Source organism: Polypterus senegalus, chromosome 16 (assembly GCF_016835505.1).
Source record: "Polypterus senegalus isolate Bchr_013 chromosome 16, ASM1683550v1, whole genome shotgun sequence".
Taxonomy (NCBI): Eukaryota; Metazoa; Chordata; class Cladistia; order Polypteriformes; family Polypteridae; genus Polypterus; species Polypterus senegalus.
The window spans coordinates 11,898,289-11,970,377 of NC_053169.1; positions in this window are offsets into that span (position 1 = coordinate 11,898,289).

Sequence of the window (72,089 nt, forward strand, 5' to 3'; positions counted from 1 at the left end):
GAGTGGAGGATGCCATCATCTACATGCTACACCGATCCCTCTCCCACTTGGACAGAGGCAGTGGTGCTGTAAGAATTATGTTTCTGGACTTCTCTAGCGCCTTCAACACCATCCAACCTCTGCTCCTTAGGGACAAGCTGACAGAGATGGGAGCAGACTCATACCTGGTGGCATGGATCATGGACTATCTTACAGACAAACCTTAATATGTGCGTCTCGGGAACTGCAGGTCTGACATTGTGGTCAGCAACACAGGAGCGCCACATGGGACTGGACTTTCTCCGGTCCTGTTCAGCCAACATACATCAGACTTCCAATATGACTCGGAGTCCTGCCACGTGCAAAAGTTTGCTGACGACACTGCTATTGTGTGCTGCATCAGGAGTGGGCAGGAGGAGGAGTACAGGAAACTAATCAAGGACTTTGTTAAATGGTGCGACTCAAACCACCTACAACTGAACACCAGCAAAACCAAGGAGCTGGTGGTGGATTTTAGGAGGCCCAGGCCCCTCATGGACCCTGTGATCATCAGAGGTGACTGTGCAGAGGGTGCAGACCTGTAAATACCTGGGAGTGTAGCTGGATGATAAATTGGACTGGACTGCCAATACTCTGTGTAAGAGAGGACAGAGCTGACTATACTTCCTTAGAAGGTTGGCGTCCTCCAATATCTACAATAAGATGCTGCAGATGTTCTATCAGACGGTTGTGGCGAGCGCCCTCTTCTACGCGGTGGTGTGCTGGGGAGGCAGCATAAATAGGAGGGACGCCTCACGCTTGGACAAACTGGTGAGGAAGGCACTCTATTGTAGGCGCAGAGCTGGACAGTTTGACATCCGTGGCAGAGCGACGGGCACTGAGCAGACTCCTGTCCATCATGGAGAATCCACTGCATCCACTGAACAGGATCATCTCCAGACAGAGGAGCAGCTTCAGCAACAGACTGCTGTCACCGTCCTGCTCCACTGACAGACTGAGGAGACCCCACACTATGCGACTCTTCAATTCTACCCGAGGGGGGTAAACGTTAACATTATACAAAGTTATTGTCTTCACTGTTATTACTCTTTAATTTAATATTGTTCTTTGTCAGTATGCTGCTGCTGGAGTATGTGAATTTCCCCTTGGGATTAATAAAGTATCTATCTATCTATCTATCTATCTATCTATCTATCTATCTATCTATCTATCTATCTATCTATCTATCTATCTATTATATAGTGCCTTTCATATCTATCTATCTATCTATCTATCATATAGTGCCTTTCATATCTATCTATCTATCTATCTATCATATAGTGCCTTTCATATCTATCTATCTGTCTCCAAGAGCTAAATGGTGTGGCCACTAGGGGGCAACCCTAAGCCCCAATCACCAGACATAACTCTGCCGAACACAGATTTATGTTAAATCAAGTTATTTACTTTACACAATCACCTTCAGAGGTTTAAAGTCCGTCCAACACCACATAATATTCAAAATAGTACCTCCATCTCCTTATACTCCTCCACTATAACCGTTGTCCGCTGCCTCCTGACTATGACTCTCTGATGCAGTAGAGGTGGCTTCTTTAATGCCGGACCCTGGAGTACTTTTGGTGCCACATCACTGTATGTCGGAAGCACTTCTCAGTCAGGTGGAAGTCCCACCACCACCACAAAATAGTGGTAGCGTTTCCCTGCAGCACCCCCTGGTGGCACCCAAGTACCTCCAGGGTTCGTACCTTGGCTGGGGTTCAGATTCATTAGAACATTAAAAACAGGCCATTCTTCCCAACAAGCTTGCCAGTCCAATCCACTTAATTTAATAAAATCACGGTCCCTAAAGTCATACCATCTTAAAGTCCTTCATGTTTTATGTCTGTTTAGTTCATTTTGGATTCTTGGATTTATATTGTTTATATTTTTTGTTATTGATTTTGTTTATGTGTTTTCACACACGTGCATCTGAGAGTTACCTTGCCGGCTCTGATCAGGCATGCAGTAACCCAGATGGAGAGGGGGTGCTGTTGCCTACTGTCTTGTCTCTTACCTCCGCAGCACAGAGGAGGTGACCCACGAAGCTGACTGACCATGCCCACATTGCTCTCTCGAGTCTCATCCCTTCCTGTCTGAAACATAATAAAAGAGCCAGTCCTGGAAGGTGGCATCTCACTTTGACCCAAACTTGCAGTAGGATGAAGTTGATGAATATGTGCTCCACTACCCCCATGCACCTGTGTTTTAACAACACCTATTGATCATGATAGGAGTATTAAAAAGGGGGCCTACTTGGCACCCCAATATTTTAGGGATTCTGCAATTTCACTTGTTCACCACATTACGTAAGCTATGTGTTATACTAAATGTGTTTTATGAGTGGTCCCCCCCCATCAATCACCACCAGGAACTGCCCTCTGTGCTATACATCCAGATGGGTCTCCCACAATTCCTGGTGGTTCATTTTGAGTGTTTGGTTTACCTGTGTTCATTCTGAATACTGTTAATTATTTGCATCTCTGACATTTTGACTTTCTGCTTTGTGTTTGACCTTGCTGCTGGAATCTGCTTTGGGACGTTTTTGATTTGGCCTGTCTTTGTGTTTCAGGCAATTCCATTTTGCCTTTGTACTCCACAGAACTTCATAGTAATCAGTATTCTCTTTGTGAAGAATAAATCTTTTATTTTATGAAGATTTGCTGCTTACACTTATTTCTAGCCAGGGTTTGATGGTGATATCCCCCTCTAGTGGGCATTATTGGTAGTGCTTAGGAACTCTTTAGTTCTTGGGACTCCTAGTTCTAGATATACAGCAAGCGTTTCTTGTTCTTCACCGGACTTTACTTAAGAAATACTTTCTTATTACTTTGCTACAGATAAAACAGTAATCTGTTTGTGTGTAAAGCATGTCCCGAGGGTTATTTACTTAAAGTCATTCTAGTTATTTGCTCTGCTAATAGTATTTGCTTAATTGATCCCAGGTTGTTAATGATCAATTATCGTTTTTTCCTTGATTTGTTTCTCTTTCTAGATTTGTTAAGTGTTCCCTTTTTATGTAAATACTAGTAGTAATTAAGATTTTCATTATGTCAGTTATCTCATTTTGGAATGGATAACACAGTTAGCATTAAAACATATATTCAGTATATTCAGTTTGCATTCAAAGCCCTTCACTTTCTGCACACTTTCTTTTGTTGTAGATTCATTTTAAATGGATAAATTTGCCCTTTTTGACCATCAGTCTACATACAATACCCTATAATTCATTCATTTTACACTGCTTATCTGAATGCAGGTTGCAAGGGCAACAGTACTTAGAAGTGAGGCCCATAAGACCCTTTCCCCAAACATGCTTGCCAGTTCTTACTGTGGGATCCCAAGGCGTTCCCAGGCCATCTGGGAGATCTAATCATCCAGGTGAGTTCTGGATCTTCTCCGAGATCTCCGCCCAGCTGGTCGTGCCTGTAAAACCTCCACAGAGAGTCGTCCAGGAGGCGAACCACCTCAGCTGGCTCCTCTCGATGTGGAGGGTCAGCGGCTCTGCTCCAAACCTCTCACAGATGTCTCTCTCTAAGGAAGAGTCCAGACACCACTGTGGAGAAAGCTAATTTTGACCGGTTGTACCCTCCGTCTCATTCTTTTGGTCATTACCATAGGAGAGGCCAGGGACGCACATCGACTGGTAAATCAAGAACTTTGTCTTCTGATTCAGATCCTTGTTCATCACTACAGATCGGTATAGCGACCTCATAACTGCCTTCACTGCCCCAAATGGTCTGTCTATCTCACCATATCTATTTCCCCTCACTCATGAACAAGGTCCTTACACTATTCCACTTGAGGCAGTAACTTACCTCCCACTCGTGCACAACAGTCCACCATTTTTCTACTGAGGACTATGGCCTCGGAGTTGGAGGGGCAAATCCTCATGCCAGTTGCTTCACACTCGGTCACAAACCGTCCCAATGTGTGCTGGAGTTCACAGCCTGATGAAGCCAACAGGACCACATCATCTACAGAAAAGCAGTGATTTGATTCTAAGGCCACTGAAATTGAGACCCCCCTCCCCTCCCTGGCTGTGCCTTAATATCCTGTCCATGAAAACTACAAACAGGATAAGAGACAAAGTCCAACACCCAATGGAAACGGTACGAGTACGTGGACACAGCTCTCACTGTGAATATACAGGGACTGAATATTAGGGGCCCCCAGACCCCCACAATCTACCAGCCACCGCCCACCACAGTACCCCTCAAGGAACACAGCCATATGCCTAATCTAAGTCCACAAAACACATGTACTGTACTGCAGAATCCTCATGAGGGTAAAGAGCCGGTCCACTGTAGCACGGCTTGGACAGAATCCACATTGTTGCAAATTAATTAAAAATCAAAAACTGAAATCTCTCCTTGTTATAAGTATTCAGACCCTTAATTCAGTACTTTGTAGAAGACCCCCTTTGTCAAACAGTGCCGTTCGAAGCCCATTTGGAGCCCTAGGTGGGGTTGATGGACATTGCCCCTTGTTATCCATAGTTGGATAATTGGTATTATTAGACCGTGATGACCTGTGGGATGGAAGGGGGGTCCCTCTTAGTGTCTGGAGAGAGCGCGTGCCCCCTTCAATAGCACAAAATGGCACCCCTTTGTGTACATACCATGGACATTATTATCATACTTCTTTGACCACTTAACTACTATATTTGGCACCCCTCAGATGGTGGCCGCCTATGTTGCCTAAATAATTGATCACCTCTGTTGGCAGCAATTACAGCTTCAAGTCTTCTTCTTGGTAAGTCTCTACAGCTTTGCACACCAAAAAACGGATCACCACACCGGGCTGCTGGCCTCTCTTTGTTGGCTCCAGGGTGAATTTTAAGATTTTAGTGTTTGTTTTTAAAGCCCTACATGGGTCAGCATCACCGTACTTAGCCGATCTTAGTCCATATTCGTCAGCCAGGCAGCTGAGGTCTTCAGATCAGCTACTGCTTACTGTCCCATGCACACGGTTGAAGCTGAGGGGTGATTGTGCTTTTGCGGTGGCTGGTCCTAAATTGTGGAACAGTTTGCCCCTTGTAATAAGGTCGGCTCCCACAGTTCATAGTTTTTGCTAAAAAGCATTTTTATTCACTTCCTTATTAGCTTATGAGTTTGAGCGGTTAAATCTTTCTATTTATGTTTTTACTTTCTCATATACGAAGTATAGGGAAAGTATTGTTATCATCCAAGGATTCAAGGTCGAGATTTTGATGAATCTTGACGTTTTAGACCTCCCCGAGTCGGAAAATACCAATTTTTTGAATTATGTGTCTGTCTGTGTGTGTGTGTGTGTGTGTGTAAACATGATAACCTGAGTACGCTTTCACTTAGGTCACCCAAATTTTGCATACAAGTGTTAGTTACAGAACGTAGATTTCTATCAGCTTTTTGGCTATTTCTGCTAACCGGAAGTGGTACTTTACCTTTTATTCATGCAGCTGCAGAGTGCGATTTATTCAACTTTACTTTTATAATATTGTTCAATTAAATTATTAAACTGATTTGATTTGTTGTTGATGGTTCATAATGTACATAATATAAAAATATAATCATTGTCTTGTGATTTACTCCTCAAATATTCATCCCCATATCTGAATATATGAGAAAGTCGAGGGGAGACCACTCCCGATTTTTTATACTGTGTTTCGTAAGAAGATGCTGACGATACCATATCTTAGCCATCCTAATAATGTTTGTCTCGAGAAAATCCCTCTAGATAGACAATGATTTTCGTGAAAACTTCAAACCTTGTCCTCTGTTGCTGAGGTGTTTCACTTGTGCGTTGTTGAGCCACGGCATTTGCACAATGTCGTTGTTGCGCAGCAGTGTTTGCTTCGTTTCAACATTGTGTCTCTTCATCTGTGTCATTAGCACAACGTTGTTGGTGTGTGGCAGCGTTTGCTTCGTTTCGACGTTGTGTTTCTTCATCTGTGTCATTAGCACAACGTCATGCGGCAGCAATTTCTTCGTTTCAACGTTGTGTCTCTTCATCTGTGTCATTAGCACAACGTCGTTGCGCAGCAGCGTTTGCTTTGTTTTGACGTTTTGTCTCTTCATCTGTGTCATTAGCACGACGTTGTTGGTGTGTGGCAGAGTTTGCTTCGTTTCGAAGTTGTGTTTCTTCATCTGTGTCATTAGCACAACGTCATGTGGCAGCAATTTCTTTGTTTCAACGTTGTGTCTCTTCATCTGTGTCATTAGCACAACGTCGTTATGTGGCAGCGTTTGCTTCGTTTCGACATTGTGTCTCTTCAGCTGTGTCATTAGCACGACGTCGTTGTTGCGCAGCAGCGTTTGCTTTGTTTTGACGTTTTGTCTCTTCATCTGTGTCATTAGCACAACGTCATGTGGCAGCAATTTCTTCGTTTCAACGTTGTGTCTCTTCATCTGTGTCATTAGCACAACGTCGTTATGTGGCAGTGTTTGCTTCGTTTTGACGTTTTGTCTCTTCATCTGTGTCATTAGCACGACGTCATGTGGCAGCAATTTCTTCGTTTCAACGTTGTGTCTCTTCATCTGTGTCATTAGCACAACGTCGTTGTTACCCGACAGCGTTTGCTTCGTTTTGGCGTTTTGTCTCTTCATCTGTGTCATTAGCACGACGTTGTTGGTGTGTGGCAGAGTTTGCTTCGTTTCGAAGTTGTGTTTCTTCATCTGTGTCATTAGCACAACGTCATGGATTCAGCGTTTGCTTCGTTTCAACGTTGTGTCTCTTCATCTGTGTCATTAGCACAATGTCATGTGGCAGCGTTTGCTTCGTTTCAGCGTTGTGTCTCTTCATCTGTGTCATTAGCACAACGTCGTTATGTGGCAGCGTTTGCTTCGTTTCGACATTGTGTCTCTTCATCTGTGTCATTAGCACGACGTCATGCATTCAGCGTTTGCTTCGTTTCAGCGTTGTGTCTCTTCATCTGTGTCATTAGCACAACGTCGTTATTGCGCAGCAGTGTTTGCTTTGTTTCAACATTGTGTCTCTTCATCTGTGTCATTAGCACAATGTCATGGATTCAGCGTTTGCTTCGTTTCAACGTTGTGTCTCTTCATCTGTGTCATTAGCACAATGTCATGCGGCAGCGTTTTCTTCGTTTCAACGTTGTGTCTCTTCATTTGTGTCATTAATACAATGTTGTTGTTACTCGGCAGTGTTTGATATACACGAAAAATGTAAAAGTGCAAGCATGCACCATCTAGTGGCTGCGGTTCAGAATGAGTAGAGCCGACTGCTCCGTACACACACACAGGTCTTTCGTTTATATATGTCTAATAGTTCCATTACTTTAAAAAATAAATGATGTTAAAATTAACTTACATGAAATCAGCTAAGAGACTCTATACCTTCCCCTCTCAACCTATAAAGGTTGGATTTGTCTTTTGTATTTTTTTCTCGGAAGCATTCAGTTCATTTTAAAATGTGATTTCATAGCATTGAATATAATGAGTGAGGATGGACTGTGCTACAAGCTGCATGTCGTTGTGACATTCAGAAATCGTATCAAGGTTGGGGGGTCTGGCAAACTGCCCACATCTTTTGGATTCTTAATAGCTTGGATTATCAATTCAATTACAGTGTTTCTAACATTACTTTACTTGCAAGTCAGATGGCTTGCATCAGTTTGTTAAACCCCCTGAAACCAAATAAGTTTCATTCTTGATGTAAACCACTTAACCTTGATATGTTATACACAATCTATTTGTTTTCTAGTGATGAAGAGGGAGGTCGTGTTTTACCCGCATGCTGGAATTCAACGAGGAAGCAACAAAAGAATCTGATGAAAGTAGAGCACATGAGATTATTTATCTTGACTTTCAGAAAACATTTGATAAGGTGACACACAAGAGGGTGGGCATCAAACTAAAAGAAGTGGGAGTTCAAGGGTTTGGATGGGGGCAGAATTAGCTCAGCAACAGGAAGGAGATGAAGAAAGAAAAAAGAAAAATATAAAAAATAAAATTAGGCAATACTAAGTAAAAAGGAATAAAGTAAGGTCCGATGGCCAGGAGGACAGAAAAACCAAAATCTGCAGGGGTTCAGAAGCCACAAGACAACCCAGCCAGCCCCCAATGGGCATTCAACCTAACATCAATGATCTCAATCAGTCCTCATGGTTTGAAGGCTTCACGTGAAAGAATTAGACAATGATGGTCATATGGACCTCTGGCCTTCAATCCATCAATGTAAGTAAAGTTAAGAGTGGGGTCCAGCAGGGGTCAGTGCTGGAGCTGTTGCTATTTTTCCAGTAATCATAATATAGTTATCTGAATTCTAAGTTTAGTTCTTTATTGTGCTAATAATTACCCAGCAGTAATCCATAGCATAGCATGTTTTTTTGTTTCCCATCCTGTGGGGTGACACTATGCGCAACCCACACCTGCTCAAAGCACTCATTTCTGCAGTCACCTGGGGTATTGGGTAAAACAAAGAGGGCTTGTAAACCTTTACTGACGACTGTTTCAGCTGTGCCCAGTAGAGGGTGGGCGACCAGCAGGCCGAGGTCATTCTGACTTTCATGATGCAGAAACTTTGATTACCATCAGACCTAACTACTTGATTTACTCGTTTCTATCCTCTGACTGTCACCCTCCTAAGGATTATTTTTCTGCTATGGCCCATCGTAGGAGTTTTTTTACTTTCCTCTCCTCTGTGTCAGCTGGCCAAACAATCACATTCAGTAATCAATAACTTCATCGACATCCAAAATCAACCGCTATGGACTGTTTGATTTGCTTTGTATCTTTTCATTAACATGAAACTGTTTCTGCTAAATGGGTTGTCTAGGTAAAATGTAGATATACATATTTAATTATATATATTAATTAGATCTGGTTGTTCTATTTCAACCTTACTGTATAAATGTATAAAAATTTTAATTAGCAAACCCTTTTTCTGATGAGTGAAGATTTACTTTGCACTTTAGTGGTTACTTTTTAATTAACAATACCTGGTTGATTTTGTATTTAGTATATTTACATTTATTAGAAATGATCATAGTATTAATTAATGATAAGAATCCAAATAAATGTGGTATATCTTTGTTTTTGTTGATTAATCTGTGGAAAGCAGGTAGAGTTGCATGTAAATGTATAATAAGGCACTATATCAATTTATTTTTACTATTATTATTATTAATACATATTACATATATTAAATTATATATATATATATATTGTGGTAGATAGGGGGTGCTCTCGCTCCCTTGAACCCCTGTCCACGACTCCAGACACCAGGTAAAAGTCCAATTGTTGACTTTATTTTGTTGCCACAGTGTACAAAGCTCACTCTTCACCACAATACTCATATAAATCACTAAAACTAATCACAAATAACCAATCCTCCAGCTCCCAGACGCATTGCCACCCTTCCACCCAGCTCAGCTCGCCGTCTGGGAGCTCTCACAGTCCTTTTATACTCCCTGACCCGGAAGTGTTCATTATCCCCAGTCCATGTGATCCTCAATCACTTCCGGGTCAGGTAAAAGTTCTTTTCTTCACCCCGGAAGCCCGTCGCTCTTCCTATGATGAGCTTCTGGGACATAGGGCTCAAATGAGTCCTCGGTCCTCCCTGCAGCACCCTCTTGCGGCCCTTGAGGTATCCAGCAGGGCTGAGGATAAAAACTACATCGTCCATGATTCCCTGCTGGTCTTCGGGGCACCTCCATACTGCAGGGAGGGCTCCATCTGGCGGCCTGGGGGTATTGGCCGGGATGATATATATATATATATAGTAACAAAGGCGCTATATAGGCGCCTGACCCGACACAGAAAGACACGAAGGCACGTATAAAAAGTACAAAAGACTTTTATTTTTCTTCAGCTGTGGGACACGTCTTCCCCGTGCCACACAGCCCAAAGACAGTCCCAAAGCACAAAACTCAAAAACACCACAATTCTCCACCTCGCTCCACCACTCCTCCCAGACAAGCTTCGTCTCCTTCCTCCCAACTCTGGTTCGTCGAGTGGTGGTGGCTGGGCCCTTTTATAGCCCACCCGGAAGCATTCCAGGTGATTAACCACCTGGTCCTAATTGCACTTCCGGGTGGGGCTGAAGACTCGTCCAGCTGGGCTGTGGGAAGCAGACAGCCCCCCCTAGCGGCCACCCCGGGCCCCAACCCAGCTGTGGAGGACTCCATCTCCCATGGAGCCCTGCGGGCGGTTTGGGAATCACCGTCGGCCAGAGAGGCTGCCACCAAGCGTACTGGGGGAGGTATTGGGCTGCCCATGGCGGCACCCCAGGAACATAAGTAGCAGGGGCGTCCCTGTCGGGCATGGGACCCGGCTCTCCTTCACAATATATATATATATGTGTATCAGGAAGGGGGGCAAATAGTTTTTCACACCACTGTATATATATATATATATCCACTGTATATATATATATATATATATATATATATACAGTGGATATATATATATATATTCAGTGGTGTGAAAACTATTTGCCCCTTCCTGATTTCTTATTCTTTGCATGTTTGTCACACAAAATGTTTCTGATCATCAAACACATTTAACCATTAGTCAAATATAACACAAGTAAACACAAAATGCAGTTTTTAAATGATGGTTTTATTATTTAGGGAGAAAAAATCCAAACCTACATGGCCCTGTGTGAAAAGTAATTGCCCCTTGTTAAAAATCACCTAACTGTGGTGTATCACACCTGAGTTCAATTTCCGTAGCCACCCCAGGCCTGATTACTGCCACACCTGTTTCAATCAAGAAATCACTTAAATAGGAGCTGCCTGACACAGAGAAGTAGACCAAAAGCACCTCAAAAGCTAGACATCATGCCAAGATCCAAAGAAATTCAGGAACAAATGAGAACAGAAGTAATTGAGATCTATCAGTCTGGTAAAGGTTATAAAGCCATTTCTAAAGCTTTGGGACTTCAGTGAACCACAGTGAGAGCCATTATCCACAAATGGCAAAAACATGGAACAGTGGTGAACCTTCCCAGGAGTGGCCGGCCGACCAAAATTACCCCAAGAGAGCAGAGACGACTCATCCGAGAGGTCACAAAAGACCCCAGGACAACGTCTAAAGAACTGCAGGCCTCACTTGCCTCAATTAAGGTCAGTGTTCACGACTCCACCATAAGAAAGAGACTGGGCAAAAACGGCCTGCATGGCAGATTTCCAAGACGCAAACCACTGTTAAGCAATAAGAACATTAGGGCTCGTCTCAATTTTGCTAAGAAACATCTCAATGATTGCCAAGACTTTTGGGAAAATACCTTGTGGACTGATGAGACAAAAGTTGAACTTTTGGAAGGCAAATGTCCCGTTACATCTGGCGTAAAAGGAACACAGCATTTCAGAAAAAGAACATCATACCAACAGTAAAATATGGTGGTGGTAGTGTGATAGTCTGGGGTTGTTTTGCTGCTTCAGGACCTGGAAGGCTTGCTGTGATTGATGGAACCATGAATTCTACTGTCTACCAAAAAATCCTGAAGGAGAATGTCCGGCCATCTGTTCGTCAACTCAAGCTGAAGCCATCTTGGGTGCTGCAACAGGACAATGACCCAAAACACACCAGCAAATCCACCTCTGAATGGCTGAATAAAAACAAAATGAAGACTTTGCAATGGCCTAGTCAAAGTCCTGACCTGAATCCAATTGAGATGCTATGGCATGACCTTAAAAAGGCGGTTCATGCTAGAAAACCCTCAAATAAAGCTGAATTACAACAATTCTGCAAAGATGAGTGGGCCAAAATTCCTCCAGAGCCGTAAAAGACTCATTGCAAGTTATCGCAAACGCTTGATTGCAGTTATTGCTGCTAAGGGTGGCCCAACCAGTTATTAGGTTCAGGGGGCAATTACTTTTTCACACAGGGCCATGTAAGTTTGGATTTTTTCTCCCTAAATAATAAAAACCATCATTTAAAAACTGCATTTTGTGTTTACTTGTGTTATATTTGACAAATGGTTAAATGTGTTTGATGATCAGAAACATTTTGTGTGACAAACATGCAAAAGAATAAGAAATCAGGAAGGGGGCAAATAGTTTTTCACACCACTGTATATATATATATATATATATACATATATATATATATATATATATATATATGATTTGGACAGGAATATAAGTGTCAAGCTGCTTAAGGCTGCAGATGATACCAAGCTGGGTGGACTGGCACAGGATGTGAAATCATCACAGAGGGACTTGGACAGCAAACAGGCTTGGGCAGATTTATGGCAGATGAAATTTAATGTCAGTAAATTACACATAGAATTACACATAGAAAGTAAAAATGTTAGGTTTGAATATGCAATGGGAGGTTTGAAAATCAAGAGTCCACCTTATGAGAAGGACTTAGGAGTCATAGTGGACTCTAAGCTATCGACTGCCAGACAGTGTTCAGAAGCCATTAAGAAGACTAACAGAATGTCAGGTTATATAGCGCCTTGACGTGTGCAGTATGAGTCACAGGAGGTGACGCTCAGCTTTATAACACACTGGTGAGGCCTCATCTGGAGTCCTGTGTCCAGTTTTGGTCTCCAGGCTACAAAAAGGACATAACAGCACAAGAAAAAGTCCAGAGAAGAGCGACTGGGCTGATGAGAGGACTACAGGGGATGAGTTTTAAGGGAAGATTAAAAGAACTGAGCATTTACAGGATAAGCAAAAGAAGATTAAGAGGAGACCTGATTGAATTGTTTAAAATGATGAAGGGAATTAGTGCAGTTGATTGAGATGGTGATTTTAAAATGAGTTCATGAAGAACACGGGGACACGGTTGGAAACTTGTTAAGGGGAAATTTCACACAAACAGTAGGAAATTTTTCTTTACACAGAAAACCACAGACACTTGGAATAAGACACCAAGTAGTGTGGTAGGCAGTAGGACTTTAGGGACCCTCAAAACTCAACTTGATGTTATGTTGGTGGAATTAAGTAGATAGGACTGGCAAGCTTTGTTGGGCTGAATGGCCTCTTTACATCAAGATGTTCTAATGATGGGCTTTGTTATTCGCATCTTGCTGATATTACAGGTCAGGTCGGGTTGAGGAGCATGCACTGGTACAGCACGTTGCCACACACACAACATGACAAAACACCTCAGGATCCCGGTTGTCAATCCCCTAGGCAGACACGTGGTTCAGTTCCACTCTCTGGAAATGAACCTCCATCTGCCACAGCCAAGTGTTATGTGGGCATCCCCTTGATCTGTTCTAGCTGCTCAGATCCTCAACAATGAACTGGACCACCCTCAGGAAATCATGCCACATGGCCGTAGTGCCATAACTGACCTCACAATGCAGGTCATTTGCCTCATTCGAGACTCCATGGGCAACACAAAGTCAAACCAACAGTACCCAAGGATTTTCCAGAGAGACACGGTACTGAAGGAGTCCAGTCTTCATCTCAGGTCACCAGATAGCGTCTATGTCTTACCAACAGGAAGCACCAGGACTCTAAAGACTTGGACCTTCGTCCTTTTGCAGAGATATCAGAAGCGGCATACACGCCTTTCCAGTGACCTCATGACCCCCCCCATGCTCTCCCAATCCATCTACTGACTGAGTCACCAGAGACATGAATGTCAAATTACTTTTAATTTAATTTAGTAAATGAAAGGTGTGTGTGTTTGGTTGAATGGTGACTCTAAACGGAATTGCTGTTTGTGTGTGTGTGTGTGTGTATGTGTGTGCACGAGTGTTGGACTGGTGACCCATCCTGGGTTGATTCCTTGTTTCATGCCCAGATGTTCCTGCAGTAAACTCCACCCCACCTCGGATTACAGGTTACATTTTGCCATATTATGTTAATATTACTTTCATTATTTAATAAATGGGTTGGCAAAGTGGTGCAGTGGTAGTGCCTCGCAGTAAGGAGAGCAGGGGTTGCGTCCGTCGGGTTTTCCCCACATGGAGTTTGCGTGGGTTTCCTCCCATAGTCCAAATAGATATGTAAATTAAGGATAATGATAACGCTGAATTGGACCTTGTGTGTGTGTGTGTGTGTGTGTGGTGTGTACACAAGAGGGATTGTTCCTGCATTATGGCCTATGCTTGATGGGATAGGCTCCAGCCACCCCTGAACCAGCTCAGGATTTAGTGGGCTTAGAAAATGGCAAAGTACAACAACCCTCATCTTCGTCATCTTAATTTTCTTTTTCCAAATTTTCTATCATATGCTCATATTTTAAAATCTTGCTTCTTATGAAATTGTCTTCGTGAAAGGTGCTGTCAGCCTGTTTCTGGCTGAGGGGTTTGATCAATTGGCCCTGCAGTGGTCTCAGTTGGCCCTGCAGTGGTCTCTATCTCTTAGGATGTGTGTGAGCTTGACTAGCCTGAGCTCTCCAGTTTAGCAGTGGAGCTTGAAGGTGAAGACCTCCTTGTTTTTCTCTTCTTTAATCCTGCATTTGCACATTCAATTCGAGTGTCTCCCTAGTGGAGGCCATCCAACTTATCTCCCAGCAAGGAGGAATACACTTGTAAATATCAATAATGGCTTGCAACTCAAACACAGCAGTTAATAAAACAATTTAAAACACAGTCAGTAAATTAATATCAGGAATGCATCGTTCACAAGACATGACGCTCCGTCTTCATTGAGGAGGACCATGCTAAATTTGCAAAAGCCATCCAAGAAGCTTACATGTGCTCCTTCTGCTTCATGGGAAAGAAGCCAGTACTCCGATCCTCCCGTGTCACCAGAATCCTGGTTCCAAAATAACAGATTTATAATTTTGAAAATGTTATTTTTTTTTTCCAGTTGTCTACTGGCCTCATCGCTGGCACATCCCGCTGTCAGAAGTGCAGCGTTGAGTCCGAGGAGAGCAGTGTGTGTGCGCGTGTGTGTGTGTCGTCTGCATGTTCTTGCCATTGTGGTTTGTCCTCTTTCACCTCACAGCCAATCAATTATAAACTTGAGGTGCTGCCATTTAAATTTAGGCAGTTCATAGCCAAGAGATTTCCCTGAGCAGCAGTTTCTATTTAGCCTCAGACAAACCTGGAAACCTGCGGCACAAATCCATAAAACAGGCTCCATCTGTTGACAGGACTTTGACAAACTGCTTCATTAAACCAAACTTAATGTGAATGGTGGCAGCACTTTATCTGGACCCACCAAGCCGGGTCTCATGACGTTTTTGGCACCAAGCTGTAGCTTTTTTGCTAGCTGGCCATTTCTTCTGAACCCAATGTCACTTCTTGGCTCTGCTGTCCCACTCACATGGGCATGTTGTCTGCCATGGCTGCTGACCCAGATACACAGGACTTTCAGGTCCTCTTGTGTGACCCGACGGTGCTCATTTTAGTTAATTTTCTCAATGTTCTGCTTGAATTGTATACTTTAAAATAAGAAAATATTTCATTCAAACAATTAAAATACTGAAATTTAATTTCAGTGCAAAGGTTATCTGGTAAAAAAATGTGTTTTGTGAAAACAACTTAGGAGATGGGGAAAAATGGCTTTTATTTTTGGATTTAGTGACCAAAAATATAAAACTTTGAAAATACTTAATCTAGTTATGTCAGAACGTAATTTTTGAGAAACACCCAAAACTATATTACTAACAAAAAAAGAAAATGTTGAAATTACTTAATCTAGTTATCTGAAAGCAACATGTTGGAATTACTTAATCCACTTATGTCAGCGTTCCATAATTAGTGCCATTTAAATTGTAGTTAATCTAGGAATACTCTGTAAGTGCAAAATATCACTCTAAAAAATTAAATGCTGGAAATACTTAATCTAGTTATCTCAACAGGGTTCCCCATAATTAGAATTTGAAAGCTATGAGAAGTACAAAAAAATAAAATGTTGGAATTACTTAATCCACTTATGTCAGCACGTTCCACGTAATTAGTGAAAGTGAATTTGTGAAAAATACTCAAAAATATCACTCTAAAAAATAAAATGTTGGAATTACTAAATCTAGTTAATCTAGTTAATCTGCTTAATTACTTAACCTAGTTATGTCAACAAATTCCCTGTAAGTGCATTTTAAATTTGAGAGAAGTACCCAAAATTATATTACTGACAAAAAATAAAATGTTGGAATTACTTAATCAAGTTATGTCGGCAGGTTCCATGTAATTAAACGTAATTGAATTTGTGAAAAATACTTAAAAATATCACTGTAAAAAAAAAAATGTTGGAATTATTTAATCTAGTTAAATCAGCAAGTTTCACATAATTAGCAAAATTTTATTTGTGAAAAGTACCCAAAAATATCATTCTAAAAAATAAAATGTTGGAATTACTAAATCTAGTTAATCTAATTACTTAATCTAGTTATGTCAACAGGTTCCCTGTAATTAGCATTTTAAATTCGTGAAAAGTACCCAAAACTGTATTACTGACAAAAAATAAAATGCTGGAATTATTTAATCAAGTTATTTCAACAGGTTGCATGTAATTAACGTAATTGAAATTGTGAAAAATACTTAAAAATATCACTGTAAAAAATAAAATGCTGGAATTACTAAATCTAGTTAATCTAATTAATCTGTTTAATTACTTAACCCAGTTATGTCAACAGGTTCCCTGTAATTGCATTTTAAATTTGAGAGAAGTACTCAAAATTATATTACTGACAAAAAATAAAATGTTGGAATTACTTAATCAAGTTATGTCGGCAGGTTCCATGTAATTAAACGTAATTGAATTTGTGAAAAATACTTAAAAATATCACTGTAAAAAAAAAAATGCTGGAGTTACGTAATCTAGTTATGTCAACACGTTTCCCACAATAAGCATTTTAAATCTGTGGAAGTACTCAAAACTGTATTACTGACAAAAAATAAAATGTTGGAATTACTTAATCTAGTTAAGTCAGCAGGTTCCACATAATTATTGCAATTTATCTGGTGAAAAATACTCAAAAATATCACTGTAAAAAATAAAATGCTGGAGTTACTTGATCTAGTTACATGAACAGGTTCCATGTAATTAGTGTAAGTGAATTTGTCAAAAGTACCCAAAACTGTATTACTGACAAAAAATAAAATGTTGGAATTATTTAATCAAGTTATTTCAACAGGTTCCATGTAATTAACGTACAGTGGAACCTCGGTTTGCGAGCATAATTCGTTCCGGAAACGTGCTCGCAGTCCAAAGCACTCGTATATCAAAGCGAATTTCCCCATAAGAAATAATGGAAACTCAGATGATTGAGTTTGATCCACAACCCAAAACTATTCATATAAAAATGATTAATACAAAATATAAAGTAAAAATACATAAAACAAATTAACCTGCACTTTACCTTTAAAAAGAATCATGGCTGGTGTGAGTGAGTTTCTAAACTCGTGTGGGATTCCACCCAACGGGATGACACGCGGAAGAGCATCCCAAAGCAATCGCAGTCTCCCAGCGCTGTAGCAGTTCGGCGTATAAGCGTATCTAAAAATAATTGTGGACATGCAGACGGAGAATACGAGACGATTGTTCTCGAGATAAGGAGAGAGAGAGAGAGAGACATGCGAGCGAGAGAACCATCAGCTCACTTGTGGTCACATGACGCTCAGCAGACAAAGTGTATCCATACTACTCATATTGCAAGACATTGCTCGTTTATCAAGTCAAAATTTATTAAAAAATGTAGCTCATCTTGCAAAACACTCGTAAACCTAGTTACTCGAAAACCGAGGTTCCACTGTAATTGAATTTATGAAAAATATCACTGTAAAAAATAAAATGCTGGAATTACTTGATCTAGTTACATCAACAGGTTCCATGTAATTAGTGTAAGTGAATTTGTCAAAAGTACCCAAAACTGTATTACTGGCAAAAAATTAAATGTTAGAATTATTTAATCAAGTTATTTCAACAGGTTCCATGTAATTAACGTACAGTGGAACCTCGGTTTGCGAGCATAATTCGTTCCGGAAACGTGCTCGCAGTCCAAAGCACTCGTATATCAAAGCGAATTTCCCCATAAGAAATAATAGAAACTCAGATGATTCGTTCCACAACCCAAAACTATTCATATAAAAATGATTAATACAAAATATAAAGTAAAAATACATAAAACAAATTAACCTGCACTTTACCTTTAAAAAGAATCATGGCTGGTGTGAGTGAGTTTCTAAACTCTTGTGGGATTCCACCCAACGGGATGACACGCGGAAGAGCGTCCCAAAGCAATCGCAGTCTCCCAGCGCTGTAGCAGTTCGCTGTATAAGTGTATCTAAAAATAATTGTGGACATGCAGACAGAGAATACGAGACGATTGTTCTCGAGAGGAGAGAGATAGAGACGCGCGTGCGAGTGTGAGAGATAAGGAGAGAGAGAGAGAGAAAGAGAGAGAGATGCACGTGCGAGTGTGAGAGATAAGGAGAGAGAGAGAGAGAGAGAGAGATGCGCGTGCGAGTGAGAGAGATAAGGAGAGAGAGAGAGACATGCGAGCGAGAGAACCATCAGCTCAGTTATGATCACATGACGCTCAGCAGACAAAGTGTATCCATACTGCTCATATTGCAAGACATCGCTCGTTTATCAAGTCAAAATTTATTTAAAAAATTAGCTCGTCTTGCAAAACACTCGTAAACCTAATTACTCGAAAACCGAGGTTCCACTGTAATTGAATTTATGAAAAATATCACTGTAAAAAACAAAATGCTGGAATTACTTAATCTAGTTACGTCAACACATTCCCTGTAATAAGTGTTTTAAAGTTTTGAGAAGTACCCAAAACTGTATTACTGACAAAAAATAAAATATTAGAATTACTTAATCAAGTTATGTCAACAGGTCCCACGTAATTAATGCAATTTATTTGTGAGAACCCTTTTGTTGCAATTTTGCACATACACTAGGGGTACTCCAAATTTCTGTTGTTGTTTGCTATAACGTGCTTTGATTTACTCAAACATACAGAACACAGCAATTGTTTAATAACCAAATATGTTCACATTCAGCTACATAACATGATCCATTAAATCAGGACATCCACAAGCTATCAACACAAACTACATAACACATATAAGTTTTATTAAAACTGCGCAGTGGTCCACACCTTATTGTGTAAGATAAAGATGACTAACGTTCACTGATTACAGTTTCTGTGTAATCCTAACATTACTAGTGATGGGCGATTTGGGAATGATTCGTTCTCTCCGAAGACTCTTTTCATAGGAACTGATTTATGAGCACAAACAAATCAATTCAGCTGAGCTCAATGGAGGTGTTAAACTGCTTGTGTGTCCTGCATGATGTCGTCTGTGTTTTTCATTTCGTAGGTAGATGTTTAAAGCACATGCATAACAACTGCGTGAATTATGTGTCTCGACTCATTTGATTTGTACACGAGTGACTACTACTCAAGAACCAGTTTAATAATTCTCGTCCATTTGATTCGTGAACGAGTAGCTGCAAATCATTACAAGTTGCGCAGTTCTCATTCAGTTGTGATTCTGTAATGAAACATTTTATTTTAATTATGCATCAGAAATGTTTTATCATGCTTTGGATATGGGAACAGGGTAATGGCATGTAAATTATCATGTTAAACATATTCATGTATTATTAATAACCAGTAACGGCGCACTGCATGATAACGTGCAGTGAATACACTTGACGTGAGCGTTCCTAGTTTTCCTCCTCTTTCTCTGTACGTTTATCATTCGTTTGCTCAGAGGTTGATGAGCTCGCTGCTTCCTGAGCAGCTCTTCTCTTCTCCACCCTAGCGGCCCGCATCTTGTCTTCTTTTGTCTGCATCTTTTCACGTTAAAACTGATTAAGTCAGTCTTTGTGTTGAAATTGCTTTGTACATTTTCCTTCATTTTTCACTTAAGCTGGCACTTAAGTCTTCAATCTACCTCAAGAATGATTTAAGATATGAAGAAGTGGGGGAAGTTACGGCGAAGGTGGTAGGGAATCAGAACAGCGCCTGTACACATGCGCCACATGGCCACCCTTTTGGCTGCTGCCGAGAGTTGATTCTACAATAAAATAAAAATAAAAAGAGGAATAACCTTGGAGGTCAATCATCACCCCGAAAGCAGATAGTAGACATCACGTAGTATATGTGTGCCAAATTTCAGGTCAATAGGTCAAACGGTTTGCGAGCTACATGTGATTTAAACTTCTGGACACGTAAATGGACAGCCATGGTAGCATATTATAGATAGATAGATGCATATTATAGATAGATAGATAGATAGATAGATAGATAGATAGATAGATAGATAGATACTATAAGAAGAAATATAAATTAATAAGCAATTATATTATTTATATACACACATACAAATACAGTACATATCTAAAGGGTGGTCCAGATCTAATTATGCAGATCCAGATCATCTGGATGACTTTGATTTATTCGGGGACGATTCTAGTTCGGAGCAAAGACGATTCTTCATGTCGTCAGTTCACACATTTCTCGATGGTCCGGGATTTTTCAGGTGATTTTCTATGTAATAAACTTAATAAGTTATAGCATAATGAAAATTGCATAATTAGATCTGGACCACCCTATATTAAAATAATGCACAAATTATTCAATTATATATTTGTGATGTAATCGCAAATCTCCTCTCCCCGACTTCCCGTTTCCATCCATCCATACATTTTCCAACCCTCTGAATCTGAACACAGGGTCACGGGGGTCTGCTGGAGCCAATTCCAGCCAACACAGGGCACAAGGCAGGAACCAATCCCGGGCAGGGTGCCAACCCACCGCAGTCCCGTTTCCACAAAACTCAAAATAAGTCAAACAAATTGATACGATTCACTTAATTAAAAAGAATCCAACTAGTAAAGAGAATGAGTCAGATATACCTCTGAAATCCAGAGCCTCCATCCTGGAGCTCCAAGTAGGTGGAGTTAACTTACTTAACAGTGCATGGCATTAATTAAGTCAGATGATCCTCCTACAACCTTAATCTTAATAATTAGTGTAACTGAGTGGAGCTCTGGAGGTCTGCAGCTAGACCCTGTGGGGCACCCATTGGAGTCAACTACACCAGCGGTTCCCAAACTGTGGTTCCTTTTCAGGTGGTACGCATCGCGGCCCCTGACATTTAATTAACTATGCAAAACCCTTTATGACAAGCCTGTTGTGAGCAAAAAACAAATGAAACTGTTTAGATACAATAATACGTGGATTCCCAAATTTAGTGTGGTGTGAAATTTCGTCATCTGAATAAATAAAACCTATTATTCGAATCAGTATTTAGTTCATTTAACGCTACCATAATTCCGTTTCGCGGAAGTCAACTTCTACGTCTTCACTGTTTGAGCTTTTGGTCACTAGATGAAAGCACAACGTCGACACTATTTAGTCTTCGGTAACTCTGCCTCACAGAAACCGCTCGCGTTTGTTGTTATACGTGCACTGCCGCTGTATCGCATCGTAGTCACTAGATCTAAGCACAAAGCCGATACCATTTCGTCTTCGGTAACTGCGTCACAAATAGGCCAAAGGCAGGATTTAGTTTCGGGGCGGAATTTATCAATTTATGTACAGTACATGCACAAATTATTTCATTAATTTTATGCATAACTAGCAGACCTGGCACGCTTCGCTGCACGTTTAACCGGCTAGTTTCGGCAGCGGATCGTGATTTTTCCAATCTTGACGTCCTGCCTTTTTCAGATTCTTTTAACCGCCTGGTTTCGGCAGCCAATCGTCCTTTTCCCAATCTAGAAATCCTGTCTTCTTTAGATTCGTTTAATCGCCTGGGTTTAGCAGCCAAGCGCTTTTTTTCCAACCTAGAAGACCTCTCTTGAGATCCGTTTAACGGCCTCGTTGATTGCATGTCTTCCAAGGTGGTTTCAATACCCATTTCTTGCACAGAGTCTTCTCCCCTTTTACGAGTGACTGTCTAAGTACCGTGTGTACTAAACGGTAAATCAGTAAAGGAGAAAGGACTAAACACTAAGGAAAAAGAACGCAAGACCGCGTCAGCTGGGGAGCTCAGCTCGGAGCGAAATGAAGTGAATGAAATGACGTGAATGGGAAGGGAGTTGATCACGTGAGCCTTAACTCTCAATCCCTCCACAAACACAGTCTCTCGAATCCCAACTCTCCTTTATATATATAGATTTCTTCCAATTCTTTAACTTTTCTTCAGATTTCGGGGCGGTTTAGACCCGAACTCCCCCCCTTTACAGCTCTCCCTTCCTTTCAACAAGGTGCGGGTGGTACGCAACGCAACTCACTTAACCTCAGGTGGTACTTGACATCCAAAGGTTTGGGAACCCCTGAACTACACCTACCTGGAGCTTCAGAGTGGAGGTTCCAGGTTGAAATGGTATATATTTGAAAAGTAAAAGTAGTGATGGGCAATTGGTGAATTATTTTGAATGACTTTTATCAGTGAATCGTAGGAACTGGTTCATGAGCATGAACAAATCGATTCAGTGGAGCTCAACTGGAGTGCTAAAGTGCATGCTTGTCCCGTGTGATGTCGTCAGTGTCTTTCATTTCGCAGGTAAATGTTTCATTTGAGTCATCTGATTTGTGAACGAGTCACTACTCAAGAATCAGTCTAACAATTCTCTTTCATTTCATTCGTGAATAAAATAGCACCTGAGAAGCAGTCTGACAATTCTTACATGTTTGATGTGTAAATGAATCCTCGTGAGCTGCAAAATTCCCATTCACTTAAAGTTACGTTTATGGTGTATTGGAAACAAAGAAAAAAAGGCTTTTGGGATGTACGGTGCTCTACACGTTTGCCAGTGTTTCAAAAAAAAAACAAATCCTAAATCAGCATCCACAACTGTGGAGGTAAGAACTGCTGTTCCCATGATGCTGTGTGCTGCACAGAAGTGACCGAAAAATGAATGTTCTTTTCTCCAGGCCATCAGCTTCCATCTCAATGACTATACTGTACATTAGTGGTCTCAAACTCCAGTCCTGGAGGGTCGCAGTGGCTGCAGGTTTTCATTCTAAACCTTTTCTTAATTAGTGACCTGTTTTTTTATGTAAGTGATAACGTCTGGTTACACTGTGGTTCAGGGTTGTGTGTTATCAAGTCAAGGAAACCAAGTGACAAAAACCTGCAATCAAACTGGCTGTTCAGCGGAGCTACTGAATCGCAGAGTTGAGGAGGTCTGCAGCTGGACCCATTTCACAAACTGCACCCCTTTGTGCAAATCCCGTGGAACTGAATGGAGCGTCGCCCCTTGGTGTATGCAGCTTGTGCACTTTTACTTTCATAAATGCAGCACGTGCAGTATCATCAAACATCAACAACCAAGTGATCCCCGTTTGGTTTACTTTCATTAATTGCGCCCACTCATTAACATCGGGTGGGAGGGGGTCTGAGTCCCTCCTGAAAGACAAACGACGCCCTTTCACTACATGCCACGGACATTATTATTAGACTTCTACGACACTGGGGTCAACCTCTCAGCGTCCGGAGCGCGTGCCCCTTGACTTTTAATAATGGCGCCTCTCTGATGACGGATTGAGCGGCTCTGAACCCGGCAACAATTATTACTTAATTCCAGCCTTGTGTCCAGCGCTGGCGAAGTAGTTGTAGCTCTTACAATCATTTATAAGAATAACGCATTAACTAACCAGCTTAATAGCGGAGAGCCGGAGTACACATGGCAGGCACCGATACGGGGCAACAGCTGAATGCGTTCTTATTATAACTTTCAATTCGTCTGTCAGAAAGAGCAACTTGTGGAAGGTACTAGGAAAGAAAGAAAGAAAGAAAGAAAGAAAGAAAGAAAGAAAGAAAGAAACCTTTAACACGGGGAATAAGGTTTAAGGCTGACAACATTCGTTTTACCTGTTAAAGTTCAAGCTGCTGCCCATCTGTTCATCTACAATTTCCAGTCAGCTTTCATTAAAATAAAATCACATTTATTACTTACTTTGTCGCGCGTGTATGTTGCATGCCGACGCCGATGTCACTAAAAAAAAAACACCTCTGCGACTACTCTGACCTTTTTTTTTAAACTCGTACCAGACAAATTTGCCAATATTTAATCACTAACCCTTAAGTAACTCAAGAAGTAACACTGATAAATAAAGCACTTGCTAGAAAACGCGGCTGCCGGCGGAAGGTTTAAGAAGCGCTAAGTCGTTTCCAAGGCAACGCGACGCTGATCTTCTTGACAGCGGGACTGCGCTCGGACTAAACTGATGTGCAGCTCAGGCTTATTATTGAATTAATTTTATATTGTATATGTATTCCATGTTCTTTTCTTATCTATAGTTGCTTTCAAGAACGCTTGTCTTTTTTTTTTTCCTGGGAGATACCGTATTTTGACAGATTTATATTGCTATTTAGTATTTTATTACACGGTTGTATAGTCTTCTTAATTTGAAGCTGAATCCTTGTTTGAAAACCAAAAACTCTATATTTTAAAGAAATATGCTTTAAAAATCGGATTTTAACACTGTGATTAATGCTTCAAAATTAATAACAATGTCTTTTTGAAAATGATTAGACAAAAAAATCCAGCCCTTTTCCAAACAGGCTTCTCCAGAACAGGGAGATGGGGCAGCTTGTGCCCATCCCAGCAAGCATCAGGTGCACGGCAGGAACAATCACCATCCACTCTTAAAAGAATTCTAGTTTCATTGCTTGACAAAGCACCATTTCACTCTGGAGAGGGTCGTTTGTATATGAAGTGTGTCCTTTGTGTTTTGAAAAACTTCCTTAAATGCAGATGTTTGGTGACTCTGAAGCTAAGGAGCTGTGCTGGTGTCTAGAAGGTTGCTGGGTCAAATACCCCCCAGAAGGGCTCCTCCTCCGGTGGGCCCTTGAGCAAGACTCTTAACCTGTAAATATGTCCAGCGGAGCTGTACAATGGCTCTGACCACCAAAAGTCATGCAACTGGGATTAACAAAGTGTATATATATATATATATATATATATATATATATATATATATATATATATATATATATACTGTATATATATTATAACAAAGGTGCTATATAGGTGCTGACCCGATACAAAGAGACACTGGAGTCACGTATAAAACCCAAAATAACTTGTTTTTCTTCACCTGTGGGCATGTCTTTCCCATGTCACACAGGCAGTAGACAGTCCCAAAAACACCTCAAGCACTACACAAATAACACTGGTCTTCTTCACCACCACCACCACCACCACTCCTCCTCCTCCTCCTCCTCCTCCTCCTCCTCCTCCTTGTCCTCCTCTCCTTCTCCTCCTCCTCCTCCTCCTCCCGACTCAGATTCTCAGAGTGGTGGTTGCTGGCCCCTTTTATAGTCCACCCGGAAGTGCTCCAGGTGCTTGATTGCCGAGTTCTGGCTGCACTTCCAGGTGTGGTGAAAACACTGCCCATAAGGGCTCAAGGGTACCAGCTGCAGCTCCCTCTGGCGGTGCCTGTTAGACCCAACAGGGTGGCACCAAACACCAATTCCCATGAAGCCCTGTGGGAGACTGGGGCACTGCTCCAACCCAGGTTGCCATCTAGCGTCCAGGGGGAGATATTGGATAGTCCATGGCTGCTCCCCCTGAACAATCACTGATGGTAGGCTACCATGGGCTGTCCGTCACATATATATATATATATATATATATATATATATATAAAGCCCTGAAAAATATAATGTATGGTAGGCTACCAAGCAAGACACTAACAGATTAAGAAAACCTGCATTTAGCGTATAAAGCTAGAGACCCTTTAAAATCCTGTCCCATTGTTATTTCATAAATCTGTTGCAATCTCTTAGTGGTTATTTACTGTAAGGAGCCTGCTATGGATCAAAATAAATAAAAAAAAAAAAGTTCTTGCTCGTATCTTCACATGGATGACACTTTTGGGAAGCAAAAATGGTTCCCCTATTGGCTTCACTCTGTAGAACCACACAGGGAGCAGGGTGAATACACAGACGCACAAATCACACTGGGGTAGTTAGTTTAAATAAATGACTAATTACATTCAGCAATATAGACAAGAAAAAATATAAATGATAATAAAAAAAGATGGGGAAAAAAGCACACACAGCCAGATTGTGTGAATGCAAAATAACTCAGGGTCAAGCAGGTGGCATTGAAGATGTCCCTATAAATAGCAGGAGAGGTCCTTAACCTCGCTAAGCCAAGTGGGTGTCACCGTAAATGACACAAAAGGAGCTCATCGGGAAATGTAATTAGACAAGAAAGACATGGGATTAACTGGGCATCAGGACAAACATGCAGCCCACTGGGACTGGACTTAGTGAGCCCCTGTAATGTGCGCAGCTATTCAATAAATAAATCCTATGGCTAGAAAGAATAAACAAGAACTGTTCATGAATATAATAAGTGATAGTTAACATTCATCTCATGTGTTTATTTCTTTCCATTCCTTGAAGATAATTCCATTTTACTGGAAATACAGTGAATCTCAGAGAGGATTCATACCTGTAGCTGCTGGCTAGTAAACCAGGATCAAGCATGAGCCAAACGCATACCAAAAGAAATCTCTCAGTCCAAAAAAGTTTATTTTAAAAAGGTTTAGTGAAATTTCAAAGCAAACAGTCCACACAAGAATAAAGAAAAAAGGTTGTTACACACATAGAATCAAAGACAAAAAAAGGAAGAATGTTTCTTCTTGTTAAACTTCAACAAAAGTTAGGTATGTTTCATGTCCTATTGCAACACCCAAGGGGGGGGACGGGTGTACCCCCTAAACTGTATATATAGATAGGGGAAACCCCTCCTCACTATTTCTGCAATTTTCAATATATGTAGGAAGCCCACATTTCCCATGCTCATCCTTTACACTGTACTTACAAACGTTAAGTATGTTTCATTTTGGGCCGTGGCCCGTAAGGAACTTTTGAAAATAACGTCTTCTTTTTGGTAGTTCTCACCGCTATGCTGTAACGAACTTTTGGAACTGACCTCTCCATTTGGAGGTTTCATTCCTTATTTCCGTTATTTCTTTAACACACTACTTCTCCGCTGCGAAGCGTGGGTATGTTGCTAGTCTATTATATAGTGCCTTTCACATCTATCTATCTATCTATCTATCATATAGTGTCTGTCATATCTATCTATCTATCCATTATATAGTGCCTTTCATATCTATCTATCTATCTATCTATCTATCTATCTATCTATCTATCTATCTATCTATCATATAGTGCCTTTCATATCTATCTATCTATCTATCTATCTATCTATCTATCTATCTATCTATCATATAGTGCATTTACATCTATATCTATCATATAGTGTATGTCATATCTATCTATCTATCTATCTATCTATCTATCTATCTATCTATCTATCTATCTATCATATAGTGCCTTTCATATCTATCTATCTATCTATCTATCTATCTATCTATCTATCTATCATATAGTGCCTTTCTCCTATCTATCTATCTATCTATCATATCTATCTATCTATCTATCTATCTATCTATCTATCTATCTATCTATCTATCATATAGTGCCTTTCATATCTATCTATCTATCTATCTATCATATAGTGCATTTCTCCTATCTATCTATCATATAGTGCCTTTCATATCTATCTATGGGAGGGATTTTAATTGTACTGATAACGCTCAGCTTGATCGAAATGGTACTGAGCCACATCCAGCTTCTGTCAGAGTATTAAATACTTTGTTACAGCAGTCAGATCTGGTGGATGTATGGCGGATTAAATTCCTACAGATAGACAATACACCTGGGTCAAAGGGGTGGCCATTTCTATGGCACGGTTAGACCGGTTTTACTGTTCAAGGCATCTTTTAAATTCAGTCACTACTACTTATATCTGTCCTTTCGGTCTTTCTGATCACTCTCTGGTGGCTTTAAAGCTCACCTTTTCAAAAAAACCTTTCTTTAAGTCTTTCTGGCAATTCAATGTTTCCCTGTTGGATGATTCAAACTTCCTTCTATCTCAAAAGTTCAGATTAAAGCTTTCTGCCAACAATACACCCAGCAATATCTGGAGAGTGTAAAGGTTGGTGAACTACCACTATCTATCTATCTATCTATCTATCTATTTGGCTTACGCTGATGATGTCGTCATTTTTGTCGTCAAACGATGACATTAAAATGTTAATCTCATGTCAACAGATATTTGAGAGAATATCTATCTACTGCAAGTTCACCACCAGATCTGCCCTTAGAAATTAAGTGGGACAGAAAGTGTTTTAGTATCTCGGGTGGTGATGGGTGCTGAGGGGGTGGACAAAAGTAATTGGGAAGGATTTTTAGATAAAGTAACAATGCGACTGAACAAATGGAGGTGGATTGTGACCAAGCTGTCTTACAGGGGACGAGTGATTGTTTGTAACAATTTGATAGCTTCTATGCTTTGGCACAAACTTGTGAGTGGGGACCCTCCTCCTGGACTTTTACACAGAATCCAGAAACTTCTGGTTGATTTTTTTTGGATTGGCCTGCACTGGATAAAACAAAGTGTAATCTTTTACCTTTGGAAGAGGGGGTCAGGGGCTCATTGACGTTGTCTCTAAAGTTGCACAATTTAGACTTCAGGCTCTGCAGAAAGTTTTTTGTTTCTCACCCTCTGAGTTGGAGAGAGCTGGCATTGGGTTTCTTCATCTATCTATCTATCTATCTATCTATCTATCTATCTATCTATCTATCTATCATATAGTGCCTGTCATATCTATCTATCTATCTATCTATCTATCTATCTATCTATCTTATAGTTTCTTTCATATCTATCTATCTATCTATCTATCTATCTATCTATCTATCTATCTATCTATCTTATAGTTTCTTTCATATCTATCTATCTATCTATCTATCTATCTATCTATCTATCTATCATATAGTACGTTTCTCCTATCTATCTATCTATCTATCTATCTATCTATCTATCTATCTATCTATCTATCTATCTATCTATCTATCTATCTATCTATCTATCTATCTATCTATCTATCTATCACTAAGGCCACACTATGTCACTGTTCTGTGTGCTCCTTAATCCCTTGAATGTCATCAGAGGTAAGAGAAAGTCTGCAGAGAAGCCTACGCAGGTGTTGGTAGAAACTACACAGTGAATGCTGAAAGGATTCAGACCTCTGTACATTTTATTGTGTTGTAGATTTATTTTTAATATGATAAATATACAGTATCATTCTTGTGTGTTCAGGCCTTTGTGTTTGAGTATATACTGTATATTTATTTATTGAAAGAGTTTCTGTAAAAATCCAAATTTCCCCATGGGGACAAATTAAGTTCTCTCTAATCTAATTTAATCCTGCCTTGTTCCTGATGCATGCTGGGATAGGCTCCTGGTGCCCTACAAACTTCCTTTAGATAAAGGGGTTTGGATGATGGATGGACGGACGAGCGAATGACAGTTAATGGCTTTAAGATTGTGCTCTTATGGGCAGAGCTATTTGAATGAATACCGTTTGATGGATCACTGCCTAATAAAAGGATTCATAATGCTGCTTAACATGACCAGAACTGGATATGCCTAATGTCTAAGTGAATGGTTATTAATTGGCGTGCAAATTACCTGCAGTAATACTGGCTGCGATAGGTCCAATATAAAACAACGATGAATTGGTTATTAATGGCCTTTTAAAGTGTTTGCCGCCATTGCCACTTATGTAAAGCACAGATTGATTAATTTATTGGTGACATGGGTGAGTTCGCTGCACCATATTACTGTTTGATTGCAACTATCAGGGTGTATTGATTTACAAAGAGTATATGTGTCTCTGGTGATCAATAAGAAGAGGTGTAATGGCACATCCAGGAAGACCCTCTACACTTTATGAATGACAGCAGAAGGCAAAGGTTATTTAGGCAGTGCTGGTGAGTTGTGTCACTTTGCAGATTGTCCTGTAGTCAAATTCTACCAAATAAGACTGAAGGATGTGCTCATGTGGAAGAGGAACTGAGAGACCTTACTGGTAGAACTTAGACCCTCTGATTTCATCGTCAAGTCCTATCATGCTAAAGTACATTTAGTTTTAAATGTAAAAATGTATTGCAGACTTTACAGCTCCTTCAGAAAGTCTTTAGACCCCTTCACTTTTTTCATATTTTATGCTACTTTCTAAAAAATCATTTCAAGGTATAGTGAGAATATAAGTAATAAACTTGATCCATTAAGCTTAAAAGTCAAGACGGAGGTAAAGAATTTAGGGGTAATTATTGACTCTGACCTGAATTTGAAATCACAAAGTAATCAGATTACCAAAACAGCATTTTTTCCTCATAATGAATATAGTAAAAGTTAGATCTCTTATAATTCTGCAAGATGCTGAAAGGTTAGTTCACGCTTTTGTTTTCAGTCGACATGATTACTGTAACACGCTCCTCTCAGGACTTCCCATAAATGACAACGAGTGCAGAATGCAGCTGCCAGAGTCTTAACTAGGAAAAGAAAATCCGAGTACATCACGCCAGTCTTAGTGTCGTTACATTGGTTACCTGACTTTAAAATACTGTAAAATCTCGATTATCCATCACTCGATTAACTGTCAGGGCCAAAAAAAATAAACCTAGGTACCGGTAGACAATATGATGAAGAGCAAAGCTCAGAAAAACAAACTGTTGGACTGTTGCTGATTCTGATATATCTCCGGTATCTCATGGTATGGTGGTGCCAAATAAAGTGTACTCAATTGAAAATTGGCAACCATATTTATAGGTGACCTGATGTACTGGAACTTGGGGTCAGTACTGGCTGTGGGTCTTCAGATAGACTTTATTATGAAGTTTAATTTGATAGGGTTAATTAAGGCACTTAAAAATGTACCACCACAACGTCATGTTAAGGAGGTAGGCTTGTAGTATAGGTCTCTGGGAAATCATGCGTAAAATAAAACCTGATTTGCATGTAATAAAACAATTGATACAGGTTTTATTAAAAAATTTTCCCGAAGCATTTGTAAAACTAATATTCCCGCCTGCAATACAACTATTTGAAGAGCTTAGAATCGAATGGGAGGATTTAATTACTAAGGAATATGAGAGGATAGAGGGGGGAAAGAGCTCAACATTTAGGTATGGCAGGATATAATACATTTTTGGAGAAATTTTATCAAGAGAATAAAATTTTGAAATTTTGGAAAATGGAATCATTGGTAGCATTTGACATCGAGGTAGCAGGTAATTTTGAGACTTCTCCGCTGTATCTAATTAATAATATTAATTAGACAGTCTACCCCTCGCCCAAGGACTAAACTTGAAGTCAGTAAGGAGGGCAACCCTAACGTTAAGATAGTTTTTTGTAAATAATGATTGTACAATAGCATGCACCCTATATATGCCTAATGTTAAAAAAAAATGTAATAGATCCCTAATGTTAAATATTTATTTCAGTGCACTATAGGCTCTAATATTAAATAGTAAAGGGCTAAGTGTACCCTACAATAATTCCTATTTATTCCATCCATCCATCCATTTTCTAACCCGCTGAATCCGAATACAGGGTCTGCGGGAGCCAATCCCAGCCAACACAGGGCACAAGGCAGGAACCAATCCTGGGCAGGGTGCCAACCCACCACAGGACACACACAAACACACCCACACACCAAGCACACACTAGGGCCAATTTATCTATCTATCTATTATATAGTGCCTTTCATATCTATTATATATTGCCTTACATCTACAGTATCTATCTATCTATCTATCTATCTATCTATCTATCTATCTATCTATCTACTGTACACCCTGCTATTCTTTGTTATATTCTATAAGTGCCTTGAGCATGGGAAAGGTCCTATATAAATAAAATGTATTATTATTATTATTATCCATCCATCCATTTTCCAACACACTGAATCTGAACACAGGGTCACAGGGGTCTGCTGGAGCCAATCCCAGCCAACACAGGGCACAAGGCAGGAACCAATCCTGGGCAGGGTGCCAACCCACCGCAGGACACACACAAACACACCAAGCACACACTAGGGCCAATTGTAGAATCGCCAATCCACCTAACCAGCATGTCTTTGGACTGTGGGAGGAAACCGGAGCGCCTGGAGGAAACCCACGCAGACACGGGGAGAACATGCAAACTCCACGCAGGGAGGACCTGGGAAGCGAATCCTATTTATTCCTTTTATCCTAAATTAATATTAAAAGTCTTTTTTAGTCTAAGATATTATGTTATTGGTTAGAATATGATTTAACCTAATTTTTAAAGTAATTTATTTATGGGTTTAGGTAGTCTTATCTTAATGACATTAATTAAATGGATTATGGATGACTAATGGAGCATACGAATACTTGAGAATCTTTGTCTATTTTAAAATTGGTAAAAATGATTATTAATACTCACAGTTAGTGTACCTGCGTAATAGCTTCTCTCCCCCAATAGGGGATTATCCTCCAACAACTCAACCTAACCTAACCTAACACCTACCTATTACTGTACTACACTGTGAGCTCTGCACATCAGAACAACTCTCCCTTCAGCTGGCGTGAAGTGTCCTTCCCCAGTGCCCCGTGTCAGGTCACATTTTGAAATCACAGTGTCAGTGACGTACCTTCAGGTTTAATAGCATTGAGTAGCTTTTCTCTTTTATAATGTTTAATCTACGATACATTGTTATGGCTGATAAACATACGTATGCTGTGTTGGAAATGTCACAAAAAACTCAAATTATTAAACGTTTACAAAATGGCAGAAGTGCTTAAACTATTCCTTCAATTTATGGAGTAGGAAGAGCAACAGTGAATGATATAAAGCGGGATGACGACAAAACTGTAAAAACACATTGAAAATGGAAACCCCTGATGGTAATGTTATTCTGTATTAATGTTAATGTTCTTCTGTATTGTAATTTGGTTTTTTTAATTATGTTATGTTTTCTTAATATACAGTAGACCCCCATGAAGTCACGGTTCAGAGTTCGCGGCCTCAGTCGTTCGTGGATTTTTCCTTTAGAACCTAACTAACAATTGTTAGCGGAAACTGCAAATATCCTCTGCAATTTTTTTATGGCTTTTTCCGTGACAATACTGTACTGTAGAGAGAACACAAAACAAACCGTAGAGAAAATGGCGGCTTGGGATGTTGAAAGTATCCAATCTGAGAGCGTTATTCATTTCCCTTTGCTGCTGATTGGCTGCTGCTCTGTGACGCATCTTCTGCAGATACAGCCCAGCATTCCCGTATCGTAACAGTTTACCACGTGTGGCTCAATCGAGTGTTTCGCTCAGCGTTCTCGTGTTTTTCGTTTTGTTCTTCTTAAAGCCCTAAGATGCCGTCCAAATGACCTGCAACTTCTAAGGCTTCTAGCAATGAACCAAAGTGCCAGAAAAGTTTAAGACACTCCAGGAGAAGATTGAACTACTGGATTTGCTCCAGGAACTAAACATTTATGCTGCAACTTCCCATCACAATATTCATCACAGAGAATTGTGGAGAGGAGCGTGCTTTGTGCATTTTACTATTATAATAAATATCATTATTGGACTTTTACCTGGTGTCTGACGTGTGGTCTGAGGGTACAAGGGGACTCCAAAACCCTAATCTGTCACAATATATATAAATACTTTTTAAAACCACGCTTATATTAATTTAAAAAGTGTAAAGGGATTGTTTCCTGCAGACCCCCGTGACCCTGCAGTTAGGATATAGCGGGTTGGATGATGGATGGATGGATGGATTTTTATATATATATTATTTTCAACTTTTTAGTCTTTTTAGTATAATTTTGTAATCAATATTTGAACACTTCCTTTAATACTTCAATCCCTTACTAGCGCCATCTATTGGTGAATTCTTGAACTATTCTTCATATGAAAATTTCATTTCTTAATTAACATGGATTAATTAGTGAACCTGATTATTGATTTGTCATTGGAAGTGAGTAAGTGTGCAGAATTTCAAGTCATTTGGACAATAGGAAGTTAAAAGAAGCGTGGTAATAATAATAATAATAAAAAAAGACTTTTGACATTCAGAGTTAAAAACTCCAGCATCTGTTAGAAACGGATTACATCTTTTTTATTTTCACTTCATATTTTTAGCATCTACAAGTTGCCCCGTTAGTGTTATGAGAACTTCACTGTCAGCTTTTGAAAAAAAAAAAAGAAAAATGCAATTTCCTGTACATTTCTCAAATCTAATACAGAGTGTTAAAAACTCCGATTATGAATGCATTCCGCAATACACTATGAATCTTGTGCTAAAAATGTATTCAGAATGCTTCTGCCGAGAGAGAATACATTGTATGCCACGGTCAAAAAAAAAGAAAGGATAAAACACCTCCTTAGCAGCGCTGACAGGTTATTAGCATATCCTCCTTCCCGTATCCTCTGCGTCTTCACAATGGAATACTCGGCGTCTTCTCACCTCGCTCGCTCAGAAAAGAAAACTTACAGCGTGTTCCTTTTGTATCGTTAATTCTGCGCAGCTCCTAGGGTTAGAAAGCTTAGGTGCATTGCATCAAATAACACTGAGCCAGAGTTTACATTTCAGTTTTAAAAAAAAAAAAAATATTTAGAAGTCTCAAATGAGACTTTTTAGGTAATTGTTATAATATCATCCAACTTAATAAAAGGACAAGTGTCTGCGTGAGTGTCTGTGCAGTGACATTAGAACATTAGAACAAACCGATGGGAAAAGAATAGCCTCAACGCACGAAAAAGCTTTGGGGCAGCCACCCGTATATGTCATTGTGGCTTGAAAAAGGCAAATATGTTGCACGGTTGTGTATAGATTTGAGTCCAAAACAGAACTGAATACAAATTGAGATTGTCTTGCTTTTAAAGCAGGCCGGTCGAAGCAGGGCCGCATTTACACATTTCTACGCCCTAGGCCAAAGCACATAATTCTGCACCATCAAAAAGTCGATTTATAATTTTCAATTTAATATGTAATAGTTTCTTTTTGAAACATATAAGCACTTAATACAATCTTTATAATCTTTGAACCACACTACACTAGGGCGGCATGGTGACACAGTGAGTAGCACTGCTGCCTCACAGTTAGAAGACCTGGATTCGCTTTCCAGGAGTTTGCATGTTCTCCCCGTGTCTGCATGGGTTTTCTCCTACAGTCCAAAGACATGCAGGTTAGGTGCATTGGTGATCCTAAATTGTGCTAGGTGTGTGTGCGTGTCCTGCGGTGGGCTGGCGCCCTGCCCAGCTCCAGCAGACCCTCGTGACCCTGTGTTAGGATATAGCAGGTTGGATAATGGATAGACATGTATGCAAAATCTGGTTGACCTAAGTAAAGCGTACTCAAGTCACCGTGTTTACACGCATACTCACACACAAAGACATAATTCCAAAACTGGTATTTTCGGACTCTGGGAGGTCTAAAACGTCAAGATTCATCAAAATCTCGACATCGAATCTTTAAACGATTACAATACTTTCCTTATACTTCGTATACTAGAAAGCAAAAATAGCAGCGGTGTCAGCACTGAACCCTGGTGGACACCACTCTTAATGTCAGCTAATTATGATAAGGCACCTCGCACCATCACCTCTTGTGTTTGAGCCACTCCTGCCCCCATTTACACATCACACCCTGAACTCCCACCTCTCTTAGTTTGATGCACAACCTCATCAAACGCTTTCTCAAAGTCAAGATAAATAACAGCATAAGCTCCACTCTGGTTGTATCCTTTGGTTGCTTCCTTATAGAATTCCAGCATGCCGGTAAAACACAACCTTCCTCATTCGCCCCCATGCTGACTGTTTGCTTGTCTCACAACACTGAGGAGAGCAGCGTTCAAAAATTAATGATTCTTTCAATAGCAGCAGCCCCAGCACTGACCCCTGCTGACCACCACTCTCAACTTCACCTGATGAGGCTCCTCGCACCATCACCCTCTGCTTCCTGTGTTTAAGCCAATTCTGCACCCATTTACAAATAATACCCAGAACTCCCACTACTTTGAGTTTGATGCCCAGCCTCTCATGTGGCACCCTATCAGTGTCTGTCCAGTTGCTAAGATTAGGAAGAAAAATTAAAAAATATGCAAAACATGTAGAAGTAAGGTAAAAAAAGTTAAAAATAACAATACAAATAGATAGATAGATAGATAGATAGATAGATAGATAGATATGAAAAGCACTATATAACAGATAGATAGATATGAAAAGCACTATATAACAGATAGATAAACAGATATGAAAGGCACTATATAACAGATAGATAGATAAGAAAGGCACTATATAACAGATAGATAGATAGATAGATAGATATGAAAGGCACTATATAATAGATAGATAGATATGAAAGGCACTATATAACAGATAGATAGATAGATAGATAGATAGATAGATATGAAAGACACTATATAACAGATAGTTAGATAGATAGATAGATAGATAGATAGATAGATATTAAAGGCCCTGTATGATAGATAGATATGAAAGGCACTATATAACAAATAAATAGATAGATAGATATGAAAGGCATTATATAACATATAGATAGATAGATAGATAGATATGAAAGGCATTATATAACATATAGATAGATAGATGTTTCTGGTAAATGTGATTTGTATGGTATTCATAAATGCAATGTTAATGGTTGTTATGCACAATATGTTGAATTGGCTAATCCAATGTATTTTAATTGCTCCAAATGTTTGTGCTGCACCATTTGTTGGAATGGAACATACAATGCATATGTCTCTGTTATTGGCAATTTTGTATGGAATTAATAAGACAGTGTTAATGTTTGTAATGTACCATCTGTTGAAATGGGAAATGCAATGCATTTAATTACTACTACAAATGTTTGACATGCACCATCTGTTTGAATGACAAATGCAATGCATACTATTATGACAAATGGTTGTGATGTGCCATCTGTTGGAATGAGAAGTACAATACATTTTATTACTAGATAGATAGTGCACCACAAATATTTGTAATAATAAAAATTACTACAACTATTTATGATGCACCATCTGTTGGAATAACAAATGCTATGCATATATCTCTGTTTTATGCCATTAGGGATTGGATTAGTAAAAGCAGTGTTAATGTTTGTGATGTGCCATCTGTTGGATTGGATGGAAACACAAGCAAATACACAAACATTTATCCTTTTATTAAGGTTGATAAGGGGACTGAGTATTGGGGAAGGTAAGCTGCAGGAAGGAGATTTCTGTATGATTTTATGAGATTAGTTTTTCAATTTGCCCTCATTAATCATAGTGTACTTCATGGTCACCATATTTAAGTGTACTGTGGGAATTGTTGTGAGTGTCTCAAAGTCAAGTAAGTTGGTTACGAGACCTAAAATAAAAAGTGGTTGACTTAACAAGTGAGCACATAATTGGGGAGAAGAGCTTGAGCTCACTGCAATGTTAAAGTGTATATAATCTGAATTACTAATGACAGCCATTTGTTGTTTAATTTAAATAGAGCTAAACTTGCAAACATAGCCTCACATTATCCATTAAATCTGTTGCATAAAATATTTCATTTCTTCTTAACAAGTCACTCGCAGGAAAGATCCCAATGTAAACTTCTTCCTTTTCAATCATGGCTTTATCCTTATTGATTTTGGGTTTAAAAGTGAAGGGAAAAAAAAAAACCCATGACTGATTAAAGTATGACAGACATGTGACCGCCACTTTCTAAGATGACCATGACCACGATGATTTTCACGTGGTAGCTTAGTATACTAATTGATTATTTGTCAGCCAAGCACGTATGCATTGGGTCACTGGGTTACATCTTTTCATATTCCACTCGCTGCCGGATCAAGCCGTTTGTTATTTTCTACATAGTAATTTGTGATGAATGCCTAATAAAGTGGAAGGCTAAGCAGACACAGCATTTGACGTTTGACCTCTAAACAAGAGCAAGGGAAAAAAAAATGCTTAAAATAGTTTAATAAATATTAATTCTTGCAATTTCCGATCCCCGGAGGCTGCTGATTGTAAATTTGCATTGCATTAACACTTTCGCTGGTAGGCGCTGCTATTTTATAAGTTAATAGCTTAACGATGTCCAACATGTTGGCTTGTCACTAAGCAGTGATGACTCTGCTGTCACAGATATTAACAATATAAGTCACCGCTGCTGTGGAGTTCTTCTTTAGGTCACCTGGGAAAAGTGCTATGAGCCCATGGGCCACCGTGCAATCCAATATGGGTGACAAGACAGAGTGGGAATACTTGATCTCAGGGTTTATTATTCCATCCATCCATTATCCAACCCAGTATATCCTAACTACAGGGGTCACGGGGGTCTGTTGGAGCCAACACAGAGTGCAAAGCAGGAAACAAACCCCAGGCAGGGCGCCAGCCCGCCGCAGGGCACACACACACACACCCACACACCAAGCACACACTAGGGACAATTTAGAATCGCCAATGCACGTAACCTGCACGTCTTAGGACAGTGGGAGGAAACCACGCAGACACGGGGAGAACATGCAAACTCCGGGTTTATTTTTAAGGTAAAGTATATTATCAGATTTGTAAAATAATTCAAATGCAATCACTGGCATGGGGATGGCCCCCGCCAAATCAAAGAAGGGAAAATGAATTTATTAACGTTTTGGGATTGAGGTGCCACAATTGACACTAAGAGGGGTGATGGGGTTAATCTTACATGCCTCAGTCACTGATGATCAGACGTGACATGAAATTGTCCCAAGGAGTTTTATCGTCAAAGTGTCCTGTTGACAGCTTATTCAAAAAGGTGCACAAACCAGGGAGGAGTTACACTGTAATCATATTACTGTGGTACTGTTGTTACGATATTATCAGTTTCATTTTTCTCATTAAAACATTATAAGATAATAGAAGTCCATTCCCGTATGATAAACTGGTAATAATAACTTAATTGTAGATTTTCACAAGGGTTTTGGCCTTTAAAATCATGCCAGTCTGGTACTCAGAAGAGCTTATTAATTGATCTCAAATTCTTTGCTTCTGGTATCTCTGTCGAGGCCCACCGTGACAGTCCATTAATTAGATTCAGTATTCGCCGTGTAAAAAAGAGGAGGTTAAAGCAACAGTGGTGAGACTAAAGCTGGTTATTCATCAAAGACCCAAAGGTGATTTTCTTTTTATACAGTCATATAAAAAAGTTTGGGAACCCCTCTTAATTCTTTGGATTTATGTTTCTCATTGGCTGAGCTTTCAAAGTAGCAACTTCTTTTTGATATCTGACATGCCTTATGGAGACAGTAGGATTTCAGCACTGACATTAAGTTTATTGGATTAACAGAAAATATGCAATATGCATCATAACAAAATTAGACAGGTGCATAAATGTGGGCACCCAACAGAGATATGACATCAATACTTAGCTGAGCCTCCTTTTGCTCCTTTGAGCCTCCAGACGCTGTCCTCCTATAGCCTGTGATGAGTGTCTGGATTCTGGATGGAGGTATTTCTGACCATTCTTCATACAAAATCTCTCCAGTTCAGTTCAATTTGATGGACAGCCTGCTTCAAATCATCCCATAGATTTTCGATGATATTCAAGTCAGGGGACTGTGACGGCCGTTCCAGAACATTGTACTTCTCCCTCTGCATGAATGCCTTTGTAGATTTTGGGTCATCGTCTTGTTGGAATATCCAACCCTTGCTTAAGTAACTTCAACTTTGTGACTGATGCTTGAACATTATCCTGAAGAATTTGTTGATATTGAGTTGAATTCATGTGACCCTCGACTTTAACAAGGGCCCCAGTCCCTGAACTAGAAACACAGCCCCACAGCATGATGGGACCTCCACCAAATTTAACAGGAGGTAGCAGGTGTTTTTCTTGGAATGTGGTGTTCTTCTTCCGCCATGCAAAGCGCTTTTTGTTCTGACCAGATAACTCAATTTTTGTCTCATCAGTCCAAAGCACTTTGTTCCAAAATGAATCTGACTTGTCTAAATGAGCATTTGAAACAACAAGCGACTCTGTTTGTGGCGCGAGTGCAGAAAGGGCTTCTTTCTCATCACCCTGCCATACTGATGTTCTTTGTGCAAATTGTGCTGAATTGTAGAACGATGTACAGATACACCATCTGCAGTGAGATGTTCTTGCAGGTCTTTGGAGGTTATCTGTGGGTTGTCTGTAACCATTCTCACAATCCTGCTCATATGTCACTCCTGTATTTTATTTGGCCTGCCAGACCTGCTGAGTTAGTTTAACAGCAACTGTGCTTGTGGCCTTCCATTTCATGACTCCATTACTTACAGTTGAAACTGGCCAGATGCTGTAAATTCACTAACACAATGTCTTACTTTAGTAATTTTCCTCAAGCTAAATAAAGAGAAAACAGAAATTTTAGTGATTGGCAATAATGGATACAATGAGGTTATTATAAATAAACTTGATGTATTAGGATTAAAAGTCAAGACGGAGGTAAAGAATTTAGGAGTAACTGTTGACTGTAACCTGAATTTTAAATCACATATTCATCAGACCACTAGGACAGCATTTTTTCACTTAAGAAACATAGCAAAAGTTAGACCTCTTATATCACTGAAAGATGCTATGAAATTAGTTCACGCGTTTGTTTTCAGTCGACTAGATTACTGTAACGCACTCCTCTCAGGACCACCCAAAAAAGACATCAATCACTTGCAACAAGTGCAGAATGCAGCTGCTAGAATCCTAACTGGGAAAAGAAAATCCAAGCACATCTCTCCAGTTTTGATGTCACTACACTGGTTACCTGTGTCATTCAGGACTGAGTTTAAAATACTGCTTATGGTTTATAAAGCCTTAAATAATCTCGCTCCTTCTTTTGTATCGGAATGTCTGACACATTATATTCCAAATCGTAACCTCAGATCCTCAAATGAGGGTCTCCTTAGAATTCCAAAAGCTAAACTTAAAAGAAGTGGTGAGGCGGTCGGCCTTCTGCTGTTATGCACGTAAAATCTGGAATAGCCTGCCAATAGGAATTCGCCAGGCTGATAAGGTGGTGCACTTTAAAAAACTGCTGAAAACACATTACTTTAACATGGCTTTCTGATAACTTCACCTTCATTTAATCCTGATACTCTGTATGTTCAATTCATTATAACAACTATTCATGGTGGCTTTAAAATCCGTACTGACCCCTACTCTCTCTTCTGTTTCTTTTCCTGGTTTTCTGTGGTGGCGACCTGCGCCATCACCACTTAATCAAAGCATCATGATGTTCCTACATTGATGGATTAAAAGCCAGAAGTCTACATGACCATCATCATCAAGTCCTTTCAAGAGAACCCTAAATACAAAGAGGACTGTTTCATTTATGTTTAAAACACTGCTGAAAACACATGACTTTAACATGGCCTTCTCATAACTTCACTTTAACTTCATACTGATACTCTGTATGTTCAGTTCTTCATAATAATTATTCACAGTGGCTCTAAAATCCGTACTGACCCCAACTCTCTCTTCTGTTTCTTTTTCCGGTTTCTTTGTGGTGGCGGCCTGCACCACCACCACCACCTACTCAAAGCATCATGATGCTCCAACATTGATGGACTGAAAGCCAGAAGTCTACGTGACCATCATCATCAGGTCCTTCCATGAAAACCCTAAATACAAAGAGGACTGTTTGACTTATGTTAGGTAGATTGCCCAGAGGGGACTGGGCGGTCTCTTGGTCTGGAACCCCTACAGATTTTTTTTTTTTTTCTCCAGCCTTTGGAGTTTTTTTTTGTTTTTTCTGTCCACCCTGGCCATCGGACCTTACTTATTCTATGTTAATTAATGTTGACTTATGTTTATTTTTTATTGTGTCTTCTATTTTTCTATTCATTTTGTAAAGCACTTTGAGCTACATTTTTTTTGTATGAATATGTGCTATATAAATAAATGTTGATTGATTGATTGATTGATGTTAGGTAGAATGTCCAGAGGGGGCTGGCCAGGCGGTCTCATGGTCTGGAACCCCTGCAGATTTTATTTTTCTTCTCGAGCCGTCTGGAGTTTTTTCTGAGCTCCCTGGCCAACGGACCTTACTCTTATTCTATGTTAATTAATGTTCTCTTATTCTAATTCTTACTTTGTCTTTTATTTTCTCTTTTCTTCATCAGGTAAAGCACTTTGAGCTAAATTATTTGTATGAAAATGTTCTATAGAAATAAATGTTGTTGTTTACTTCACTGTTACCACATAAAGTTCTCTTGGAACTGGAAGACTCCTGCCCACCTCTGTTAAGTCAGTGGGTAACTGATGTTCTATACTATCTGAAACTGGAAAAAGTCAAATTCTCACTTAGAGGATCTGAGCAAAACTTTTTTAAAACCTGGCAGGATCTAATCAGTAGCATTTTAGAATAAGCCTTTATTTTTTAGGAAAATACTCCTTTCTCTTGTCAGATATGGCGACCCGGCTGGGACGCCCAGTAGGACCAGAGGAGGGCTTGCGCCTTCCCCAGACCATCTCGGGGCGACCACCCTGGTTCCTTTGGGGGCCACGGGTACAGAGCTTTGAAGCTCCACCCTGTAGGGGCCCGTGGTCGCCCCCATGCCTTTGGACCCCTGGACCTCAGCACTTCCGCCACACCAGGAAGTGCTGGAGGGAAGAGGAGCAGGGACACCCAGAGTGGTTCCGGGGATACAGCCAGGACTTCCGACACACGGGGGTGGTTTGGCGGGAGACTGCCGGGAAGCACCTGGAGCACATCCGGGTGTGGATATAAAAGGGGCCGCCTCCCTTCATTCGGGGCGAGAATCGGGAGCGGAGTGGACTGAGCTTGCTGGAGGAGGCAAGGAGGTGGCCTGAAGAAAGTAAGGCATTGTGTGGCCAGGACTTTGGGGACTTGTGGGGTTTGTGGTGCACTTGTGACTGCGTAAATAAATGTGTGGTGGGAAAAATGAACGTGTCTGCCTGTCTGTGTCCGGGCCAACCTCCACACCCTCTTTACTGCTCTTAATAGTTTTCCTCTGGCTGTTGGCCTTCCTCTCTTTCTCATGAGTGGGGTTGATTTGATTTGATTTAATTTTAGTTTTATTTTTGACTTGATTGTATGGAATGTTACATGCTTTTAATAAATTCAAAAAAAATAAATATACGTACGCCTGATTTGTTTTCTATTTATTTATTTATTTTTTGCTGTGCATACATCTTCACGCTCAAATCCGCACAAAGTTTAATAAACAAGACCCCTGGTTTAAATCTGCTGAGTGACCATTACACTCCCTAAGCCCCCAAATCTCGCACTCCTATGCCTGGGAAAGAAAGACAGACGGTCTGGTTGTCCTCGCTCTGTCCTGCTTCTACAGTAGACACACTCCATGTGACCCCCAAACTTTATAAGGTTGAATTGAAAATTAAGAGCTGGATGAAAAATTCTTTATCAGCAAGAGACGTATGCAAATACAGTAACTAATAAAAAAGCATGAAAAATGTACAACGTGGACTCAACCAGTCTTCTTCTTGTTTTTTTTTAATCTTTATTTTTGAAATATTACTTCAAGTCTTTTCTCATTGACCTAAGAATGATAAGTCACTTGTCGTAAACTCATATTAATCTGATTTAACGACACAAAAAGCCATTTAGAGCCAGGGATATCTGTGATAATTTATATTTTGTGAAACCTTCCAGAGAATCAGATGATAAATGGAAATCTTTTCTTTCAAAACATGGCACATTATGAGTTCCTTTTCAAAGAAGTAGGGGGACAAGATGCATATTTCTTTCCTGTGATGTGAATCGTGATATCTTCACATTTTACTGAGCCTCGGGGAGTGACAATCAAAAAAGAAGACCTACCAGGGAATCCTTCAAGTTCACCATTTTTGCCCTTAGTGACAAAATAGAGGATATGGATTGTCCTGTTTGATGGAATAACAAACCTGCTGCATAAAAATAAAATACAAATTTTAGATTTGGATCTTTAAACACATACAAAAAAAAATTAACAACCGAGGAAAAAAGTGTTATTAGTTTATTGTCAAGGAGCTGTTTGGACTACCATTTTTTTGCCTATTGGCCTTCTTCTCTTTTGATTTTGAGTATTCTTCTGCATTGTCCTTAATGGCAGCCTTTACTCTACTTGGGCCTCATTAATAAAACTGAGCGTGAATTTAAGCATGAAAATATGTGCATGCCAAAAAAAAGGAAAATGCGTATGCCAAAAAATAAATAAATCAGATTTATGAAATCTGGCATACGCACATTTCAAAGCAATTTCAACTTTATAAATCACAATCACCTTGTAAAGGTATGTACAGGAACAGGCATTGAACGCTGCCCTGAAACGTTCCTATGTGAAGCATGCTAATCAACCTCATACATATGCAATCATGATGGCGCAGAACGTCATTGGCTGGGAGAGCAGCCACTCCCTCCTGACGCGACGAGGCCCCGCCTCCTGGATTCAGGAGTATCTGGCTGTGCTCCACAACTGAGAGCAAAGGATCATGCGTGGCATTGCAGCACCTCTCCTCTGCGCTCTGGGGGTCTGGGTGCCAGCATCTGAGCGGGTTGCCACAATCACCTGGCGCATGTAATGATATGACTGCTGTTACAAAGAATAGTGCAGGCTGTTTGAAGCACTGAGTGTTCAGCCAGTTGCCTACCAACAAGCTGGCCATCACGAACAAAACCATCATGTCTGTCAATGCTACTTTGCCTCAAAACAAATTAGAACAATCTGGACGAGAACAGGCCATTCAGTCCTATTCACTGAATTCTTCTAAAAAAACATTGAGTTGAGGTTTTGAAAATCCCTAAAGTCTCACTGCCCACCACACTACTTGGTCACTTATTCCAGGTGTCTGCGGATCTCTGTGTAAAGATAAACTTCCTAATGTTTGTCAAAAATTTACGCTTAACAAGTTTCCAACTGTGTCCCCGTGTTCTTGATGAACTCATTTTAAAGTCAATGTCTCGATCCACTGGACTAATTCCCTTCATGATTTTAAGCACTTCAATCAAGTCATGTCTTAATCTTCTTTTGCTTAAACCAAGAAGGCTCAGCTATTTAAATCTTTCCTCATAACTCATTCCCTGTAGTTCCATAATCAGCCTAGTCGCTCTTCTCTGGACCTTTTCTAGTGCTGCTCTCTCCTTTTTGTAGCCTGGAGACCCAAACTACACCCAGGACTCCAGATGAGGCCTCACCAGTGTGTTATAAAGCTTGAGCAGAACCTCCTGTGACTTTTACTCCACACATCAAGGCGCTATATAACCTGACATTCTGTTAGCCTCCTTAATGGCTTCTGAACACTGTCGGGAAATTGATAGTGTCGAGTCCACTACGACTCCTAAGTCCTTCTCATGTGGTGGACTCTCGATTTTCTGACCTCCCATTGTGTAATCAAACCTAACCTTTTTACTTCCTATGTGTAATTCTTTACATTTACTTACATTACATGGTTAAAGGTTTCAAATCCTTGAATTTTTCCTCCTAACTCATCCCCTGTAGCCCTCAATCAGCCTAGTTGCTCTTCTCTGGATCTTTTCTTGTGCTGCTATGTCCTTTTTGTAGCCTGGAGACCCAAACTGCACCCAGGACTCCAGATGAGGCCTCCCCAGTATGTTATGAAGACTTGAGCAGAACCTCCTGTGACTTTTACTCCACACATCAAGGCGCTATATAACCTCACATTCTGTTAGTCTTCTTAACTCTTTTAGGGCTATTTTTTTTTTTGTTTCTTATCTCCCAGGGCTGAATATTTTTCCAAAAGCTAACATTTTTTAAAAAAAAAACACAAAGCAATTGTTTAACATATCAAATCAACAAAAAATATTTTTTGTTCCTGTCTTGCATGTTGTATGAGCCTGCATACTCTATGATTTCACATTCATATCACATACATTTTACACAGCAAAGTCTGATCTCGCTCAAAGCAGCCAATTTCAGTCATTGCCACATTGCACTGCTTACAATACGTGTTGCTTTGGTGCCTACTTGTCAATTGTCTGTTTCTGCTCTTTCTCACATATATTGTTAGTGTGTACTGTAGAGAGACAAGTCACCCTTTTGCCATTGTGCCATTCCACTGCCACCAAGTTTTCTGCCCGCATGAAAACCGTATTGTCACCTCTTTTCATCTTCTGAAACTTTATGAACTTTATGCATGGCATTATAGCCTGGCTCACCTCATGGGATTTGCTTCTGTTTATTACAGAAGTGAATCAAACTTTGCAGCAGTAGCACGTACCTATCACCATGCTGCATAACCTGTCCAAAGCCACCAGGGGACAAAGCACGTTTGGACCAATGCTCCCTGAAGTTATATCACCAGTTCTGTCCCATCTCTATTTGTAATACCACAGCACGCTTCATCTCGTCTTTTGTTGTGGGTTTACACTTTGAAAAACGAGAATGCGATGCAAACGCAGCCCGCGATTCAAAAAATTTCTCTGCCTACCTGTTTATCTCGTCTGACGGTAGCTGAAAAGCAGCATCAGGAGAGAGCAGCCTGAAGTACAGCAGCTGGTGATCTGTCGTGTCCAACAGCAAGCCATGCCGTCTTGTGAAGTCCGGTAGCCAGATCGGCTCTCAACGGATCAATGTCTGTGTATTTATCCCACGCGAACCTTGCCGTAGATGCATCGGCTGCGCGAAACCCTCAACTGGCAGCAGATCCGCTGGCATCGGCTGGTGTTTGATCAGCTGATGCCGGCTTCTCACTCTCTTGCTCGATCTCCTGATCACCGTCAATAAAATCCGATTCTGAAAAATCAGAGTCCAACTCCGCAATAATGCGCAAAACATTGTCTGCCGAGTGTTTTCTTTTCTGCACTCGCTTCGCTCCCTTGTCACATGTCGATGCCATCTTGCCAATGTTTACATTTCGCAACTCACGCACACGCTAGGATTAGTTGCCGAGTCAGCGAGTCTAGCATTCCTCCAAGCACAGAGGGAATGCCTGTGACGTGACAGTGAGATTTGTCGCCATTAACAGCTGATTATCACCCTCTATCCCTGGATGTCGACTTTAGTCGACATGTGCCCTCAACCCTTCCTGTCGATAAAAGTCCACATCCGCCCTAAAAGAGTTAATGGCTTCTGAACACTGTCGGGAAGTCGATAGCTTAGAGTCCACTATGACTCCTAAGTCCTTCTCATAAGGTGGACTCTCGATTTTCCGACCTCCCATTGTGTAATCAAACCTCACATTTTTACTTCCTACATGTAACTCTTTACATTTACTGACATTAAATTTCATCATCCACAAATCTGCCCAAGCCTGTATACTGTCCAAGTCCCTATGTGATGATTTAATGGATTCCAAATTATCGACCAGTCCATCTATCTTGGTGTCATCTGCAAATGAATCACGGGTTGACCCAGGCCACCGAGACATGAAGTTTACTGGTCCCATCTTGAATGACTGGTCTATTAATAGAATGCAACACCTTATGGTTAACAAAAGCAGCTTCATTCTCGCTATGTGTCCTTATTGCCATATGAGTACAATCAATTGCTACGATTACTTGCAAATTGCCTTTTTATGTTGGCTGAAACCTGTTATGTTTCATATAAAGTTGAAGTCAGAGCTTTCCATGCACTTAAGGTGAATTCTTTAAAACTCTCTTTATAACCCCACTATAATTATATACTGACAAACTATAAATTTGGCATATCATTAAAGGCCTCTACTTTGTGCAGGGCAAAAGTCCATTTTTTCCAATGATGTTCACAGACCTCGGAGAATTTCACTTTTGTTTGACTATCACAGTTCCAGTGGGTCATAAATTTACGTCGACTTTCTTCATATTTTGTAGCTTTGCCTTTAAATTGTTTAACTTGAGCCAGACGTTTCAGGTCACCTTCCACAAGCTTCTTACAATAAGTTGCTGGATTTCTTTCCCATTCCTCCAGACAGGACTGGTGTAACTTGGACAATCTGTAGGCCTCCTTGCTGGCACACACTTTTTCAGTTCTGCTCACAAATTTTCAATTGGAAGAAGGTTGTTGGTCATCTGGAGGTCCTCCCGGGTGCCCTATAAAAGGAGCCAGTCACCAGAATCTAACAGCCAGAGTCAGGAGGAAGTGGATGAAGCTGTTGAGGAGGAGTGGAGGCAGAAGGACTGGCAGCAAAGGGACTGTGTTGTGCTTGCCCTGTGAGCATTTTGTGTTGTGAAGGCTGCGTGGCAAATCCGTGTCCTGCCTGTCTCTGTCAGGGGTTAGGGTGACTCTTGGGCATCACAGAAATATATATATATCTATATATACTGCTCAAAAAAATTAAAGGAACACTTTTTAATGAGAGTATAGCATCAAGTCAATGAAATTTCTGGGATATTAATCTGGTCAGTTAAGTAGCAGAGGGGGTTGTTAATCAGTTTCAGCTGCTGTGGTGTTAATGAAATTAACAACAGATGCACTAGAGGGGCAACAATGAGATGACCCCCAAAACAGGAATGGTTTAACAGGTGGAGGCCACTGACATTTTTCCCTCCTCATCTTTTCTGACTGTTTCTTCACTAGTTTCACATTTGGCTACAGTCAGTGTCACTACTGGTACCATGAGGTGATACCTGGACCCTACAGAGGTTGCACAGGTAGTCCAACTTCTCCAGGATGGCACATCAATACGTGTAATTGCCAGAAGGTTTGCTGTGTCTCCTGCACAGTCTCAAGGGCATGGAGGAGATTCTAGGAGACAAGCAGTTACTCTAGGAGAGCTGGAGAGGGCCATAGAAGGTCCATAACCCATCAGCAGGACCAGTATCTGCTCCTTTGGGCAAGGAGGAACAGGATGAGCACTGCCAGAGCCCTACAAAATGACCTCCAGCAGGCCACTGGTGTGAATGTCTCTGACCAAACAACCAGAAAGACTTCATGAGGGTGACCCAAGGGCCCCATGTCCTCTAATGGGCCCTGAGCTCACTGCCCAGCAGCATGCAGCTCAATTGGCATTCACCATAGAATACCAGAATTGGCAGATGCACCACTGGTGCCCTGTGCTTTTACAGATGAGAGCAGGTTCACCCTGAGCACGTGACAGAAGTGAAAGGGTCTGGAGAAGCCATGGAGAACATTATGCTGCCTGTAACATCATTCAGCATGAGCAGTTTGGTGGTGGGTTAATGATTGTCTGGGGAGGCATATCCATGGAGGGTCACACAGACCGCTACAGGCTTGACAAAGGCACCTTGGCTGCCATTAGGTATCAGGATGAAATCCTTGGACCCATTGTCAGACCCTATGCTGGTACAGTGGCTCCTGGTGCACGACAATTCCTGGCCTCATGTGGTGAGAGTATGCAGGCAGTTCCTGGAGGATGAAGGAATTGATACCATTGACTGGCCACCACACTTTCCTGACCTAAATCCAATAGAACACCTCTGGGACATTATGTTTTGGTCCATCCAATGCCACCAGGTTGCACCTCAGACTGTCCAGGAGCTCAGTGATGCCCTGGTCCAGATCTGGGAGGAGATCCCCACAACACCATCTGTCATCTCATTAGAAGCATGCACCGATGTTGTCAGGCATGTATACAAGAACACAGGGGCCATACAAAGTGCTGCGTACAATTTTGAGTTGCTGCAATTAAATTTTGGCAAAATGGACTAGCCTGCCACATCATTTTTCACTCTGATTTTTGGGGCATCTTTGAATTCAGGGCTCTGTAGGTTGATCATTTTCATTTCCATCAAACGATGTGGCATCCTTTTATTCCTAACACATTACCCAGTCTATATCAGTATAGATATCCAGGAGGATTTCTTTTTCCCATTGAGATCTGATGTGTTTTCAAAGTGTTCCTTTAATTTTTTTGAGCAGTTTTATATGTATATATATATATATATATATATATACTAGGGGGCTGTGCCCCCTACTCGCTCCACTCGCCCACCCCACAAAGGGGGGCACGCTTAACACTAGCCACTTCACGTCTCTGCCGCTTGCGTTGGGTTGTTTAGGCTGAACGCACACTAAGGACGGATCAGCTGCTGGCATGCCGCTAGTTACTTCCGTGCTGCGTGATTTTCATGTCGCGCTGCGCGTCGATCATTTAAAAACCTGTACAGCAGCTGTCCTTTTGTCTCACTTCTTTGTCTCGTGGGACGTTAAAGTGTCTCCAAGAAATTGTTCGTAAATACGGCGTGACGTGCAAGAAATCTTGCAGGACTTCAAAGTGTCTCTCCGAGATGATCAGGTCTCAAACCAAGATTTTTTTTAATAAAATAGATATATATAGTAATCACCTGGTAGCACCACCAAACTGTGGATATAGTAATGCCTAACACAAATCTGGGTTTAAATAAAAAAATATTTATTTAGCCACCACACTTTCTCAATAAACACCTGTGCAAAGATCTCAATTTCTTCCTCACAACTTCAATTTAGCATACCCTGACTAGAGCTACAGATTAGCTGTGCATACTGCATCATTGCTGTTAGCCATTATTAGCCATGGAATGGTCGGTCTGCTACTTTAAGAGATGTCCTTTCAGTCTCATCTTTTAAAATTAGGGTGAAGATTCACAACTTCAGTTTAGCATACCCTGACTAGAGCTGCGGATCTCTCACCACATCCATAAACCTTCTCTTAGGCCTTCCTCTTTTTCTCTTGCCTGGCAGTTCTATCCTTAGTATCTTTCTCCCAATATACCCAGTATCTCTCAAAACATGTCCAAGCCAACGCAATCTCACCACTCTGACTTTGTCTTCCAACCATCCAACCTGAGCTGACCCTCTAATGTCCTCATTTCTAATCCTGTCCATCCTCATCACACCCAATGCAAATCTTAACATCTTTAACTCTGCCACCTCCAGCTCTGTGTCATGTTTTTTGCTCAGTGTCACCGTCTCCAGCCCATATAACATAGCTGGTCTCACTCACTACCGCCCTGTAGACCTTCCCTTTCACTCTTGCTGATACCCGTGTGTCACAAATTACTAATACACAGATTAAAGTATCATTTGCTTATAGAGGAAACCTAAATTAAACCCTGTGGAAACCATGGGCACTCCAGCTGCCCCAGAGACAGGCAGAGACACAAGTTCAGCAGAGCACACGTTTATTTACGAAGGGGAAGTGCGTCACCATCGCTCCCCTCGACAGCACAATACATAAAACACCATATATACAGTCCCTTCTTCTTTTCTTCTTCTCTGCCTTTCTGCCTCCAGTTCTCCTGGCAAGCTTTGTATCTCTTCCTCCCGAATCTGGATCCCTGAATTGAGTGAGCCGGCTCCTTTTATGATGTTCCGGGTGGCTCATTAATCGGACCTGGAATCACTCTCAGGTGTGGTGAAAGCCCAATGTAGGGCTCTGTAGCTCCCCCTGGCAGACCCCGTGGAAACCCAACAGGGTTGTGCCAAATTCCAACTCCCGGCATGCTCTGTGGGAATCCGTGGTACCACAGCTGCCCAGGAAGGCTGCCCTCTAGTGTCCCGTGGAGGATAGTGCCCTGCTGATGCTCTTCCATCCGACTGGTGTCCCGACCGGGTAATGACCGTGTCCGCCCGTCACAACCCTTTCCGTAATTTCCCAATTTAAAAACTTGTTATTGGAATATGATAACCCATAAACGACATCAAAAACCATCCATGTTGCTTTCCTTTTAGAATTGCTAAACAGCCAATGATACTTTTACTATGAAACAACAAGAACTTAAAGGTCACTTTCGATTCATAAGTAGCTGCAAAATGTCTGATCCTTTCCAATAGATCCCTTTATTGAATTTAGATTAAAGTATCAAACGCCAGCTAAGGGCTTGGAGAAAGATATTATTTAGCTGTTGAGCCGTAGGCATTTTGTAGAGTTATTACTCGGAGACCAATAGGAGACACTAATAGCAGGTGTTTTTTCGTGAAGCTTGTGTAGTGGGTTTGGATTAATGAGCTGCCCTTTAAGGTCTCCTACAGACAATATTTCTAATTCTTTGTGTGCATAGCATGTTCATTAGAAAAAATATATTGACCTTCAGGATGCTTTATGAGAATTTATAACAGAGGAAAAACAAACATTTATTGGTAGTTTCTGAAAAATGATATTAGTCTGGTGAGAAGGCGCAAGTGAAGGAGCATTTTTCATACTTGGATGGGAGAATCTGAGAACATAATTGCAGTAAGCAGAGTTAAAGTTAAACTCAATAGACCTAGTGACCTGCAAAGATAAATATGAATATTTTAATCTTTATAAATGTTATTGCTTTGTGCCACTTTTTAATGCTTTAAAACGTTTATTTACATTGCAACAAATATTGGCTATAACTTTGAAACGATTGATCCCACTACAGTCCTAAAAATAAAAGTGCCAAGGAGTGGTTCCTCAGAGGGATGCCATTTTTTACTTCCCAAAAGACCCTTTTACATAAGAGATCCAGAAAGACCCTCTGGTTATATTGATCCATAGCAGGCTCCATACAATACAGTCAGATCAATAAGTTTTTCCGCAGTGACACAATTTTCATAATCTTGGGTCCACAATGGATTTGAAATGAAGAAATCATTACGTGATCCAAGTGTAGGCTTTCAGCATTAACTCCAAGGGTTCAACAGAAATATCGTATGAGATGTTTAGGAATGACAGCCCTTTTTATACGTGGTCCCCCCATTTACAGGGGTGCAAAATATATATACGAAGATTTGACTGTCCATCTCTCTGTCTGCATGAAGCAACTCAGCCCCCCGTGGACCAGTTTTGTTGAGATTTGGCTTTGGTCATTTTTCAAAAAAAGTTCTCTCGATGAATCGCATGGTAGAAAGTTTTAAAATGTCCGCATTTCCCATTGAAAAGCATTGGCAAATTTGCAAACTCGTTCATCTCAAAATGGAGAAACATTCGGTGTGACTTTAGCTAGGAAGGTGTTTTCTGTGTCAGGGATGACAGGCATGGGTTGGTGTCCCGTCTGGGACAGAGCATGATTCATTACCCAGCCGGAAGGTGTGACAGATTGGGGGCACTATCACTCCCTTGAACCCTTGTCCAAGACCCCAGACACCAGATAAAAGTCCAAAGGTAGACTTTATTCATAAACAACAGTGCACAAAGCACCCTCCAATCCACAATACTCATTAATAATAAAACAATAATCACAGTAATCAATCCTCCACACTCCCAGACGCGTTGCCACCCTTCCACCCACCTCAGCTCGCCGTCTGGGAGTTCCCACAATCCTTTAATCCTCCCTGACCCAGAAGTGTTCCAATCCCCAGTCCATGTGATCTCCCATCACTTCCGGGTCAGATCAAAAGTCCTTTTCTTCACCCCGGAAGCACGTCATTCCCCTTGTCCATGTGACTCGGACGTACTTCCGGGGCGTAGGGTAAATAAACACTGTTCCTCCCTGCAGCGCCTTCTAGCGGCCCCTGTGGTATCCAGCAAGGCTGTAAAGGAAAACTCCAATGTCCATAATTCCCTGCTGGCATTTGGGGCACCTCCATGCTGCAGGGAGGGCTCCACCTGGCGGCCTGGGGGTATTGGCCGTGATAAATGGCCGGCCATATTCCACAAAGGAACAAGGGGAGATATTGTATTTGGAGCAGTGGCTTCATTAGATGGCGGCACAACTAGACCAGGACTCCCACATGGATAACCGCAAGGCATAATGGGAATTGTAGTCCCATAGGGAAGCCCGGTTGGGTTGTGTGGGGGCCACTAGATGGAGCTGTTGGGGTCGGTAACCCCCATGGTACAAGACTTCCGATCAACCTGAAGTACCGCCATTGGGCTATGCCCTGGCACATGAAGTACTCCGAGATCCAAGATAAAAGGAGCTGATCTGCCATATCAAGGCACCTTCAGTCAACTTAGTCGCTGATTGTTACGCCATGTGTATGGTACTGGCCAAAAGTTTTGGCAGTGACACAAATGAGTTTTGCAACATTTGCGGCTTCAGTTTTTGTGGTGGCACAAAATGATCATCTGAAAGTGTCCAGCAAGTGGCAGGATTTTTCTCCTTAGGTAAAAAAAAAACACCCTGGTAGCCTCCCAAGGGTCTCCTCTTGAGTTGAGTTTCAGCAGAGATTTCAGCAAAGTCATACAATGGGCTCAGATATTCTAAGCAGTGTATTGATACTGTATATATATATATATATATAGCTACACACGCGTGAGTAGGTGGAAGCCAACGGGTCCGATGGAGACGCGAAAAGAACAAAAGGTGAGGGTTTAGAACAGAGTACTAATGCCTTTCTCCCCTCCTCAACAGCAAAAGCAAAGATTAAAGAGCGCACCTTTCGAAGGCTCAGCAGGATAACGTTCGTTCCGGCTCCATTAGACAACTCCACTTCTGGGTTCCTTTCAATCGATGTCACTTCTGTCCCCAACTGATGACTTTACTTTCATTCTCTTACCAATGACCTCATTTCCATTTTTCATCTCGGTCCTTCACCGTCATTGTCCTTCAATTCCCTCTGCTTAGTTCACTTCCTGCCATGTATCCATAAAAATCCCACAGAACTTTGTTTGCTTGTCAGATGTTCATTTTAATCACTTTAACCGTTGTTTCAGTCTTAAAAGATTACTTGGACCCTCAGACATTATGCGGGGAATTCCCCCAACCCTTAATCTGTGCTCTCAGTCTGTTTATTTCCCCGTATATTGTGACCGGAACCGGAAGTGATGGTGTCGGACTGGAAGTGACATCATCTCTGGGGCTGGATCCGGAAGTGATATCATCAAGGATGCCGGAACCTGGAGGGATTTCCCAGGAACGTTCTACAAGTAACTGAGAAAGACAGCACACTCTGCCACCCCCTGGTCGGAGGTGGTATTACATTACTCAGGCCCTTTAGCTACCTCCTGCTCGCACATATATTGTGGAACGAGTCCCGGATACAGACAGGCAGACATATTGAAAAGCACCACCACACGTTTATTTACACTATATATTTACAAATAAAGTGCCACACAACCCACAATCTCCTCCAAAGTCCAGGCGTGACACTGCCTCTCTCTTTCTTCAGGCCGCCTCTTTGCCTCTCCTCCCGAGCTCTGTCCTTCTCCTCTCTCGACCCCAGCCATCAAATGGAGGGAGGCGGCCCCTTTTATACACACCCAGATGTGCTCTAGGTGCCTCGCGGCAATCTTCCACCGGCACTCCCCAGTGTGGTGGAAGTGCTGAGGTCCAGGGCTCCATAGGCACTGGGGTGCCCCTACAGGCAGTCCTCCTGGGCATCCCGGATGGGTAGCAGTCCCAGCCACTCACCACTATATATATATATATATATATAAATATATATTGTCAGGGATGCCAGGGGCAACGACCCGCCCGGGACGCCTTGAGGGACCAGAAGAGGGTCTAAGCCCGCCATGGATCACGTGGGGGCCGCCATCCTGGTTGCTTTGGGGGCCACGGGTACAGGGCTTGGAAGCCCAACCCTGTAGGTACCCGTGGTCACCGCCAGGGGGTGCCCCAATGCCTTGGGGACCCTGGACCTCAGCACTTCCGCCTAACCAGGAAGTGCTGGGGGGAAGAAGAGAAGGGACACCCGGAGAGCTTCCGGGAGAACAGCCGGCATTTCTGCCACACTGGGGTGTGTCCAGGGAGGAATGCCGGGAAACACCTGGAGCTCATCCGGGATGATATAAAGGGGCCGTCTCCCTCCATTCGGGGCTGGAGTCGGGTGGAAGCAGGACAAAGCAGGAGAGAGTGTGGAAGCGGCCTGAAGAAGAGGGCATTGTGTGGCCAGGACTGTGTTGGGGTTTGTGTGTACACTTGACTCATTTGTAAATATTAGTTGTAAAATAAACGTGTGGTGGTGATGAACAACATGTCCGTCTGTCTGTGTCCAGGCCGCGTTCACAATATATATATATATATATATATATATATATATACACAGTAGAAACTCTGGTCACAAATGTTTCGGAACACGTACAAATCAGGTTATGACCAAAAAACTTTGCCAAAATTTTGCATCTGTTCACGACCACACGTTCTGGTGCCGTTACAAAAACACTGGCAGCCAGTTTCCCTATGCGTGTTCATAAGCGCCAATGATTTCCCATTCTCCCACAAAGCAGCTGATGTTGCAAAAGGAGTTACAATGTTAACCAAGCAGAGGCCTCAAGTGCTGGAAGAGGTGGAAAAACTGTTGCTAGTGTGGCTGAACGAGAAGGACCTTGCAGGGCATGGCGTAAGCGAGGCGATCATATGCGAGAAAGCCAGGAAGATTAATGGCGATTTGCTGAAAAAAAAATCCTTCTTCGAGTGGCAAAGGTGAGGCATTTAAAGCCAGTAGAGGATGGTCTGACAAGTTTCGCAAGAGAAGTGGCATTTAGTTTTTATTCCCTGTGCTTAAAACTCGCAAAAAAGTGTTTACAGAGAGCGGTTCGTAAGGGTCTAGCGCTAACTCTTACAATGTTAGTTTTCTCTGTTGTTCAAGGGTTTCTCAGTGTTATGCAATGTTTTTACATTTAGTTTACTATTAAACTGTGCATTCTATGGTATAATTAACTATTTTTGTACTTAAAAAATATATATTTACATACAGTTCATATGGTCTGGAACGGATTAATTGTACAGTAGAGTCTCTCTTATCTGACATAAATGGGCCGGCAGAACGTCGGATAAGCGAAAATGTTGGATAATGGGAGGTGTTAAGAAAAAGCCTATTAAACGTCAAACTATGTTATAATTTTACACATTACAAACCTAATACAGTGGCTTGGCTCACGAACATCTCTGAACATGTACAAATCGGGTTATGACCAAAAAGTTCGCCAAACTTTTGCCTCTGTTCATGACCACACACTCGGTATAGGAACAAGCCAGTTTCCCTTTCGGTTTGTGCGTGCTGATGATTTCCGCACGTGTTCAGTCTCTCCCTGTGCAGCGCGCGAGCGAGAGAGAGAGACACAGACAGAGAGACACACGCGCACATGTGAGAGAGGCTCACACTCACTCGTGCAAGAGAGAGACACACATGCACGCAAGAGAGAGACACACACACTCACACACACCAGAGAGGGCTGGTCACATAATCCACCGTAATCATGTTTTACAACAAAACAACAAAAACATTTAACTGAAAAAATGAACTTAGCAACAAAAAATAGACTACGCTTGCAACTTGCAGTTCTTGCTGCCGATTGCTTGCTTTTTTTTGCTGGTGGGACGTCGGATAATACAGAATGTTGGATAAGCGAAGGTCGGATAAGCGAGACTCTACTGTATTTACATACAATCTTATGGGGAAATTACGTTTGGGTTGCAACCAGAGTTTTGGAACGAATTATGGACGTGACCAGAGGTAACACTGTATATATATATATATATATATATGCGTGCTCAAGAATTTTTGGGGAAATATACGGACAGCTATTTGTGGTAATAAAACAGTTTACTATGATTACAAAGCTTTAGTATTAGTAGTAGTATAATAGTGTGATTATACTAAATTAGTAGTAGTATGCTGAGTAATACTATTAGTTGGTTTAATTTACATGGTTGTGCTCCAATTAGTTCATACTCATTTTTGAAAAAAAGACAGCAGTATGATAAACCCTAAGGTAATGTGTTTAAATCCCACTGCTGACACCATGTAACTGTGAGCAAGTCACTTCATCTGTCTGTGCTACAATTAGAAAAGCAAAAGAAATGTAACAAGTCATATCTCAAATGTTGTAAGGCACCTCGGATAAAGGCATCAGTCCAATGATAAGGAAAAATATGAAGTCTTGAAGGAGATTAAAACAACCGCGGTAAGAGATCTCACAAAATATAACAAGATTTTCAAACCAAATTTGAAGTCCTTTTACCTCAGTTGCACCTGATGTCTCCTTTTTGTCGAAAGCTATTTCTCCTAAGATATTTGAGGAGAAACATCTTTGACAAAGTTGATTCCTAAATGAAACAGTCTCGCAAGCCGTCAAACATCAAACTTTTCTTATGGGCTGTGCCTTAAAGCTGATCTCTGGTCTTACTTGATCTAACAAATGGAGTTTATTTCACTGCCAAACATTTTGTAATTATTGCATCAGTCATAGTTTGAGTAGGTTAATGTTTTTGTCAATTCAATCAAGATGGACGATGGTGTGATATATTACACTTAGCAAATAATTAATATATTGCTGAAATATAAGGGTCTTTAACCTTGATAAAGTTAATCTTAATTTAAACCATAGCATGAACTCATTTTTATATCTTTTTAATGAAATCCACGGAACAATTTCACATTCATACCCCAGTCCCTCTGGTTAATAATGAGAAATTCCTACACTGAAAATTAATTGACTTCTAAAAATAAATTAATTTTAGCTTTTACCATCCATTTAGATTATGTCGGGTTGTAATTGTTCAAACCAAGGATTGCATCTTTGAGAAAGCAGTGGTACAACAAAGTTAGGGAGGGCATGTTTATATATTAAAACGGAAGCATTTCTCTTCGTTCACAGCAGAAGGCCTCTAGCTGTACAAGGCCCTTTGTGGCATTGGTTAATTATGCAATTTTTGTAACAAGCTAGGCCCAGATATTTTGCCAAAGGCCGGCGAAATGAAAAAAGAAAACTCTCCCAATTACAAGCAAAATATTGGAATAGTACTTTAGATCTAAAAATCTCTGATCACTGTTCCTGCAAACACAAGTGATGCAGTGGCAGAAGGTCAGAAAGCACCTCTAGGGAATAACGATATAGCAAGCACAAATACTGTAATGAATCATTATGACAGCAATCTAAAACAATAAAACACACACACGCTCAAAGTTTGCGTGACATATTAAAACAATTATTGTAGAATAAAACAGGGACCAGAGCACTGAAGCACCGAGCTCTGCACAATGTCTACAGTGCACGGTTATTTCAGCCTTGTTGACTTCTGACATAAAACATATAATGGGATTATATAAATGCAAAGCATTTTTTTTTGCTTTGACACCAGTATTATATGGATGGACGCTAAGAGCTCCTTAGCCTTTTTAATCAAAATTAAGCATATCACATCAAACCTCATGAGACAAAAGTGCTTAATGCATGCAGAGACCAGGAGAATAAAATATATAGAAAAAAAAAAAAGATTTATTTCCCTACTTGGTCTGCCTTCTTCTTTTCTGCAAGGTAAGAAATCACTGGTTTCATATGCGGCAAGGTCAAAACACCCAGTTTAAGTGTAATAAATTTGTCTGAACTGAGAATGAAATGGTCAGTCTTGACTTAATTGATCTTTGATTAATTAATATATCACCCTGTTTGTACAATGTGTCCTATGATGCAATACTTCACTTTCACTTTTGAAAAAAGAACCTGCATTTTGGGATTTTAATAGGTAAGGTCATAAAAGACTTATTCTGGCGGTCGTTTAAATACTTTTGTTGGACACAGCTTTACTTAAAGCTTTCAGTTCAGTATATATATATATCGGGCAGAATGGTGGCGTAGTGGTAGCGCTGCTGCCTCGCAGTTAGGAGACCTGGGTTCGCTTCCCGGGTCCTCCCTGCGTGGAGTTTGCATGTTCTCCCCGTGTCTGCGTGGGTTTCCTCCCACAGTCCAAAGACATGCAGGTTAGGTGGATTGGTGATTCTAAATTGGCCCTAGTGTGGGTGGGTTTGTGTGTGCCCTGCGGTGGGCTGGCACCCTGCCCGGGGTTTGTTTCCTGCCTTGTGCCCTGTGTTGGCTGGGATTGGCTCCAGCAGACCCCCGTGACCCTATGTTCAGATTCAGCGGGTTAGAAAATGGATGGATATATATATATATATATGTATATATTGTGGACGTGGCCCGGACACAAACAGGCAGACATGTTGTTTTTCCACCACCACATGTTTATTTACAACTATTTACGAAGACAGTGCACACAAACCCCAAGTCCCCAAAGTCCTGGCCAACACACAATGCCTCCACTTTTCAGGCCGCTTTGCGGTGCTCCTCGGCAATCTCCCGCTGACACACCCCAGTGTGGCGGAAGTGCCGGCTGTTCTCCCGGAAGCTCTCCGGGTGTCCCTGCTTCTCTTTCCCCCAGCACTTCCTGGTGTGGCCCAAGTGCTGAGGTCCAGGGTTCCCAAGGCATTGGGGCGTCCCCTGGCGGTGACCATGGGCCCCTACAGGGTTGGGCTTCCAAGCCCTCTACCCGTGGCCTCCAAAGCAACCAGGGTGGCGGCCCCCACTTGATCCAGTGCGGGCGTAGACCCTCTTCCGGTCCTTTAGGGCATCCCGGCCGGGTCGTCGCCCCTGGCATCACTGACTATATACATATATATATATATATATATATATATATATACACAGCATATATACAGTAAACTGCGGTGGTCTGGCGCCATGCTCAGGGTTTGTTTCCTGCCTTGCGCCCTGTGTTGGCTGAGATTGCCTCCAGCAGACCCCCATGACCCTTTAGTTTGGATATAGCAGGTTGGATAATTGATGGATGGATATACAGTATATATTTATACTAGGGGGTTCCCTCCTACTCGCTTTGCTCGCCAACGCCCCGGCCTGACTTCGCGTCTTTGCTGCTCGTGTTGTGAAGAGGGGGGCTGAATGCACCACAAGGAGATGTGGTCGCTCCTCCGAGACCCTCTCTTAAACGGTGATACAATGGGAAACAAATACAGTTTTTACTTTAACCTCCTGTTTGCTCAATCAGCTGCTGGCTTGCTGCTGCTGTGCCGCGTGATCTGCATCTCGTGCGGCGCTGCTAACATTTAAAAGCCTGTACAGCAGCTGTCCTACTCTTTGTCTTTTATTTCCTGCCCCATGCGTGGTTACATGTCTTGGCACAAAGTCTAGTCTTTTGGGACATGAGTTCTTGATATTCTTTAATTTATAATTTAAACATGAAATAAGAATCTGAAAATCTAACAACATCTGTGGTAGGCTGGCGCCCTGCCTGGGGTTTGTTTCCTGCCTTGTGCCCTGTGTTGGCTGGGATTGGCTCCAGCAGACCCCCCGTGACCCCGTAGTTAAGTTATATCGGGTTGGATATTGGATGGATGGATGGAAATCTAACAACATCACATTAAATGCCATAAATTCTGAAAAGAATGATATGAAACATATATGTAGGTTTTAAAATAAGGCAGATTTAAAGTGTGACAAAAAAAGTGACATCATTGCACAAAATCATTGCACTTTTAGGCTTAGGATTTTATATATATAAAGTGTATATAAATATATGTATATATATATATATATATATATATATATAGAGAGATTGAGAGAGAGAGAGAGAGAGAGAGTGCATATATATATATATATATATATATATATATATATATATATATATATATATATATATATATATATATATATATATATATATAAATAGTGATAGAGGGCCGGCAGCTCAACCCAGCCGGGACACCCAGAGACTGGAAGGAGGTGAGACGGCAATTATTTTGGGACATTGCCTCCCCCAAGACTCTAGATGGCAGCTTCCCTACAGTATAGCAGTGCCCCGGATTCCCGCACGGCACCATGGGATCTGGAGTTTGGCATCACAGCCCTGCTGTGTACCCTGGGTGCTGCCATGGGACAATTTAGGAAGATGATAGGAGATGAGGTTCTAACCAGGCCTGGAAGTACAAGTAGATCATGAGGATGGAAACCCTGAAATACTGAATAGAAACTTGAATTCTTTATCTGACCCGGAAGTGCTGACAAGTCAGTCAAGGAAGGAAGAACAGACGCACTTCCGGGTTGGGCACTATAAAAAGGACTGCTGGGAACACAGCTGGGGAGCCAGAGTTGGGTGGATGGTGAACGAAGCTTGATGGGAGGTGTGGAGGAGAAAGAGAGAAAAAAATTGTTTTTATTATTGCTTATTGTGCTTGTGGATTACTTGCCTGTTTACTGTTGCTGTGGTGCTGGGAGGGCACTGTTTAAAGAAGAAAACAATTAAAAACATCTTCTTGGTGCTTTTATCATGTGTCCTGCATGTCTGTCTGTTGGGTTTACGGGGCATATATATATATATATATATAGTGGTGGAGAGTAGAAATGGCAGGTCCAAGAGGCAGAGAATAATTGGGATACCAACTGGGTGGTCCTACTACAAAACAAATATGGCTCTTTGCCGTCGTAAGTTGAGGTCATTCAAAGAAGGAGCTCCGTCCGGTGGTCAGCACTGCTTGTCAAAGATGCATCCGTTCCATCTTATGTGGACTGGAAAGAGCGGGGCAAAGTGTCCTGACTGGGCAGTTTCTTGGTACTGCAGAGATATATATACTGTGGCGGACAGCTGGATCCCTTACTCGGCTGAGAGTATTTTCAAGACCGTTTCTCCCCCAGCCTGACAGAGGGCAGTCCCCTTGGTTTCTAGTGGGGAGATTTGCAAGGCCCTATATGGCAGCACTTCTTCTGCCACACCCAGAAGTGCTTGTTGGACACCTGGATTCTTTCTTGGTGCCCTATAAAAGGAGCCAGTCACACTTCTAGCAACCATGGTCCACATCTGGAATCCAAAAACTGATGGTGCCAATAGTAAAAACTAAATGGTGTCCAAAAAGGTGTTCAATACAAGTCAACTAAATGATGGCTTTAATCAAGAAATAAGCACTAGAATTAAATTCCTTGAGTATTTAAAGCCCAAAAAATGACACCTAAATAATTTTTTCTAGCTCAAGAAAAGTTTGAAAAAAATGAAAACGAAACTCGATTTATAACAGAATTCCCCCGTCTAGAGCAGGGTCTCTGAACAAGCCCACCAGGAAACCATTTTTGAAACTTAGAAAGTAGATCAGACCCAAGAGCAGTCATCTGGGCCATACCCTTTCTGGTGAACAAGCTACTCAACCCCCCTTAACCCAATGACGAGAATCTTCTTCTTCTTTTTTAGATATCTGCCATATGACTGGTCTTTTGATTACCAGTTCCTCCATTGCACACCACTTCTTTTCATTTCTTGGTATCATTTACCAAACTTCAGGTAATATAACATATCTTGCCATGGCCTTCCTCTTGGTTTCTTTCCCCAAAATGTACCAATTAAGGTGTTTTGAGCCCTGAAATCTGCATCTCCTGTGGCTCTTTGTTATCCTCTCTCTTATTAATCGCAGTCCTTCTGATGGAGTGCGACATGCTGTTTACTTCAGGCGCATATTTTGCAATTCATATTTTCAAAAACCAAGCTGCCAATTCTTTCAGTATTCCATCAATCCCGACACTATCGTCGTAAATGAAGAACAGAGCGCACGCAGCACCTCTGACACATTTATCCTTCACCTTTATCTCTCGTCTATTGAGGTCTTTGAATGCCAATATCTAATCTGAAAGGGTTTTTCTCTTGCAATAGGTTATATTTATTTTTGACACATGCTCCCTGCAAACACACGACACACATTTATATGTTTAACAGGGGTCTTTTGAGGAGACTTTGACTGTAGACAGTTCATTGTAATCAGAAGCTTGCTGTCTATCAGACCAGGTTAATGAGAACACCTCTGATCTTCACAGTTCAAAGTCGCCGCCCCTTACTCTGAGCTCCACCTCCTTGAAGTATTGGATTGGTCTAGAAATGTGACACTGAGCTGTCTAAATGTCCCCACCCAGTTTTAAGCAAAATTCACTTGTGGTTGTCTCCAGTTGTATATTTGATATGTTTGGCTCAATATTTGACTGCTCTACATATTACATTAAAAAATATCTGTCCGGCCAAAGAAGCAGACATAGACATTTTTTATTTTATTCACAAAGATGAACTTAAGCCTTTCACTTTACACACGCTCTATAAGGAATGCTCATTTATTTTCAGTCAGTGCAGTGTCTGATGCTTAATAGCAGCCATTATGTTCTACCAACAATACATAATTGTACATTTCCACCATTAAGCAGACATAGATTCTCTTATCTTGGCCCCAGTTTGATGTACCAGAATAACTAATCAAGCATTATCTTAAACAATCATGAAGCAGTTATTTTTCTTAAATGTTCAATTTTGCAATTTGACCTGGAATAAAATGATTTTATTGATTTCTCTCTGGTAAAGACACTGCACTTACTCATTCAATGCATGTCTTGTACAGGCCTTTAAATTCAACCCGATATATACATTTATTTATATAAAAACAGGTTTCAAATATAATGGAACAGAAAGAGAAGACGGGGGGGGGTTGTTATTTATTATTTGTGGAAGCCTTGTATAAAATCCAATAAAACATTCCTAATCACATTAAATGGCTTTTTGTCTATTTTCATTTATTTTTTATACAATACTGCTATAAAGAATCATAAGTCATTGTCTAATTAAATCACAACATTGTCAAATCCACTTAGTCTAATTGAGAGTCCATGGTGGTGTCACTGGGTGCGAGATAAGAACCAAGCCTGGGTGTAGCCCCCATCCCCCTTAAGCCCACTTGTGTGCCCACCCACCCAGCATGACTAACACACTGATGGAGATGAAGAGTGGTCACCTATTGTACGTTGGTTGTACATGCAAGTAAGAATTTCATCGTGACGATGATACTATTATTACTTCCGGGGGCGGTTCCAGTGGCCTGGGCCCTCCCACTTTCCTCATTGGCCCACACTGTAGCATAGCTCATTATTATTTTTCTTCTATAACAACTAGCCTATACTGCATACATATTTACTGTATTTAATTTTATTGTAATTTATTTCTGTTTATTGTATGTTTTAATGTAAAGCACTTTGGCTACCGCAATACTTATGTTGTTTTTAATATGCTCTCTAAATAAATTGACTTTGGCATTGACATTGGCATACATATTAAAACACATCTCCCATCTCCCGGAGGAGCACTGGAATCGTCAGGTAGAGGGGTCCTTTCATCATATTGGCCGGCCCACCACTAACTCCGCTGTGGAATGGCCAGTAGTGGGGAGACAGCTTGATGGCCGATGCCTCCAGGACTCTGAACAAATCTGAATCCTATTATGTGATATCATCTACTCTTTTGTTCTGCACTTGCAATATTTCTATTGTACTATTGTATTGTATTGAGGATTACCTGTGTCCTGTTCTGTGTATTGTATTGCAATTACCCCCTTTTTTTGACACCTACCGTATGCACAACCTATCTTGAAAGGGGTCTCTCTTCGAATTGTCTTTCCCAAGGTTTCTCCCATTTTTTTTTCCGACAAGGATTTTCTCCTTGTCTTCTGAGAGAGTCAAGGCTGGGGGTCTGTTAAAGCCCATTGCGGCCCTCCTTGTGTTATTTTGGGCTATACAGAAATAAATTGTATTGTAGTGTATTAAAATATCAGCCACAAATGGATGGCGATTATATGGCATACACGTGCATAACGAGGTTTAGAAAATAAGATTGACTTAAAATATTACCAATCACAGCGACTCAAAACATTTGACTTTACAGGAGGCTATTCACTAATAATTTACTGAAGTTTCTTTAGCAGTCCAGTTGCGCTCCACTGAATCGATTCATATGATTCACTGAAACGAGTCGTTTAAAAAGATCGAAACGTTCGCCCATCACTCTTGGTGGGCCATGTCTTGTTGGAGGAAACGTGAAGGATGTCTCAACAGACAGCCATTTTATGTTTTATTAGTGAAAGGAAACAAACAGAAGCTGCAAAACGCATTAGAGTCTGATGTCGGTACTGAAAATTTTGGCGGAAACTGTGCCGCTAGCTGTGTTCATTTAATGATGGGTGTGCCACCCAAACCACCACTGAGTGTGCAGGAAGATCCACGACCGTTTATCCACTAAAACGACGAAGGATCAAAGAGGTCACGGGATTTGTCTGATATCCACGAGCCTCCAAAGTTTCTGACTTCTGAGTAGTCGGTAAGTCGTGTATCTCTGTGTCTCATTGATACAACATGTAACCGTGCGTGGGTGGAACACAAAATGCCAAAAGAAGCGATGTTGGCATTTTTGTAATAATTTAATTGAGGACGGATTCACTTGTTTATGATATGGATACACAAATCGCAGGGAATGGCGACTGTTAACTGTTATATGCTAAACTAGTCAAAATTATAACAGATGTTATTTGGCCGTTTGTGCCTTGCAATGGGCTGGTATGTCTGAGTTGTCAAAAAAAATTAGGTAGTCAGTTTATCATCACCATTTTTAGGTGGATTTAAATTAGTGTTAACAAAACCATTCAAACTAGACGTCGTCAAACAAACTTGTGGGCTTATCAAGTAGGAATTCCACTCCGAGTCGAAGGTGGGCGCTGTTGCTGAATGCTTCTCCTCCTCTCTCCTCAACAGGTCTGATGACTGGCAGGGACAGTGATGTCACTTCTAGGTCGTGGCCCTCTGACCCCTCCCATTATGTGCTGGCTTCCTCTTAAAGAGTTCCACCACCATTTTGAGCCAGTCTATTCTGCAACTCCTGCCTGAAAAGACTTTGCTTGTGCTTTCGATCAACTTCCTTTTGTTGTTTATACCACTGCTTAAACCAACAAATAGCACGTTTTTCCTTTGCTTCCACTTGGCATTCGCTGATATTCTTCTTTTTTCCCATACTTTTGCCATTGTCTTTTCACAGAATGCTGAACTTAAGGGAATATTTATATTGATTTGCGTATTTAAAGAGGCGTAATTCTGGGAGGAGTCTGTGAGGCACGTGCACAAGCGTTACATTTTGACACAAACTGGGATTTATGTAGCAGAAGTGCGTGGAAGTTGGCTTACGCACGGTTTTCTGCCTCTGAATTTTTTTGTGCGTACGCACATTTCAACTTTGTTTTAGTGTGAATTCTACCTACGCCGTTATGCATGAGGCCCCAAGATGTTAAGCCTCCACTCTGTAGGGATGAGGCCCACTAGGGTTGTATGATCCACAGACTTGACGATGACATTGTACTCTGAATTGGCGGTGCAGTTGTGATTGAGCAGCGTAAACAATAGTGGGCTCAGCACACAGCCTTGTGGGGACACCTGTGCCTGTACTGCATAGCCCTCATTGTTGCGTTTGAGACATGTGTTTGAAAACAGCCATCATTTATAATAGGGATGCTGCAATTTCTTTCACTTCTTCTCTGTTGGTAACTAGTTATGGGCTCTGTTTCTAGTAGCAGCGCTTCAGTATTATGTACTGTATACTGCTGGCCCACGTTACTAGCAAAGGGCATCGTTATTTGTAGCAGTGCTCCGACATCATGCACTGTGTTACTGTTGGCAGCAGCCAACTTTTGTAGTAGTTACACTGCAATATCATGTACTATGTTACTGTCACCTCACATACCTAGTAATTGGCATCATTTATAGTAGCAGCGCTAAAACATCACATACTTTGTTACTTGCTTTCAGTCCATGTGGCTAGCAATGGGTTATAGTAGCAGCACACTTTGTTATTGTTGACCCATGTGACTAATGATGGGCTTCGATTATAGTAGTGGCTCTGCAATATCACGCACTGTGTTACTATTGAGAACACGTTACTAGCAATGGGCATCGTTGACAGTAGCAGTGCTGTGATGTCATGTACTTTGTTACTGTCAGCCCATGTGACTAGAAACGGCCATCATTTATAGTAGCAGTGTGGTATAGTGGGTCCACGGTGCAGAAGAAAAGCCCAGTTTTTAAATAGATAATCGCCACACTCGTGGCTTATAGAGGGGGTAGTGGTAATGCGGCTGGAGCGGCTTTCAGACGCTACGTGATGCGGGCGTTTCCTCGCTTAAGTGCAAAGGTGAGGAGTCGTCCACATCCATAATTGATGCCTGGAGCTGCTAATCTCCACACCTGATCCACGTCCCCATTATATATAATAGGAGCGTGAGTGCGCAGAAGAGGGAAAAAAATTGGAAAACAACTGAGGTTAGTGGAGGAAGAAGAGAAAGCGGGAAGCTGAAAGGAGAAGAACTACAGAATTAACTTGTTTCTCAAAAGAGAGGTTACTGTCAGAGATAACACCAAAATTGCGGACTTGAGGTATCACACACTTTCTTACTGTTGACCCATGTGATTAATGACTGTCTTCATATATAGTTGTGGCTCTACAATATCATGCACTGTGTTACTATTGAGACCTCTTAACTAGCAATGGGCATCATGCGTGGTAGCTGTGCTGCAATGCCATGTACTTTGTTACTGTTGGCTGTCGGAAAAGAAAATCCGAGCACATCACACCAGTCTTAGCGTCGTTACATTGGTTACCTGTGCCATTTAGAATTGACTTTAAAATACTGCTGATGGTTTACAAAGCCTTACATAATCTGCTCCATCCTATATTTCAGAATGTCTTTCACCTTACACTCCAAATCATAACCTTAGATCTTCAAATGAGGGTCTGCTTAGAATTCCAAGAGCTAAACTTAAAGGAAGTGGTGAGGCGGGCGGCCTTCTGCTGTTATACACCTAAAATCTGAATAGCTGACCGATAGAAACTCGCCAGGCTAATACAGTGGAGCACTTTAAGACACTGCTAACAACACATCACTTTATTTTAGTGTAATCCTGATATTCTGTATATGCATTGAATTATCATTTTTTATCAATCCATACTAATCCCTACTTTCTCTGCTGTTCTTTTTCTGGTTTTCTGTGGTGCTGATCTGCGCCACCACCACCCCATCAAAGCACCATGCAGTCCCTACATTGATGGATTGAAGGCCAGAGGTCCACATGACCGTCATTGTCTAATTCTTCCATGTGAAGCTTGAAAACCATGGGGACTGACTGAGATCATTGATTTTGGTTAGAATGCCTAGAGGGGGCTGGCTGGGTGGTCTCGTGGGCTCTGAACCCCTGCAGATTTTGGTTTTTTTTTTTTCTTTAGCCCCCTGGAGTTTTTTGTTTTTTCTGTCATCCCTGGCCATCGGACTTTTACTTTATTCTTTCTTACTTAGTATTGCCTAATTTTGATTTGTTTTCAATCCTATTTTTGTAAAAATTGATCTCTTTGTATGGAATGTTGTGTGATTACAATGAAATCAATTAAATTATATAAAAAAAGTATTGCCTTATTTTATTTTAATATTTTTTATTTTTTCTTCCTCATCTTGTAAAGCACTTTGAGCGACATCATTTGTATGAAAATGTGCGATAGAAATAAATGGTGTTGTTGTTGTTGTTGTAGAGCACAGAGGAATAACTCATCCATGAGTATAGAAGTTTAACAAGAAGAAACATTTTTCCTTTTTTTGTCCTTTATTAGTGCAGAATGGAGCTACTAGAATCTTAACTAGGAGAAGAAAATCTGAGCACATCACCCCAGTCTTAGCGTCACTACACTGGTTACCTGTGCCATTTAGAATTGACTTTAAAATCCTGCTAATGGTTTACAAAGCCTTGAATAATCTGCTCCATCTTATATACTCAGCAAAAAAAGAAACATCCCTTTTTCAGGACTGTGTATTTCAACAATAATGTTTTAAAAATCCAAATAACTTTACAGATCTTCATTGTAAAGGGTTTAAACAATGTTTTCCATGCATGTTCAATTAACCCTAATCAATGAATTAACATGCACCTGTGGAATGGTCGTTAAGACCTTAACAGCTTACAGAAAGTAGGCATTTAAGGTCACAGTTCTAAAAACGCAGGACACTAAAGAGACTTGTCTACCGACTTTGAAAGATGCCCAGGGTCCCTGCTCATCTGCGTGAACGTGCATTAGGCCTGCTGCAGGGAGGCATGAGGACTGCTGATGTGGCCAGGGCAATAAATTGCCATGTCCGCACTCTGAGACGCCTAAGACAGCGCTACAGGGAGACAGGAAGGACAGCTGATCATCCTCACAGTGGAAGACCACGTGTAACAACACCTGCACAGGATCGGTACATCTGAATATCACACCTGCGTGACAGGTACAGGATGGCCACAACAACTGCCCGAGTCACACCAGGAACACACAATCCCTCCATCAGTGCTCAGACTGTCCGCAATAGGCTGAGAGAGGCTGGACTGAGGGCTTGTAGGCCTGTTGTAAGGCAGGTCCTTACCAGACATCACCAGCAACAACGCCGCCTATGGGCACAAACCCACCTTCGCTGGACCAGACAGGAGTGGCAAAAAGTGCTCTTCACTGATGAGTCACGGTTTTGTCTCACCAGGGGTGATGGACGGATTCGTGTTTATCATCAAGCGTTACACTGAGGCCTGTACCCTGGAGCGGGATCGATTTGGATCGATGGCTAGGGCCATTTCCCCCCAGAAATGTCCAGAAACTTGCAGGTGCCTTGGTGGAAGAGTGGGGTAACATCTCACAGCAAGAACTGACAAATCTGGTCCAGTCCATGAGGAGGAGGTGCACTGCAGTACTTCAAGCAGCTGGTGGCCACACCACATACTGACTGGTACTTTTGAATTTGAGCCTCCCTTCATTCAGGGACACATTGTGAAACATTTTTAGTTTATGTCTTATGGTGTTGACTCTTTTAGAGTTCATACAAATATTTACACATTAAGTTTACTGAAAGTAAAGACAGTTGAAAGTCAGAGGACGTTTCTTTTTTTGCTGAGTATATTTCAGAATCTCATACACCTTACACTCCAAATTGTAACCTTAGATCTTCAAATGAGGGTCTGCTTAGAATTCCAAGAGCTAAACTTAAAAGAAGTGGTGAGGCGGGCGGCCTTCTGCTGTTAGGAACCTAAAATCTGACCGACAGAAACTCGCCAGGCTAATACAGTGGAGCACTTTAAGACACTGCTAACAACACATCACTTTAACATGGCTTTCTCAGAGCTTCATTTTAGTGTAATCCTGATATTCTGTATATGCATTGAATTATCATTTTTTATCAATCCATACTAACCCTCACTTTCTCTGCTGTTCTTTTTCTGGTTTTCTGTGGTGCCAATCTGTGCCACCATCATCCCATCAAAGCACCATGCAGTCCCTACATTGATGGATTGAAGGCCAGAGGTCCACATGAACGTCATTGTCTAATTCTTCCAATGTGAAGCCTGAAAACCATGAGGACTGACTGAGATCATTGATGTCGGTTAGAATGCCTAGAGGGGGCTGGCCAGGTGGTCTCGTGGGCTCTGAACCCCTGCAGATTTTTTTGTTTTTTCTGTCATCCCTGGCCACCGGACCTTTACTTTATTACTTTATTCTTTGTTACTTAGTATTGCCTAATTTTGATTTGTTTTCAATCCTATTTTTGTAAAAAACTGATCTCTTTGTATGAAATGTTGTGTGATTACAATGAAATCAATTAAATTATATAAAAAAAAGTATTGCCATTTTTATTTTTATATTTTGTGTTTTTTCTTCCTCATCTTGTAAAGCACTTTGAGCGACATCCTCATTTTGTATGAAAATGTGCGATAGAAATAAATGGTGTTGTTGGCCCATGTGACCAGTAATGGGCTTGGTGTCTAGTAATAGCACTGCAGCACCATGCACTGTATTACTGTCTGCCAGCTTTACTAGCAAAGGGCATCCTTGGTAGTGTTGGCACTGTCATATCATGTGCTTTCTTACTATCAGCTCAAGTGGCTAGTAAAAGGTAAATTCCGTCCAGCCAGGATGTGCATCTATCCACACGCCAGAGTGGTGTAACAAGCCACTTTCTAACCCAGTCAGGATTCCAATCCATCCATCATGTCTGTATAATAAAAAGAAATAAATTAAAATTCCTGAAGATAACACACATTCAAATTTTAGAAAAGCAAATCAAAAACAATGAAATAATTTGGAATTCTCTAATCCGAGGTCTGAATCTGAGAAGTAAGAAATAAAATTAAACCACAAGACCCACATCACTGGTTGGCACCAAAATCCTCCAGCTGCCAACATTCTGATGCTGAGGTGACGGTGGAATGTTGTGGCAAAGAAGCGAGGAACATTAAATTCACTAAAAAGTTTGCCACTTGTGAGCGTAAATTCACTTAAAAGTGTACCAGATAAATCTTTTAGATCTGTAATTCTCCGTCCCAAAGGACTGCAGCAATACATTTAACCCGAGTTTTCAGTTATCTAAGGTAGCATCGGTCCAGGTTACCTCAGATATTTGGGGTCCTACTGTAAATATATGTAAAATTTTAAATTTTTTCTAGTGTAAATAATTAATAAAAAAAAAAAAAATCTATTACATTTTTTTCCCTCTACAATATTGTTTTAATTTTAAACCTCCATCTCTCAACAACTGGTAGAGCATTTCAATTTCTAGATTTGGATTTAGAACCCTTCAATCTAAAAAAAAAACAAAAAAACTGAAAGTTTTAACAAAACCATATTTTTTGCAGACTATTGTAACAGGACACAAAGCATCTCAGATTCAGGGTTTCATTCCATCTGTAATTTTCAGGCGCCGCAGCCCCCCTACTTTTGCAGAAGCCCTGCTTTAAAGTCTGTTTGTTAAACACACTCGGAATTGCTCAAACTATCCAGGTTGTGTCCAAAGCCAAGACAAGACATTTGATTGAAAAAGAAATCCCCATTTAATCTCAGTGATCAATACTAAACAAACCTTTAGCCTTTTAAGGTAGTTTTCAGGTTGTCTTCATGTCAGTTCTGTTTCCCTGCTTTACTCGTTCAATGAAATATGTTGCTCAGATTCTTTCTTTTTTGTCAT